General features: G+C 40.8%; 4 protein-coding genes and 1 long non-coding RNA gene across 6 annotated transcripts; 3 read left to right on the top strand and 2 right to left on the bottom strand.

The window, feature by feature from the left end:
- Positions 1 to 12,800: 12,800 nt before the first annotated feature.
- Positions 12,801 to 31,815, top strand: LOC6035507 (glutamyl-tRNA(Gln) amidotransferase subunit A, mitochondrial). Of its 2 annotated transcripts, none has more exons than XM_001845625.2 (4): positions 12,801 to 13,157; positions 13,279 to 13,522; positions 30,063 to 30,242; positions 30,297 to 31,815. In XM_001845625.2, exons 3-4 carry the CDS (start codon positions 30,210 to 30,212, stop codon positions 31,752 to 31,754), a joined length of 1,491 nt encoding a protein of 496 aa, XP_001845677.2. In that variant the 5' UTR covers positions 12,801 to 13,157; positions 13,279 to 13,522; positions 30,063 to 30,209; the 3' UTR covers positions 31,755 to 31,815. The 2 variants fall into 2 exon arrangements, with proteins under 2 accessions (XP_001845677.2, XP_038112073.1); XM_038256145.1 differs by having other exon boundaries at positions 13,288 to 13,522.
- Positions 28,625 to 29,424, bottom strand: LOC119767480. Its single transcript, XM_038256168.1, has 2 exons — positions 29,024 to 29,424; positions 28,625 to 28,953 (listed from the first exon to the last, which is right to left on the bottom strand). Exons 1-2 carry the CDS (start codon positions 29,191 to 29,193, stop codon positions 28,734 to 28,736), a joined length of 390 nt encoding a protein of 129 aa, XP_038112096.1. The 5' UTR covers positions 29,194 to 29,424; the 3' UTR covers positions 28,625 to 28,733.
- A 1-nt stretch (position 31,816) lies between the features above and the next one.
- LOC6035502 (guided entry of tail-anchored proteins factor 1) lies at positions 31,817 to 32,548 on the bottom strand. The gene is made up of 2 exons (XM_038256156.1): positions 32,347 to 32,548; positions 31,817 to 32,279 (listed from the first exon to the last, which is right to left on the bottom strand). The coding sequence occupies exons 1-2, from the start codon at positions 32,413 to 32,415 to the stop codon at positions 31,854 to 31,856; spliced, it is 495 nt and encodes a 164-aa protein (XP_038112084.1). The 5' UTR covers positions 32,416 to 32,548; the 3' UTR covers positions 31,817 to 31,853.
- A 3,645-nt stretch (positions 32,549 to 36,193) lies between these two features.
- Positions 36,194 to 56,192, top strand: LOC6035505 (dihydrolipoyllysine-residue succinyltransferase component of 2-oxoglutarate dehydrogenase complex, mitochondrial). The gene is made up of 6 exons (XM_001845627.2): positions 36,194 to 36,480; positions 41,474 to 41,568; positions 41,840 to 42,517; positions 54,748 to 54,892; positions 54,952 to 55,257; positions 55,322 to 56,192. Exons 1-6 carry the CDS (start codon positions 36,391 to 36,393, stop codon positions 55,454 to 55,456), a joined length of 1,449 nt encoding a protein of 482 aa, XP_001845679.1. The 5' UTR covers positions 36,194 to 36,390; the 3' UTR covers positions 55,457 to 56,192.
- Positions 48,137 to 50,220, top strand: LOC6045884. The gene is made up of 3 exons (XR_005278112.1): positions 48,137 to 48,435; positions 48,493 to 49,569; positions 49,627 to 50,220. It is a non-coding gene; the product is annotated as an uncharacterized LOC6045884 (long non-coding RNA).
- Positions 56,193 to 71,790: the final 15,598 nt, after the last annotated feature.

A 71,790-nucleotide genomic window follows, 5' to 3' on the forward strand; every position in this document is an offset into this window, starting at 1 on the left:
GTCCCTCTTCGACTTCAATGAAAGTTTGTAGACATGTTATTCTACGTTTAGACTTGAATAAGCCATTTTGTTTCAAGTTTGACAATACATGGGAATTTGACTAGCTTTCGGTAAACATTTTTTTGATACTGAAAAATCACATCTTATATTTAAAAAAAAAACACACACACACACATAAAAAGTACCACAACATTGTCAAAACCCATATTTTACTGCATTTTATTGGTTAAAATGTATATCATCACAATGAAAGCTCTCGGCCACGGTAACTCAATAATGACATAATATTTCGTTAATATCTTCGTATTTTTGAAGATAATAAACAATAATATACTTTTTTACTTTACATTAATCTTAAAGATGTTTTAAAACTCATAATAAAATGAGAATTTTCACATTTTCACATAATCTTTCAGTATAATTTATTTATTTATTTAGTTATCTTTTCAAATGTTAGATAATTTTCAACTAAAGCCAATTTTTCAATAATGATGTTCTGTTGTGTTAAACAAAATATGAGTTTTATCAATTCATTTGGAACTAAAAACAACCTTTAATTGTCAAGCAAAAGTCCAAATATCTTAACTATCCCTAGATATTCCTCCCGAGAGCTCAAAAGGTGATACAGCGTCATACTATAACTTGTCCACGTTATGACGTTCACCCTTTAGAGATGATTGATCAAACCACTCTTCTACCGCTGGACGTCACCGTTTATCAAAATAATGAATTTCTCACACAAAGAACCCGCTCCGGAAGTCATTCCGAGGAAAAATGGCACCTATCCATGTTCGTCCGCACACAAAACTCCTTGCATACTAATAACCTTTTTTCGCACAGCCTTCTCTCCTTGACGTCATCGTCCTAAAGTCCTGTACGGATATCGTATACTACGGCCAATGCAATGTCCTTACTGCTAAGAAGAAACCGATAATAACTCCGAAGAAGAAGACTTTGACCAGAAAATGTGTCACAACGGATAATGATGAATGATGGAAAGTAGGCAAAGTCATGAATATTTAAGTGTCGCTTGATAGAGTCAACATTACCACCGGAGAGGAGATGATGAATTGGAAAGACACCGCCGAGACTTTCGTTTCCTGAACCGGAAGAAGACGGCCACCAGGACCTTTGGCAATACTCGGCAATACAGCTCGCTGTGAATGTATGCATGAAAGCTGCTAAAAAGGCACTCCATTCATTCTATCTCCCTCTCGAAAGCTCTGCCGGCCGCACGAAACCCCCCAACCTAGGGGAGTGGGGCATTCCAAGTGGTTCTGCTGGATATTCAGAGGGACAGCTCACTCAGACGACATTATCATCATCTTTGTCACCCAAAGCTGGAGCTTTCCTGAAACTCCCTGCAGGGCAGCCTCAACCTTCGGTCCACTGAATGCCTTACTGTTGAGAAAAAGCACCGGAAGAAAAAGCTACAAACGAGCGAGCCAAATGGAAAGTAGATCATAGACACTCCCCAACCTGCCGCAAGGAAAACCAACGTGACGGCCAATTTTGTGCATGACTGACACGAGACAAGATAAGTTGTCATTTTGCGGTGCAAGTTCTGGCTCGTCCAGTTGAGAAGTTGCAGGACCGCTTTGGAATCCAGGTTCTTCTCAAAGTCAAAGGTTAAAGGATAACATGATTGGCCTAAATGCACCACAAATCTCCAAGCTTCCACTACAAGCGCCTCGAACGTCATCCTCCCAAGGATTCATTTTCCGGCAGTGCAAAAGTTTATGATGTGGAATGGTTGACACTCAGTCAACCTCGATGTGACACATTTTTGGCTTTCGACTTTTAGTGTGGGACGAGGAAACACAGAGTCACTAATGAAAAGCTCTCCTTCATTCCACAAACAGAGTAAATGGATTTACTTCCGCTCTAGTGCCGTTGTTGACAGCAGGGAGTCAAAAATTTAGCACCACAATGAATGTTGGGCGGCTTTGGGTTGGTTTTTGGCCGGATGCAGAATAAAGTGAGGCAGTGGCGCTCAGGCGGTATCAGTTGCTCGGGATTATTTCGATTTATCGATAGTTCTCTCTAAATTGATAGAAGTTCTTTTCCACATACCAATAAACGTGTATCACACATGCTCTGCTGAAATATGTGATGTGAAAATAAAAAAAGTGTGTTAAATACCAAACGAACTATGGAAAATTCTAAACAAAAATAATTGAGCAATTATCTCCAAAATCCGCTTTTTTCAGCCATTTCTTGACACCTTTTCTTAGGAGTTGCGTATTGGCCCATACCTAAATTTATCTCTATTATGTCGTTAGTTCATTTATGCAAGTATCTTTACAATTTTGTCAGCTTTTCATACAAATATGGAAAATGAATACAGTCCAGGCTTGATTATCCGATGTTTCGATTATCCAAATTTCGATTATCCGAAGGTTTTCTTGAGACTTCCGATTTTCGAATCAGGAACAATTTTTTGTCATATTTTATTATTTTAATTCGAGTTTAGTCAAATTTGAGTTGTTGATTAAGGACCATCCATGAACCACACAGAGAAAAAAGAGTTCCCAAAATCGTGAACAAGCGGTCATGAAAATGGGAACCACGAACAAAGTGTTCAATTTGCATGGTACGTTTTTCAAAATCGTACCAGGGATTTGAACACTTTGTTCGAGGTTCCCATTTTCATGAACGCTTGTTCACGATTTCGGGAACTCTTTTTGCCTTCCTCACCTCGATGAGGAAAGGCTATAAAATCACTCGAAAAACGAACTTCTTTATTAGACCTCGTAGACCCACCTTCACGTATTCCTATCGACTCAGAATCAAATTCTGAACAAATGTCTGTGTGTGTCTGGATGTGAGTCCGTGCACCGAAAAATATGCACACGATTATCTCCGGATTGGCTGAACCGATTTGGACCGTTTTGGTCTCATTCGATCCGTCTTGGGGTCCCACAAGACCCTAGTTAATATTATGAATTTTGGTAAATTACTTCAAAAGTTATGCTAAAAAACGATTTCAAATAAAGTCTGGAAGATTGTAAAAAGGGTGGTTTTTGTGAGAAAACCCGTCATGCTATACATTTTTATATTTGAAATACCTTTCCAACGAGCCCAAAACATTGAAGATCTGAAAATCCTATCAAAAGTTATAAGCACTTAAGTGTTATTTATGCACCTTTTTGGAGGCCGGATCATAAATATTTTGATAAAAACGTTGTCCGGATCCACCATGCGACTTGTCTTTGTATAGGTAATCAAAAGACCTTTCCAATGAGCCTAAAACGTTGAAGATCTGACAAACCTATCAAAAGTTATAACCGCTTAAGTGATATTTATACACTCTTTTAGGCCGGATCTCAGATATTTTGATAAAAATAATTCTTATTTATACTCTTTTTTGAGGCTCTGTAGTGAATTGGAGCCTAAAATTTCAAAAGGGCACATAATTTTTGTAAACAATAGTGCATCCCTTTTACTAAAATGACAGTTTTCATAAGGTGTGAAAGGGACACACTGTTGGTTAAAAAGTTATGTGCCCTAATGAAATGGCAAGCACGAATTAACTTAATGAATGTAAGGAAGGCACCACCCACCTAAGGTGGATTAAGCAACGTTTTTCTCCATGCACGTGGACTTTTTTCAAATCATTCTCTGATGTCTTCCTAGCGTTTGTCACTTGCACGCCAATCGCTACTGAACACTCCCTCTTTGCTCTCCCTCTCACATTAATCGGGTAGTACAGCGAATGGTTCAGAGAGACCGATATCGAAATCGCTCAAAGCTGACTGAAAATGGTTTGCGATAGGCTTTGCTTTGATCATTTAAAAAAAATGAAATCAATAGTATCAATATTTTGCAATTTTGTTGATTACACAACATCAAAGACATTTTTGGTAGCAATTTCCATACCAAATTCTAATCGACGGCAAACTGTGGTAGTATAGTATAGGCCAAATAAGCACCACGCTGAGGTCAACTTTGACCATGTTTGTGATTTATATCTCCTTTATATATGATCATGCAACTTTTCAGCACTTGTATTGCAAAGTAATGCTTTTTGACACTGTTGCCTTCCTCACTGAGGTAAGGCTATAATCCTGCTCGAAAAATGAACTTTTGAAAAACAGCTCGTAGACCTATATTCATGTATACCTATCGACTCAGAATCGAAAACTGAACAAATGTCTGTGTGTGTGTGTGTGTGTATGTGTGTGCGTATTCCCCTTGGTGCTCAAAATTCTTGCCAAGTTTTCTCGGCACTGGCTGATCCGATTTGAGCCAATCTAGTTGCATTCGATCCGGTTTGGTACCCCATACTGCACTATTGAATTGTTTGAAGATCCGATAAGTAGTTCAAAAGTTACGTATAAAAAAGTGCCAGAGTTGCGAATCGGATCTCACATAAATGCATGTAAACTATGTCCAGACCCATCACCCGACCCATCGTTGGTTAGATTATCAAAAGACCTATCCAACGAGTCCAAAACATTGAAGATCTGGCAACCCTGTCTCAAGTTATGACCACTTAAGTGATATTTGTGTACTTTTTTGAAGCCGGATCTCACTTAAATGTATGTAAACTATGTCCGGATCCATCATTCAACCCATCGTTGGATAGGTAATCGAAAGACCTTTCCAATGAGTGCAAAACATTGAAGATCTGGCAACCCTGTCTCGAGTTATGACCGCTTAAGTGATATTTATGTACTTTCTTAAAGCCGGATCTCACTTAAATGTATGTAAACTATGTCCGGATCCATCATTCAACCCATCGTTGGATAGGTAATCGAAAGACCTTTCCAATGAGTGCAAAACATTGAAGATCTGGTAACCCTGTCTCGAGTTATGACCACTTAAGTGATATTTATGTACTTTTTTGATGCCGGATCTTATTTAAATGTATGTAAACTATGTCCGGATCCATCATTCAACCAATCGTTGGATAGGTCATCAAAAGACCTTTCCAATGAGTCCAATACATTGAAGATCTGGCAACAATGTCTTAAGTTATGACCACTTAAGTGATATTTATGTACTTTTTTGAAGCCGGATCTCACTTAAATGTATGTAAACTATGTCCGGATTCATCATCCAATCCATCGTTGGATAGGTAATCGAAAGACCTTTCCAATGAGTCCAATACATTGAAGATCTGGCAACCCTGTCTCAAGTTATGATCACTTAAGTGATATTTATGTACTTTTTTGATGCCGGATCTTATTTAAATGTATGTAAACTATGTCCGGATCCATCATTCAACCCATCGTTGGATAGGTAATCGGATGACGCAGTATTATTTATATACACCGTCTTCGACTGAGGTCGCACAGACTGAATAACTTAAAACTAATCAAAAGACCTTTCCAATGAGTTTAAAAAATTGAGTGATATTTATGTACTTTTTTGATGCCGGATCTCACTTAAATGTATGTAAACTATGTCCGGATCCATCATCCAACCCATCGTTGGATAGGTAATCGAAAGACCTTTCCAATGAGTGCAAAACATTGAAGATCTGGTAACCCTGTCTCGAGTTATGACCACTTAAGTGATATTTATGTACTTTTTTGATGCCGGATCTTATTTAAATGTATGTAAACTATGTCCGGATCCATCATTCAACCAATCGTTGGATAGGTCATCAAAAGACCTTTCCAATGAGTCCAATACATTGAAGATCTGGCAACAATGTCTTAAGTTATGACCACTTAAGTGATATTTATGTACTTTTTTGAAGCCGGATCTCACTTAAATGTATGTAAACTATGTCCGGATTCATCATCCAATCCATCGTTGGATAGGTAATCGAAAGACCTTTCCAATGAGTGCAAAACATTGAAGATCTGGCAACCCTGTCTCGAGTTATGACCGCTTAAGTGATATTTATGTACTTTCTTAAAGCCGGATCTCACTTAAATGTATGTAAACTATGTCCGGATCCATCATTCAACCCATCGTTGGATAGGTAATCGGATGACGCAGTATTATTTATATACACCGTCTTCGACTGAGGTCGCACAGACTGAATAACTTAAAACTAATCAAAAGACCTTTCCAATGAGTTTAAAAAATTGAGTGATATTTATGTACTTTTTTGATGCCGGATCTCACTTAAATGTATGTAAACTATGTCCGGATCCATCATCCAACCCATCGTTGGGTAGGTCATCAAAAGACCTTTCCAACGAGTCCAAAACATTGAAGATCTGGCAACCCTGTCTCAAGTTATGACCGCTTAAGTGACATTTGTGTATTTCTTTATTGAGAAACAAGCCTTACCCGACAAACTTCGTTCTGCCTTTTTTTCGTTTGTTGACGTTTTTGCTTCTTCAGCCTCCTGTGATCTAAATTTGATTTTACGTAACTTTCTTCATATAATCTGCAGATTTTCCGAAATCGGTTCCAGAGTGGCCAAAGTTATAACTTTTTGGCGTAAGAACCTTTCTTGGACTTATACGAACCCAACGCAACAAATATCACCTCGATCCGACGTTCCGTGTTGAATTGATTCGCGTTCGAACAAAACCGTCGATTTTTTTTTTATATATAGATAGAAGATAGATAGAAATTGTGTCCAAACCCATCACATCACCAAATGTTGGTGAAAAGTGAGGAAGGCAACAACCACATAGGTGGATTAAGTTAGTTTTTTTGTTTTTGAGTTGACCAAATTCACGAACGTCAAACTAAAGATTTTTTAGCACTCATCGTGAAATGTTTGAATTTGTAAATATTGTTTTGCTTGCTTTTTGAGCCGACTCGTTTTCGTGTGATGTGAGAGATTTTGAACATGATTTAACGGAGCACATCAACCAGAGCTTCTGCACCAAGATTTTTGTTACAGATATTTTAGTATCTTCAAAACTACGGGAACTATTGATATGATTTTTTATTCATCCCCTAAAGCACTGCCCATAAAATAAATTACAATACGGCTTGACTATTGAGCAATTTTCTACGAAATCGGTCTTTTTTTAGAATTTAAACTTTTGTATGCTTTAATTCGACTGAAACTTTTTTGGTGCCTTTGGTATGCCCAAAGAAGCCATTTTGCATCATTAGTTTGTCCATATAATTTACCATACAAATTTGCCAGCTATCCATACAAAAATAATGTATGAAAATTCAAAAATCTGTATCTTTTGAAGGAATTTTTGATCGATTTGGTGTCTTCGGCAAAGTGGTAGGTATGGAAATGGACTACACTGGAAAAAAAAATGGCACACGGTAAAAAAAATGTGGTGATTTTTCATTTAATTTTTTTGTCGCTAAAACTTGATTTGCAAAACAACACTATTTTTATTTTTTTTTTATTTTTGATATGTTTTAGAGGACATAAAATGCCAACTTTTCAGAAATTTCCAGGTTGTACAAAAAATCTTAGACCGAGTTTTAAATTTTTGAATCAATACAGATTTTTTTTCAAAAAATCGAAATATTGGTCGCAAAAAATTTTCAACTTCATTTTTTGATGTAAAATCAAATTTGCAATCAAAAAGTACTCCAGTGAAATTTTGATAAAGTGCAACGTTTTCAAGTAAAATTCATTTTTAGGTGACTTTTTAAAAAATAGTCACAGTTTTTCATTTTTTTAAATTAGTGCACATGTTTGCCCACTTTAAAAAAAATATTTTTGAAAAGCTGAGAAAATTCTCTACATTTTGTTTTTTTGAACTTTGTTGATACGACCATTAGTTGCTGAGATATTGCCACGCAAGTGTTTAAAAACAGGAAAATTGATGTTTTCTAAGTCTCACTCAAACAACCCACTATTTTCTAATGTCGATATCTCAGCAACTAATAGTCTGATTTACAATGTTAAAAAATTAAACATTCGTGAAATTTTTCGAGCTTTTCGAAAAAAATATTTTCGAAATTTTTAAATCAAGACATACATTTAAAAAGGGCGTAATGTTGAATTTTCGGCCATTTTGAAATAATTGTCTTGATTTAAAAATTTTGAAAGTATTTTTGCCTTCCTCACCTTACTGAGGAAAGGCTATAAAATCACTCGAAAAACGAAATTCGTAATTTGACCTCCTGGACCCACCTTCATGTATACTTATCGACTCAGAATCACATTCTGAGCAAATGTCTGTGTGTGTGGTGGGATGTTGATAAAAAAAATTTGCACTTGATTATCTCGGCACTGGCTGAAACGATTTGGACCGTATTGGTCTCATTCGATCCGTCTTGGGGTCCCGTAAGTCGCTATTGAAAATTATAAAGCTTAGTAAAGTACTTCAAAAGTTATGCTAAAAAACGATTCTAACAAAAGTATGGAAGATTGTAAAAAGGGTGGTTTTTGTAAAAAAAAACCGCGTCATGTTATACATTTTAAGAAAGGTATTCGAAAGACCTTTCAAACGAGTTCCGAATTTTGAAGATCTGACAACCCTATCAAAAGTTATGCGCGCCGGATCTCATATATTTCGATGAAAACGTTGTCCGGATCTATTATGCGACCTGTTGATGGATAGGTGATCAAAAGACCTTTCCAACGAGTTCAAAAGTTTGAAGATTTGACAACCCTATCAAAAGTTATGCGCACTTAAGTGTTATTTATGCACTTTTTAGAGGCCGGATCTCATATATTTCGATGAAAACGTTGTCCGGATCTATCATGCGACCTGCCGTTGGATAGGTAATCAAAAGACCTTTCCAACGACTTCAGTAGATTGCAGATTTGACAACCCTATCAAAAGTTATAAGCACATAAGTGCCCTGAATTATGAAGATCTGCCTACCCAATCTGATGGTATGAATAATGAATCAAGTTGATAGAGCACTGAAAGGTCCACCCTTGTGTATCTATTTTGGATAGCATTACCCTCTAAATGTGAGGAAGGCAACAACCACCTAAGGGTGGATTAAGTAACGTTTTTTCGAAGAGATCGGAAAATTTCACAAATGTTTCATTAGTTGCTGAGATATCGACATTAGAAAATGATGGGTTGTTTGGGTGAGACTTAGAAAACATCAATTTTCCTGTTTTTAAACACTTGCATGGCAATATCTCAGCAACTAAGGGTCGTATCAACAAAGTTCAAAAAAGCAAAATATAGAGAATTTTCTCAGCTTTTCAAAAATATTTTTTAAAGTGGGTAAACATGTGCACTAATTTAATAAAATGAAAAACTGCGACTATTACCAAATAAGTCACCTAAAAATGGATTTTACTTGAAAACGGTGCACTTTATCAAAATTTCACTGGAGTACTTTTTGATTGCAAATTTGATTTTACATCTGAAAATGAAGTTGAAAATTTTTTGCGACCAACATTTTGATTTTTTGAAAAAAAAATCAGTATTGATTCAAAAATTCATAACTCGGTCAAAGATTTTTTGCACAACCTGGACATTTCTGAAAAGTTGGCATTTTATGTCCTCTAAAACATATCAAAAAATAAAAAAAATATAAAAATAGTGTTTTTTGACAAATCAAGTTTAAGTGACAAAAAATTAAATAAAAAATCACAAATGGCAAATTATATGAACAAACTAATGATGCAAAATGGCTTCTTTGGGCATACCGAAGGCACCAAAAAAGTTTCAGTCGAATTAAAAAATACAAAAAAAAATCGAATGACTGAATTCTGAGAGAACTGCTTTATTTTTACAGTGAGGATGTTGCAGGAATGGCTCCATAAGTTAGACCATTTTGGAATAAGAAGACAACAACTTCATTGATTGCTGTGTTCCCTTAATTAAATTTTTTGATAAGTTTTTATGCTGCCGTAGATTTTTTTGCTTGGTATTCTGGATAACCACTGCGCAGACAAGGCGTGCTGCCAGGTGACAGATTTGTCGTAGTCAAGCTGAACTAGGTCCAAAGCTCTTTGCCCATCAGGGAAGAGATAAGATCCACCATGAAGCTCGCTGGACCGACCTTTTGGGGAAAAGCGACAATTCAGCAGCAAAGATATGTGATGTGGAACGTGTGTGGTCCGTTTGATGTTTTATTCACGTCCGACGTGCGGCGAGAACGTCGGGAACATCCGATGCAAGGACCAACCCTCATATTCCGCGCCAGGATGACCATCACGGGCAGCAGCTCGGGAATGACGGCGCGTCATATGAGTAATTAATGGGAATGAAAAATTCACGTCACAAAACGAAACTCGTCGAAATCATGAATGCGCACCTCCTCCACCCACAATAATGCACATCAGCAAGTCCGCCAGCAGGCTCACATGCATGAATGGAAGTGGGGAAAGAGGGAGCTTTAATTGTGGCTGCGAGGAATCTGAGCGCGGGAGTGGAATTTTAAACATGCAGATTGTCGGAAATATCAGTTAAATCGTTTCGGTTGCAGGACACTCGAGAAATTAACATATCAATCTCTCGCTGAATGCGGAGATGAAATATCGTAACGAGCACCGTTCTGAGTGCCATTGATAAACGAAGATACCTACAGTCAAATAAATTAATGAAATTCTCCGAGTCTAGAATGGCGATATGAATTTCATGAAAATTCCTGCTTCAGTTACAAACCACTCGAGCTGTCCTTAATTGGGTGCACTTGTAAACCGTGCAATTCCCACGTTGTGCAACATAAACAGAGTAATTGCTATTTCATCACATCACTTCATGAGCGAAAATTCAAGTGTCTCACTCAGAAAAGGGAAGCATGAATAAACCGCACCATGCCATATTTTCCAGCACGAAAGAAAAACCACTTTTCCTTGTTTCGTTTCCATCTGGCAAACGAGCGCAATGGTGGTTGACTGCTGCACACCCACCCATACTATAGTGAGGAAGTGTCACCGAGAGTATCATCACCAGTCACTTTCGAGTGTCTCTATTCAAATCGGTTGTTGCGCATATTTTTCACGATGAAGTTGTTCTAGTTTCGCGGGAGTGCACTTTACGATGCACGCAGGCAAAGAATCAGCTCATTCCATGTATTCATTAAAACAAACTCTTTCATATGAAGGAGGGAAGTTGAATTTAAGTTGAAAAGTTGCACTAAAATTTAGATAAAGAAAATGTGATTCATAACGTGTCGATTAAAATTCAAGAGTTCAATGTGATTTTGATCACGTCAAGAATAATAAAACAAAGATGAATCCAATTTGTATCCATGAATATCTCTACATAACTATTCTTATGCAACCAATCAATCAATCATTCATCCATATCAAGTCTTTTTGATTTAAGACATGGATCAACGTTTGCATCTTAAGCATACATACCGTACTAGCAAATGTCATGGCTCTCGGTGCAGCGCATATCTTTGTCATCCGATGTACTTGCAATTGCAATCGATTTCGGTTTGTCTGCTATGCTTCCGCCTACATCGAGGTTATGTTATTACATGCGCATCAACAGCTATGTTGGTTTGACGGTGTGTTTTCTTGGTCCTAAAATAATTTCAATGTGTCCGATGAATAGGGGAACAGCATCTAATTCTAGCGTGCCTCTTATGTAGCCATATCAGTACTTTGACATTCAATTATTTGTTCTTTTGCAAAAAAGTTGCAGCTGTCAAACTTATTAAGGGCACTTTTCAAGTTTTATGGTCTTTTTTCAACTGTTATTGTTATTATGGGCCCTTTTCAAGTGTAGCTCCAGATTTGTTATTTGAGAAAATAAAAGAAAAGTAGATTTGTGAAAAACTTGGAATTTTTCTCTTATTTCGAATATTATATAATGTAAATCTAATGTACACTCGAAACTTTTGGAAAAAAGTGTAGTAACTTTTCCGGCAAAAAAAAACACCGTGTCTTGAATTCTTCCTACGGGATCGTCAGTAGTTGCATCATGAATTAACTGTGGGAAGAATCGCAAAGCGGATCATAAATATGGAGTCATGTTTCATCAGACATTCGGTTTAAGTCTCTGGTTAGTAGAGAGTGGAGAATGGAGCACCCGCAGTCGAGCAGTTTTTGACAGTTCGCTCCATAAGAAATACATTGTAGAAAAAAGCAAAAACTGCTCGAATGTAAGTGCTCCATTGCAGTGTTGGTATTTTCGCGCTTTTGCGAGAAAAATTACTCTCTCTCTCTCTCGAGCTCTCGCCGCGAGTCTCGAGCTGCCGAGAGAAACTCACCAATGGAGCACCCGCAGTCGAGCAGTTTTTGACAGTTCGCTCCATAAGAAATACATTGTAGAAAAAAGCTAAAAATGCTCGAATGGAAGTGCTCCATTGCCCTTGCTCTTCTCCGCTCGCGAACGGGCTTTCTCGCGAACCAGAATTGCCAGAATTGAAGTTGAACGTGTTAGAAACGAACAAAAAACAACACAGCGATTGAAGTTACACCTCTATACCATCGCCTGGTTCGCTTCCATAATCCTGATTGATAGCTTGGGACGAACGGCTAGCACGAGGCGCAGCGGGAGCGAGAACGTGAACAGAAATGCGAGCGCGAGCGAGAAGAGATCAGTGCTACAAGTTCTCTCGCTCACGAGCGAGAAATGCTTTTCTTCTTCTCGCTCAAATTCCAACACTGGAAAATTGCCTATAGAGAAGAAGTAATCGGTTGAATATGTGTGCGATCCGTCTTTGCAAATCAAGGCAAGTTGTTCTCTGCCTCAGCAAACGTATTACACAGCAAAAAAAGTTTAATTTTGGAATGTTGAAAATTTGGTTGGTTGAATATTACTAATTTTTTGATTAATATTAATCAAAAAATGTGTAAAAATGTGAACCTGATGAATATTCATCAGAAACTGATGAAAATTCACCAATTCCTGATGTAATATTACACTTTTTTTTCGCCACAAAATCTGTCACCATTTCCTGATAAATATTACCATAATTTTTTTTTCCTGTGTAGGATGGTTCAAATTTGGCTCAGTATACACATACAATTCAGCCCTGTAATGGACGGTGAAAAGTAAAATTTAACCCGCCCTAATACATATACGAAGTGATTGCTCAATCGAAAAACGTAAAACTGTGGAAAGAGGGATTGTGAGTGTCTGGTTATTGGCAGTCGGTCTAAAGTGGTGCGGTTTTGGAACTGCTAGGCTGTGATTAGAACTCGTCGAAAGTTTCAACCGGAGTGGGTGGGCTGGTAAAGTTATGATGAATTAGTTCGAAGGATAACTGAGACTTCACTTGTCTATATCCGTATGTAAAGAGAGTCTTGTGGTTGGAATTTAATTTTTCATCCACACAAAGTAACTTGTTGCGTACTGATGTGGGGAAATAAATGGATTTGTGGTTGACGAGATTAATTGCAGGTAATCAATAAGTCAACTTTCATGGATTTACGTTAGAGTGAAAGGCTTGTAGGGGATTTTTTTTATTATTGTATCTGATACCATGCGCATCACAATATCTAATATTTTTCATCAAATTAAGCTAATGCAGAACAAGGAAAGCGTTGATGTCGAAATTGGCTAGACTTGATCGAACCAGATTATGCCGGACAATCCTCGGACAAGTTCACACGGTGGAGCCGCGGTGGTGGAGGCGTTATGCAAATTTATGCTGCTCCAACATGGATGTTAGTGTTTGCTGGGTGTACTTAACACAGTGTCGCCGGATAATTATTGTTATGTCAGGACAGCGTTTTGAGGCATTTTGATGGCAAATTTACCGTAAGGTGAGAAATCATAATATATTTTTTTTATTATATTTAGTTTAAACTTAAATCATAACAAGTGTTTTTTTTATTATCATGTTGTTGTCCCATTACTTTCCTGTAGCAAAACATTGATTAGATTATCACCTTCTTACAGTAGTCTATGACAAACAAGATGCATATTCCCTCCTGCGAATAATGTACTCATGTAGCTGTTCATGGCTGTCAGTGATTAATTGAAAAATTATGATAATTCAGTAATATCGAGACAGCATCAAACAACGATGTACGAAACCGATGTATGAATTAGTCCCTATGAAACAAAGATTGTTCATCCTCAGCCCAGACGTATAATCTCATTAGCCTCCTCAAGTAAACTCTCCCCAGTTTTAAGAATATTACTCAAGCCCCGTGGATCGTGAAGGTTCTTGACGGAACATATTTTCTTTTATTTTTGAAAGAGATTACTTTCCCATATCCAGCTGTTCTGCCGGAATTTTCCGACGTTACGTCATTTTCAAGACAGGATGAAAAGCAAAAACGTATGTGCCAGCAGCTGTCTACTGTGGGCATGATGAGCAATTACAATGTTGTAATGGCAGCTTTCGCTAAGATAAGAGGAATTTTCTCGGAAAAGCGATTGAAGGGAAAATGTCTTTAAATCGTCTTCATTTGCTTGCGACACTAGAAAATGTAATTTTCTCCAAAAAAAATGAGATAAAACAAGTAGGTATCTCACATTTATGCCAGTTTTCCACATCTTTATTTATTATATTCTAATATTTTATAATATCCATGTCTATCCATGTCATATTTCAGTTTTTAATTATGTAATTTTGCAAAATTTAAATTTCACTTCATAAAATCATCGGTTTAACTCACCAACCTTACTTACCCAGCTTCATTTTCACACTAACAACAAACAAGTGACTATAATTGAATCTTCAACCAGCCAGCAACAGTAGTTTTGAGGGAAAATCAAAACCAACTTACACCCCCTCCAAACAACGGCAAACCCTCCTCGTGGGAATTGCAAAAAGCAGTAGAGTGCAAGCAAAGCTCAAACTTTAACTCAAGCAAATATTGCAGAACTCTCAGCACTTGTGTTCCGTTCTGTTAGATTTCACCGAGCGCGCGGAAATCTTAATTCCAAAACATATCTTCCCAGACGTGACTTTCCAAGAGTACACACCTTTCGCAGAATCAACAGTTTGCTGGGAGTGCTGGTTAGGGTGGATCCCGCCCATAACCATATAATATTCAAAATTGTACTACCAGCTCCGTTCTAGATTCACTCTACCCGTAATCAGTTGGTAGATCCTTTCAGCAAACTCTATGCTCACTTTCCACGTGGGAAATCTCCGACCGCATTTCTGCTAGTTTAATTTGTTCAGCACTCACGTTGAGCATCTAAGTTTCGCAGCGAGAACAAGAAAATTTAATCTATCTTGTACTGTTATGCCATATGCAACTGCAACCAGACAAATCAGTTCCTCGCCAGAAAGGGAAAAGGAAGCGAAATATACCCAAAGTCAATTTCCAAGATAATTTAATTGTCAATTTTTTTTTATTTGTACAATTGATGTTGATGGAAAACACCAGCACACCATAAGTTTGTTTGTGCAGATAAAATATAACAAAAACCGGACCCAGCCGTATAAATCTAAATTAATCAGCCATCCATTATTACTATTATTGTTATTACGTCCTATCAAATCAATTGGGTTGAGCTAAACGAGCATAAACTTTAAATTTGCATCGCAGATTGGGGGTATACAAAATTCTGGCCTGACTCGATAGCAATTGCTCCCTGGGCACTGATTCCAATAAAACTTGTTTGACCCTCAATTAATAATGCATTTATGACCAACCTGCTTCATTAGTCATATGTTAAACAGTTTTCAACGAGTTTCCATATATTTGGAACAATGTGAGACAAAAGATTGGGGATTGTAAAAAAAACTATTGATTACAAATAAAATATCATGATACATAGTTCAAAATCTTTGCATTCAGTTTATTCTCAATTTATATAAAATTTTAATTTATATAAAAATATGTTTTATCACGAATGCGGTGGATTTACATTAATTCAATTATCCGTCCAGTTATGACTTTCGTTCGTCCGACTCAATGCCATTGTGCCGGGGCCGATTTTTCAAAAAAAAACTAACTTAATCCACCTATGTGGTTGGAGCCTTCCTCACAACAGTGGCTGTACACAAGTTTCATCTATTTTTCAGATCCGGCTTCCAAAAAGTACATCGATATCACTTAAGTGGCCATATCTCGAGACAGGGTTGCCAGATCTTCAATATTTTGGGCTCGTTGGAAAGGTTTTTTGATAACCTAACCAACGATGGGTCGGATGATGGATCCGGACAAAGTTTACATACATTTAAGTGAGATCCGGCTTCAGAAAAGTACATAAATGTCACCTAAGTGGCCATATCTCGAGACAGGGTTGCCAGATCTTCAATGTTTTAGACTCTTTGGAAAGGTTTTTTGATAACCTAACCAACGATGGGTCGGATAGTGGAGCCGGACATAGTTTACATACATTTAAGTGAGATCCGGCTTCAAAAAAGTACATCAATATCACTTAAGTGGCCATATCTCGAGACAGGGTTGCCAGATCTTCAATGTTTTAGACTCTTTGGAAAGGTCTTTTGATAACCTAACCAACAATAGGTCGGATGGTGGACCCGGACATAGTTTACATACATTTAAGTGAGATCCGACTTCAAAGAAGTACATCAATATCACTTAAGTGGCCATATCTCGAGACAGGGTTGCCAGATCTTCAATGTTTTAGACTCTTTGGAAAGGTCTTTTGATAACCTAACCAACAATAGGTCGGATGGTGGAGCCGGACATAGTTTACATACATTTAAGTGAGATCCGGCTTCAAAAAAGTACATCAATATCACTTAAGTGGCCATATCTCGAGACAGGGTTGCTAGATCTTCAATGTTTTGGACTCGTTGGAAAGGTATTTTGATAACCTAAACAACGTTGGGTCGGATGATGGACCCGGACATAGTTTACATGCATTTAAGTGAGATCCGGCATCAAAAAAGTATATCAATATCACTTAAGTGGCCATATCTCGAGACAGGGTTGCCAGATCTTCAATGTTTTGGACTCGTCTTTTGATAACCTAAACAACGATGGATCGGATGATGGACCCGGACATAGTTTACATACATTTAAGTGAGATCCAAATATATGTGAAAACACATTTTTATACATAACTTTTGAACTACTTATCGAAACTTCAATCTGTATAAAACTCGATCTATGGGACCCTAAACCAAGTCGAATGCAACAAGTTCGGGTCAAATCGGTTCAGCCAGTGCCGAGAAACATGAGCTAGTTTGTTGGTCACATACATACATACACACACACATACACACACACATACACACACACATACACACACACATACACACAGACATTTGTTCAGTTTTCGATTCTGAGTCGATATGTATACATGAAGGTGGGTCTACGACGTTTTTATAGGAAGTTCATTTTTAGAGCAGGATTATAGCCTTACCTCAGTGAGGAAGGCAAAAATCCAATCTTTGAAGGTCTGTACCGAGCTCCGGAGTGCTCCAAACTTCAATGTTATATATACCAAAAGATGTGCAAGGAGCTGGCCTACACGCCAGTGATGTTTTTGGTAAACGTATTGGTAGCCAAAGTACCTCAAAAATATACATTTTTGAAAAAAGGTATTTTCACGGGTTAAATCCCATTTATAATTGAAAGGCGGAGCGCCAGCTCCTGTTACGTCCAATCAAGCTCATATTTGGGATTTTTTTTTTTTTTTTTTTTTTTTGAAAAGACCGACTTTTGCACTTCAAACTATGTTGTTTGAACTATTTACCTACTTCAATTTTCACGAAGTTAGGCTCGGATTGTCTTTTCTTTTATATACTGTTGATTCTTTTTTTTGCAACATTATTCTTTTTGCATTTATGGAGCAAGGCATGTAACCTTCTCATCTTTTCAAAATTTACTGACATGTAATACAATTATAATTCCCAGTGAGCTAATAGCTCTTTTAAGGGAATACGTGTGTGTGTGTGTGTGTGTGTGTGTGTGTGTGTGTGTGTGTGTGTGTGTGTGTGTGTGTTTATATACTTTTACACTAAGTTAAACAAAATTGGTTTTGAGGGTTGCTAGCATGTGCTTAATTGTGTGATGGCGCGCGGTGGGCGGTGGCTGATGGTGGGCGGTGAGCGATGGGTGGTGGCGGGCGGTGGGCGATGGGTGGTGGCGGGCGGTGGGCGAGGGGCGGCGCTGGCGGTGGAGGCGGAAACGAAACGAAAGAACATTTGTTTGAGTAGTGACGGTAAGGGTTATGGCAGATAGCAGTCAATTTTTTGTTTTAGGATGCGTCTAAGTTGATACTTAAACGCATGTAACCTGGTTAAGGCTTTGCAGGAAGGAGGCAGATCGTTGTAGAGTTTGGATCCAAGGAAAGCCAATCTCTTCTTTCCCATCTCCGTGTTTGGTTTTTCCAGGACAAAACTACCAGCTTGTCTGGATGACCGGATGTTTACTCTCCTTTTGACCGCACTGTTGTGGTGCAATGTTGGAACGGTGGCGATTTTATGCATTTGTAGTAGGATTTGGTATTGGCTGAGGGCTTGTATCGGAAGAAAAGGTTTGGATGGGTCCGAGTACAGTTGCACGGTGGGGTACAGGAACGGTTTGTGTAGGATGGCTTTCATGCAACGGTTTTGGATGACTTGAAGTCCACGCAGCTGCTGTTTCGTTGCTTGTCCCCAGATTGCCACAAGATACTGTAGCCGAGAGTTTACCAACGAGAAGTAGATGCTCTCTAGACACGTACGTGGCAAGAATGCTGATACCTTGCGTAGAATACCACATAGCGAGCTGAGCTTCTTTCTAAGACCCTCTATGTGAGGACCCCAAGTCATGGTTTCGTCGAGAGTCAGACCCAGGAAACAGAAGGCTGGAACTTCCTCGATGCGATGGCCTTCGAACTCGATCTCATCGTGCGGCGATACTGGTCTTCTTGATGAGTGTATAACCATGAATTTTGTTTTGGACAGGTTTAACGAAAGAAGGTTGGCTTTGAAGTATCCATTCAACAGGACGATGTCTTGTCTGGTGAAGTTCTGCAATGTCTCCAAGCGAGTGTTCTCATAGAAAACTGAAGTGTCGTCCGCAAACAACCTAAGTTGACCTTTGATTTGGAGTTCGGCGATGTCATTAATGAACATGAGAAAGAGCAGCGGCCCCAAGTTGCTCCCCTGTGGTACACCGATAGAAATAGGACTGAGGAGCTCCTACTATCACCAACAACAACAAATTGCGATCGGTCGTCCAGATAACTCCTAATGAGAGATTCTGCAACTCCTCGTATTCCAAACGCGTAATTCAGCTTTTGATGAGTAGGGTGTGGTCAATGGTGTCAAATGCTTTGCGAAGGTCAATGAAGAGGGCTCCGACAAATTTCTGACTGTCCATGGCACTGTAGATAGCATCTACAAGATCAACAGCAGCTGTGAGGGTGCTGGATCCTTGGCGAAACCCGTATTGGTGGGAAAAGAGGAGTTCAAAACGATTCAAGTAGTCGACCAGCCTGGATGCAATCAGCTTTTCGATGATCTTGTCGAGTACAGATAGAGTTGAGATTGGACGGTAATTATTCGATTCCTTAGCATCGCCAGATTTCAAAAAAGGTACAACTTTCGCAATCTTAAGGCACTGCGGAAATTGCCCAGTGAGGATGATCTCGTTGAAAACTCCAACCAGCAGAGCGGCAAAAAACGAGTGGTGATTCTTGACGAATGATATTGGTATGTTGTCAGGACCGGCAGACTTTTTTGGATTCAGGCCTTGAATTAGACTGCTCACTTCGGCGATGGTTGACGGGCTCAGGAAGATTGAGTTATCGAGACGTTTCAGCGTTCCAAACTTGAAGATATCTCTATCGCTTACTATTGAATCAGCAAGATGTTTTCCCACGTTGCAGAAATATTCGTTCAAGCACTCGCAAATTTCTGTCCCTTCGCTGATAGTTCGTCCATTGTAGTTGAGAGCCTGAATGGCAGATTTAGATCGCTCTCTCCCAAGTACCTCGTTAACCACGTTCCAGGTGTTCCTTTGATTGGAGTTTTCCAACCTTCCTGTGTAATAGTTTCGCTTCGCTTTGGCCTTGGCTGCATTTAGTTTATTGGAAGCATGCCGCAAGAGCACTTTTAGCCTTTCGTCGGTGGGTTTTTTTCCGGGACTTTTCCAATAATTTTTCCTTAATGTGCAACAGCTTCCAAGTGTCCAATGTCATCCACGGACAGTGTCCTTTCAGTTTGGCTTGCACGGTTACCCTACATTGCTCGAGCGCTGTATTATAGCTATCAATCACGTAACACAATCTGTCGTTTGCCGTCAGTGTGGATGACAACCCTGCCATGGAATTAACGAACAGTTCCTCCAAACGGCGATGATCAACGATGTCCTTGTGAAGCAATTTCACCAGCGTCGGGGCTGAAATCTCGAACGTAGACATAATGAGACAATGGTCGCTTAGTTCACATACTATGGTTTCATTCACCGCAGCCTCTGCCAGTCTTTCAGAACAGATAACGTGATCCAGAATGTTCGAGCTTACTGGTCTTGTTGTTTCAGTGTTAGTCATAGATACTTCATACGACTCCAACAACTGCAGATATTCGATGGTTTTGCTGTTTTCCAGGTCATTTACTGCGATGTTGATATCTCCTACTAATATTAGTTCATGTCCGCTACGAACGCTGCTGATGATGCTTTCAAATCTGGCCAGAAGTAAGTTGAAGTCGAAGAGGGGAGGTCGGTACACTGCATGAACATCAATGTACTTCCCACATGTTTTGATAGTACAACTGATATGATGGAATCCCTCGTAGGTCGTGTTGATGGTTTCTTCAATGGTCAAATCCGATCTCACAAACACGGCAAGCCCACCATGTGAATGAGTACGACAGGAAAATATCCCTTTGTAGCCATTCAGCTGGTACAATCCAGTTCGGTCAGCTTTAAGCCAGGTTTCGCCAAGCACAACTACATCGATGCGCGATGAGTACCGCTGCAAAATTTCCTTGAAAGTGTCGAATTTATCTAGATCATTTATTCCGCGAATGTTTAACTGCAAGACTCTTAAAGTCGTTCGGGTGTGATTTTTGTGTTTATTTATTATCCATTGTTCAATATCTGAATATTTACGATTACAATACATTGATAAAAGAAATTAATACAAATAAAAACAGCTGCATGTGTGACCCGACTCATTGGCGACGATTCTTCGGGTTCGGTCCACTCTCCAACGGTGATGTTGCATTGCCCGACGACACGTTCAGCAGTCGTTTGCTGCTCGTACGCTCAAGACGATCCACATCTTTCAGGTTCCGGATGACTTCAGTTTTAGAATTTTCCGTTCGTTTGGCCAGTACAGCTCCGTTTCTGCCCGGCCAGACAAATTTAATATCAGCATCGAGTTGAATATCGCGGACTTTCTTCAGCAGCCTCAGACCGTACTGGGTCAATTCGTCGCGCAAAGTGACCCTCCCAGCAATACCAGCAAATTCCGGATCAACATCTGAGATGCCCAGTGGACCGTGTTGTTTTTTCTTGGTGAACAGCTCCTCTTTGTATTGCTCCTGGCTGAAGACGACCTTGATCGGGTGTGTTTTAGACGAGCTTGTCTCCTTGGGTACCAGGCGAGATGCTTCGAGAATGGCTTCATCAGGGAGGACAATCCCGACAGCAGCAGCAAGTTTTTTGATGATAAGTTCGGGTACTTCGTGTGGCCTGTTCGGGATACCAAGAACAACAGCATGAGTGGAGATGGCCGTTCTATGTAAACGGTCGACCTCCAGTTCGAGTTGATCCACCTTGCTGCTGACAGTATCATGTTTCCCCTCCAGTGATGAAACGTGCTTCCTGAGTGATGCTTGGTCGGACTTGAGGGTTTTGATGTCCTGTAGGAGGTCCTCCATCTGTCCGGAGAGGTAAGTGTGGGAGCTCTCCAGATCATCCATTGTAACTTTAACTGATCTCAGCTCACCCCTCATCTCCTTCACTTCGGTGATCACTGTTTTCATCTGGGGGACCAATTCGCACATCGTTGAACAGTAATAAGGTCCCTGGCGAAGTGCGTCGGCGGCTTCAGCAGATAAACCTTTACATTTCACATGCTCACAGCTCTTGCATTGTCCACATCTCAACAATTTGGACAGGCTTTTTTCGCGTAAATTGCAGATCACGCACTGATACTCCGGCATGTTGATTGACGAAAACGTTTGACAGATCTTATTATAGTAGTGTTACGGATTGATTGTGCTATAATTTGGTTGACACAGTTCAGATGACTCACATGAAGGTTACGCTCGCGTGACGATACAAATCATTGTTGTTGTGTTTACTTGCCCGATACCCACAATTTTCCAGCGCGTTTTCCACTGTTTTCCAGGCAGGGTTGTATCAGATAACGCCAACAGCTGGAGTCCTCCAGTTATCTTTCTGACTGCACCAGTTATCTCGGCGAGATTTGATTGATTTCACGGTAAAATTATATTTCAAGACTCTCCGGTATGCACAGCAACCAAACTCGTAGAGTGATGCACGGAAAAAAAAGTGATGCACAGTATGCCCACCGGAACAAACCCCTGAATGCCCGCCAAAAAGTCAGTTTTGTTACACTCTAATACCTACACATCAAACGTCCAACAGTTGTTTGTTGCCAGACACGTTCCTGAAGTTGCAATCCGATGCAGACCGGCAGACAAACAACACCCTTCAACATCATTATCACAAAGGCAAACACAACACTCCAGGATACACACAAATAGCTTCTACTAGGTAGTACATGGGAAGGACACACTTTGACCATTACACAATTTGCCAACCCTATACCGTAGTAATGGAACAAGTGATTTACCTTTCCTTGTAGTTGCCTCACTTCTCGCTTAGTCCTATCGTCTCAGTTTGGTTAAGACGACTAAATCGTAGAGACCTGGCAGCAGTATCGACTCAAAGCCATCGATTGATTCCACTCCATTGTTTTTTGAAGTGGAATGTGTTGGGATTGATTGCATTTCCTGGAGCACATAATGCTTTGAACACCGAAAATTTTAAAAATATCAATGAATTTATGAAAATATTTTTTCCTGAGGTTTTATATCAAACCGATTTTCAAAATGCGCAAATACACTGACACCCCGTTGCTTTGACGCCAATGGAGCACCCGCAGTCGAGCAGTTTTTGACAGTTCGCTCCATAAGAAATACATTGTAGAAAAAAGCAAAACTGCTCGAATGGAAATGCTCCATTTTTGTCAAACGAACGGAGTCACTTTTAAGTTAGACACCCTTTTTAGACTGTCTGCAGCGCGAAGTTTTATAATTGTTTCAAATTGCGAGCAGTTTTAAATTTTTAGAACTGGCGGAAATGAAACTAGAACACGATGCTCGCAACGCGCTGATCTAAATGTTGTTTCAAAAAATGCTTTTAATTGTGTGCGTTTGGTTATCAACACAGCATCATAGTGCGTGTGTAAGAATACGTGGATATCTCTATATATCCGTTTTTTTTTTTTTTTTGAAACTGAGTTCTATTCCAGTTCTAAATCGTCTCACGTTTGAAACAAACTCGTCGAGCAGTTTTATTTCGGTTTCAAAATACTGCTCGAAAATTAAAACTGCAACTCCGCGTTGCGGATGGTCTGTTTCAGTTCTATTTGAAAAATGAAACAGCTAGAACAAAGTAGAGCCGCGTTGCAAACAGTCTTACACAGCGCTTACAATTACTACCAAACCAAAATTTGGACTGATAGTATGTGTGAGTAGACCCACCTTTACATATACCTATTAGGGTGGGTACGTTTTTCAAAAAGTTCTCGGATCAAGTTTTAGTATGGTTCCCCTTGTAGGGCATGCTCATAGGGACTTTCATGCCAAATATCAGCTCATTTGGTTGTAAACTGGCTGCGCGCATCAGGGTTAAAGTTTACATGGGAATTACTATGGGAAATTGGAACTTTTTGTTCAAACGCTCCTACAGGTCTGGGAAAATCACGCGCCAACTTCTGGTATGGTCAGGCCTATAGGGAATGGTCTGGAGAACACTTTTCCCGAAGAGAGCATATGGATTCGTTGTCCCTAGACCTGGCGCATCGGCAAACAATCCGATGTCTCCGGTGTAGGGTCTGACCCTTTCCGAGTGTGCCGCTCTTTGGCACAAGGGTAGCGGTGTGATAGGAACGACGGTAAGAGCAAGAAGATAGAACGGGAGAGGATCAGTCTGGTAGGGACAGTGAGCGAGGACACGTGAAGTGACGCGAGTGGTTCGAGTGGCGCTGGAGATATGGTCCGGAGCGACCGGCAGAGGCTCGGCAACGGACACCAGGTCAGAGGGCGGTTGGGAGGAAGACCGGCAGCTACCGAGCTGCATCCGTTGCGCCGAGACCCCACATCCGGAATCAACGGTTTTCCCTCAAAAAGCATCAAATTTTCCTTAGCATGCTAAGGAAACGTGGTAGCTGTCTGACACGCAGAAAAATGTTTTGTAGAATCAGCCTGTACGAGGTTTGATTCAACAAAATATTTTGTTGAATGTAATCAACAAAATGTTTGCATTGGATCAACACTCAAATTTTGTTGTTTCGAATCGTGGTATTTTGTTGAGTCTAAGCAGATCTTTGTTGATCGAAATTTGACAGAAGCAGGTTCAAATCAGATTTTTGCATTATTCATCGATATTAGCATTTTTTATTGGAAAAATATATTTAAATCTGCTACTTTGAGTGTGGCCCCTTGTTCTGTCCGAGTACTGCTGAACCGCACCTTGTGTCCTTGCCTCCGCCACCGTCTGATGAAACAACGAGTTGGTGAAATTGCCTTCCATGTTGAATTGGCCATGTTGCCATTGGCGTCCCCGGTGGATCGAGGTTACGTTGTTTTCTGCAGAGGTCTGCAAGAGTGAGAAAAGCATTAAAACGGGGCATTTGAAGTAAAATAACAAGAGCTTACCGGTCATGTTCCGTAGAGGGTTGATATGTTGGGGAATTTTGTGAAGTGTGCTAAACTTGGTGGCAGCTTCCGCTTGTCGGTGATGAGTTGGCTTAGTTGGGTGGCGATCAAATCACCCCAAATTCCGCGCACTAACTTCTCACGTAAAACTTCGCTCACGGCATGCGTAATACATGGATCAAATAACACGAACGTAATTGTCGCACGGCACGAATTAGACGAACTTGATCAAAACCAGGAAAACTGAACATTTTGACAGATAGCAACACGTGTGAATAGCAATTAACTTCATTTAAATCAAAATAACACATTAAAGTTGATTCAACGTCGTTCATGGTAGAATCAACGCAATAATTTTGTTAATATTTCCAAAAGAGATCGATAAAAAACACAGAGTAAATTCAACTCTAAATTTAGAGTTGTTTCAATTGGTTTTGAGATTTATTTCAACAAAAAATCGTTAATTTGAAACAACACAATATTTTGTTGATTCAAATAGGCCTAATTTTTCTGCTTGGACATATGGCGTCGCGGTGTTCATCAAGCTTTCATAGCATGCTAAGGATGCCTTTTGAGGGAAAACCGTTGATTCCGGAGACATCGGATTGTTTGCCGATGCGCCAGGTCTAGGGACAACGAAACCATATGCTTTCGTCGGGAAAAGTGTTCTCCAGACCATTCCCCATAGGCCTGACCATACCAGAAGTTGGAGCGTGATTTTCCCAGACCTGTAGGAGCGTTTGAACAAAAAGTTCCAATTTTCCAAAGTAATTCCCATGTAAACTTTAAAGCGGTATACGCACTTCGGAAGAAACCGGTCAAGAAAAAAATCAAATGGGCAGCAGCGGCAGCTAAAGCAAGCCAGGGAGGGTGAAGAAAAGCCCCAAGAAATCACTCCCTCTCCTTTGTTCTGCTGTTCGTAAAGCCATTTCTTGACCCCTTTCCTTCCGATCAGCGTACTAGCCTTAACCCTGATGCGCGCAGCCAGTTTACAACCAAATGAGCTGATATTTGGCATGAAAGTCCCTATGGGCATGCACTACAAGGGGAACCATACTAAAACTTGTTCCGAGAACTTTTTGATAAACGTACTCACCCTAATACCTATCGACTGTCCCTCTTTTTGTGTATGTGTGTTATCAAAATTGTCACTCAGTTTTCTCATCACTGGCTAAACCGATTTAGACCAAACCGGTCGCAATGGAGCACCCGCAGTCGAGCAGTTTTTGACAGTTCGCTCCATAAGAAATTCATTGTAGAAAAAAGCAAAAACTGCTCGAATGGAAGTGCTCCATTGAATCGGTTTAGGGTCCCATAGATCGAGTATAAAAAAAATGTTTCGATATGTAGTTCAAAAGTTATGTATACAAATGTGTTTTTGCATATATCCGGATGTTTGATAAATGACCGGAAATCTTATAAAATTACAAATACCATCATGTTATGTACCGTTTGATAGGTTATTGAAAGACCTTTCCAACGCGTCTAAAATATTGAAAATCTGGCTACCTTATCTGGAGTTATGACCACTTAAGTGATAATAATGTACTTTTTGAGACCGAATCTCACTTAAATTTCTTTAAAAAAAACGTTACTTAATCCACCTTTAGGTGGTTGGTGCATTCCTCACATTCATAAAGTCAATACATTCCCCCTTAACAATGTTTAACAAATCAACTTCAATATCTCTGGCTCATCGGCATGGACTGATAAAAAACCTATCCAACGATAGTTCGCATGGAAGATTCAGACAATATTTCTATCACAATATCTGAAATCCGGCCTCAAAACAAGGGGTTGGAAACTCTAAGAGCTATAATTATTATGTTAACCAGTATATCAAAATATATGTTAGTATACTTATTATTTCCTTTAAATTTCGCCAGTATACTAATCAATATACTGAGAGTATCTTAATATACTAACAGTTTATTGCTTTTCGGTTAGTATACTAACAAATATACTGGAATATCGTTAGTATACTCAGTATACTTAAGTAATATTAGAGTTTCCAGCCCCTTGCCTCAAAAAGTGTATAAATAACACTTATGTGCTAATAACTTTTGTCAGATCTATAAGTGGGATTTGGAACTCAAAAAATCATGATTTTTGACAGTTCGCTCCATAAGAAATACATTGTAGAAAAAAGCAAAAACTGCTCGAATAGAAATGTCACATTTTTTTGTCAGCTGGAACTTCAATGTTTTGCAAATTCTTGCTTGATAAAAATAAATGCTTTGAAAGCAGGGTGTTCATAAGAAAACTGCTATAAATGGTTTGAACTTATTAGATACAAAGCTGTGAAAAATAGTTTTCAAGATTTTTTAATACTTGAATGTTATACCAGGTCTTCTAATTTTTAAAAGATACAAAACTGTTTTTTTAAATCTCATTGTTTATTCTAAAAAATGAATAATTAGGATAATTTAACTTTTTTCATATTAAAATTGCCAAAAATACCAAAATTATGAGATTTTAAAAATATAAAAAAAAATCCCATCGAAAACAAGAGGGGGAGGTGGTCTGGCAAAATGTGACGTACTTTTTGATAGGGGGTTCAACCACAGACTTTGTCAGTTTGTCAGACAAACAGACGTGACTCTCCATACAAATTATTTTTGAAATCCATTGTCCTTCATCAAACCACCAAATCACGGCGACGTCAGCGCTGCCTGGTGAGCTTATGCCGAAGCGCAGCCCAAACACACCAATACAAACCCATTACTGTCATGTGTCATGTCAGTGTATGCGTGAGACAATCAAGCCTTAACGATTGTAAACATCAACAGCTGTTTCGAAATAATTTTGTTGTTGCTGATCATCAGTAACAAAATCAAAATAAATAAATCAAGACCGACGGCCGAAAATGACGGTGGGTCTGTTACACGGTCGGTTCCGTTTCCAATGGCAGTACCTCATGAGGCAAATCATGCGGCAGCACCTGCAGCGATGCAAGACAACACAATGACAGAGACCACACCACTGGTCCTCCCCGTTGCTTGCATGTTCAGTCTATGATTCCTCCTCCACCGAAAACATGAACCATTACACCTGATACCATCATCAACAAGATATCCCGGTCACGAAAACACCAGTAGTGGCCGCCGGAATAGGAAAATCCAATTCAAAACTAACGGAATTGATCCCCACGGTGGGCGTTTGGAAACATCTGCGGGTAACGTGTCCACGGCGCAATTAAGTTGCCAGCCAACAAAACCAAAAGGGCCGAATGAGACGAAAAAAGTCGCGAAGAGTGGCGCTCACGATCGACGCAATATCGTCAAAATGCCAAAAGGACGACCAGCAGCAGCAATCTGAGCAGCAGGATAAGCAGGTTGCTCCGAAGGAGATGACTCCACCACAGGATCCGGCTTTTTCCACAGTAGCGGGTGCCTCTGCAGCAGCCTCGACTTCGGCAGGCAGTGGAGCAGGTCTATCTGGTTAATAGTGGGGTAAAAGGTATGCCCTCGCTAGTCAGCCGCTCATCTGACTCTGGCCGAAACTTCCCCAAATTTGACCCGCAAAGTCTGGATAGTGGATCACCGTTGGAATTTCTGAATTTCATAATAATTTTTTTGTTTTCATTTGCTGCCTCACACGTGCTCACGCTCAACTTAAAAAAAAACACGCATCACACACACGACACACACTGAGAAAAGACGGGCGTGCTGTCACGACAGCAGCGCCATCAGCGCCGGGTGACTGGATGCCGAAACAAAATTGAATTTGAATAAACCGTTTTTGGAGTACGATGGTTCGGCACTCGAGTGTCCCGTCTGTTTGTCTGTGGTTCAACCTTGTGTGCACTGAGCAAAAATCCCACGGTTTATCGAAGTGTTCTACACATGATCTGACCCTGCTGTACAGAGCACTCAAATATCAATCGCAAAACACTTGAATTTTGGGCACCAAAATATACTGTCAATTCTATAGCAAAACACTTGAATTTGACGTGTTGCGTCACATGAAATACAATATTATATTTATTGGTTTTAAATAGCTTTTCTTTCTATAATCAATGCATGTTTGCATGTAAAAGAAATGGATTTCGATTTTTAAATAAAGAAGATGTTGCGCAATTAAATTTTTGGCTGCTTTTATTTTCTAACTTCAAGAACAACTTGGTGTGTAAAAATTTTGTAATTTTTTTCATCCGGTTGTCCCGACACCACCACTGCTTCCTGGGAGGTTCCTCAGCGTCGGCGAGTGAAGCACCGGTGCCGGCGGAGATGGAGGCCACTGGAGAATCTTCTTGTTGATGCGGAATTCTCTTTGGTGGAACCGCGGTGGTTCCATCGACTCAAACTGTGCCTTGACCATCCGAATGACGCATAGCGTGGCCCCTGCATCCGAATCTTGCTTCTCACTGGCACCGCTTCCTGGTACGGCATCTGCAGCTCTTTCGCATCCTTCCTGTGAATCATACAAAATAAATCCAAAAATCAAAACAAAACCCCACAACAAAAATTCTCTCTCCACTCACCAAATAGTCCGGAAAGGAACTTTATCACAAAAGTTGGCTTCTATCCAGGGAATCCGGGAGACCAAGCCCTTCCGTTGGCCATACGGAGCCAGAGCCCGAGGACGCAGTCTTGTGGCGATGCTCATCTTCACGGTCACAATCCGGGCAGGTAATTTACTGGACTGGAACATGGCGGCAGCGAACTCACGCGGTCTGCGAAAAACGAACACACCGGACGGCCAAAACTTTCAAATGAGGAAACAAAGCAAAGTCTCATGAAGCTGTCGCGAACCTGCATTTCAAATCAAAACAAGATCAATTTCAAGTGTTTTCCTCATCACTTTGAATAGTTCAACACAGTGGGGCAAATTCATGAGCAAAACACTTGTAATTTTTGAGCCACCCGAATGAAAATAAGGTGTCAAAAAATACCTAAAAGTCAATCGCCAAAACACTTGAATTTAATAATGGATTGGATTGAAATTGATACACAAACAAATTAGATCTAAGATGCGGCTTAATTGAATCATTCAAGTGTTTGGGCACTTGGAAAAAAAGGGTGGCGTAAATATTTTCAGTGTGGCAAAGTGTGACATAGGGGGCAGGGAGGGTTTATTTTGGCCGATTTTTGCGTGACATACTTTATGGATGACGCCGAAATGTTCCACCGTTCTAGCAGGATTCTGGCAGAACCAGCCCTGCCCAGTCACGACGTTCTAGCACCCAGCACCCAGTCACGAAATATTCTAGCAGAGCTGGTTCTGTCCGAATCCTGCTAGAACAGTGGAACATTTCTGCTAGAAAGCTCTAAGAATATCCAGCTCTCTAAGAATTCTGCTAGAACGTCGTTACTGGGTAGAATATTTCGTGACTGGGTACCCAGTCACGACGTTCTAGCAGGATTCTAGCAGAGTTCTCACAGAGCTGGATATTCTTACAGCATTCTAGTAAAAATGTTCAACCGTTCTAGCAGGATTCTGGCAGAACCAGCTCTGCTAGAATATTTCGTGACTGGGTAACAGTTTGCACATGTTTGCAGATTTTTTCGTTTTTGTTACAGATTCATTGACAGGCTCGTAAAACGGAACGATCGGAAAACCGAAACAGGTAGATCTGTCAGTGAACATAAATAAACAAGACTGGTTTCGTAAATCCACCGGCTGGAACAGTTTGGGAGATTTCAGAGGAACCGAAAAAAATAATTAAAATGAACCGCCGCCTGCCGGCCACTTTACGAGAGGTATTTCCTGTCATTTATATAAACCAACTTTTTCACACAACTTCCCCCCAACAGCTCTCAGAATGCTTCCGCTCGAAATCGCTGGACCCGCTAACTTTCACCGAGCACACCCTCCACCGGGCCTCGGACCGCGCCAAACACCTGAACGCCTTCGTCCGAATCTCGTCCCAAACGGCCCTGCAGCAGGCGGAAGCCTCCACCCAAAGACACCGCTCGGGCAGCACGCTTGGCCCGCTGGACGGCGCAACGATTGCGGTCAAGGATAATTTCTGCACGCGGAATGTCGCCACGACGTGTGCCTCTCGGATGTTGGAGAGTTTCGTTCCGACGTATAGCGCCACGGTTTGGGAGCGGTTGGAACGGGGTGGGGCTGTGTTGGTGGGGAAGACCAACATGGACCAATTTGGGATGGGTTCGGGGACGGTGGATTCGATTTTCGGGCCGACGCGGAACTGTTGGAGTGAGAGTTTGGAGGGGGAGCGGTTCCGGATTGCTGGGGGGAGTAGTGGGGGGTCGGCGGTGGCGGTAGCGTCGGGGGTTTGCTTTGCGGCGCTGGGGTCGGACACGGGCGGTTCGACGAGGAATCCGGCTTCGTACTGCGGCGTTGTTGGATTGAAGCCGACTTATGGGTTGCTGTCGAGACATGGATTGATTCCGCTGGTTAATTCGATGGATGTTCCGGGGATTTTGTCGAGGACGGTGAAGGATTGTGCGACCGTGTTGAACGCCATTGCTGGACCGGATGAAAGGGATTCTACGACGGTGAAGAAGCCTTTCAAACCAGTCGAACTTCCGGAATCGATTTGTTTGAAAGGATTGCGGATTGGCATTCCGGTGGAGTACCATTGTGAGGGTCTTTCCGAAGAGGTTTTGCACACCTGGGCCAAGGTGGCTGACATGCTGGAGGATGCCGGAGCAACCGTAACGTCCGTGTCCCTTCCCTACACGTCTGCGTCAATCTTTGTTTATTCAATCCTGAACCAGTGCGAAGTCAGCAGCAACATGTCCCGCTACGATGGAATTGAGTTCGGTCTCCGATCGGACGAGGACGCCAGCACGGAACAACTGTACGCGCGATCACGAGCGGAAGGCTTCAACGGCGTCGTCAAGAACCGAATCCTGACCGGAAACTACTTTCTCTTGCGAAAAAATTACGACAAATTCTTCCAGAAAGCGCTTCAAGTGCGGCGACTCATCGCGGAAGATTTCGATAAAGCCTTCACAAAAGTAGACTTTCTGCTGACCCCCACAACCCTAAGTTCCGCACCCCTATACGAGGATTTTGTCCAGGGCACCAACCGAGATCAGTGCGCAGTGCAGGATTTCTGTACGCAACCCGCCAACATGGGCGGAATTCCGGCTATTTCCCTCCCGATTAGACTTTCGGAGCACAAACTCCCCATCAGTTTGCAGCTCATGGGACCGAACTTTTCCGAGCAGAACCTGCTCACCGTGGCCAAGTGGATCGAAAGCCAAGTCGAGTTTGAGCATCTCTGTGCGACGAACGACTAGAGCCGAAATTTGTAGAAATAGTCGAGGTAAGTGTGATAAAGAAAATTGTTAAATTACCAAACTTCATTCTCCTCAAATTTATTAAAAGAAACGTCCCCCTTACTTAACATACCCCGCGACGGTCCTCGCGACAAAGTTGTTCACCACGATCCAAAACACGGTCGAGACGGCATTCGGAACCCCGGTTGGGAAGCTCAGCACCCGCCCGAACGGATCGAAGCTAAAGTTGTCCCCAAACACCACCACCGGAGTGTAGCGATAAAAGATCGAAATGACCACCAGCACAAACGCCAGCACGCCGTACAGCCCCCAGCGCAGTCCAAACTCGTAAATCGTGCGCCGGGACGAGTCCTTCGATTTGGCCTCGCCGAGCTGGGTGTCGACGGCGACCAGCTTGCGTTCGACCTTCACGTAACCTGTGTAATTGTCACGCATCGAAATGCGGGACAGCTCGCGACGGATCTGGTCCGATTCGGCTTTGAGGGCGCGCGTTTCCGGGCTGTCGCGGAGCAGGAACGACAGGAGCTGGGGATTGACATTTTTGGAATCAGGTTTGCTAAATTCAAGTTGGCCGGCGTTAACCAATACTTACGTTTTTTGTTAATTTCGAAACGAACGCCATCAGAAAGCAAATTATGGTTACGGCGAAAAGTATGTACATTTTATAGATATTCAAAAAAAACTAATTTTACTTAATAGGATTCACTTAAATTAAAAATTTGTAAAATCGACAGAATCATGCACGGCACCAAGACCCAAAATAATTATTAGCTAAAATATTATTAGCGAAATTTTGATATGTTTTGTTTTGGTTTGTCAACGCATCGTGTCAAAATCTTGAGGGGCAGGAAAGTGATGGTTCAGAAGTCTGCAAGATCTTCTGAAGACTTCGGGACCATCCATAAATCACGTGCTTACCCGCATAATCAAATACCAAAGGTGAAACCACAGACAAACAGACGGGACACTCGAGTGCCGAACCATCGTCCTCCAAAAACGGTTATTTCAAATTCAATTTTGTTTCGGCATCCACTCACCCGGCGCTGATGGCGCTGCTGTCGTGACAGCTCGCCCGTCTTTTCTCAGTGTGTGGTGATACGTGTGTTTTTGTTTTCAAGTTGAGCATGAGCACGTGTGAGGCAGCAAATGAAAACAAAAAAATATTATGAAATTCAGAAATTCCAACGGTGATCCACTACCCAGACTTTGCGGGTCAAATTTGGGGAAGTTTCGGCCAGAGTCAGATGAGCGGCTGACCAGCGAGGGAATACCTTTTACCCAACTATCAACCAGATAAGCCTGCTCCACTGCCTGCCGAAGTCGAGGCTGCTGCTGAGGCGCCCGCTACTGCGGAGAAAGCCGGATCCTGTGGTGAAGTCATCTCTTTCGGAGCAACCTGCTTATCCTGCTGCTCAGATTGCTGCTGCTGGTCGTCCTTTTGGCATTTTGACGATGTTGCGTCGATCGTGAGCGCCACTCTTCGTGACTTTTTTCGTCTCATTCGGCCCTTTTGGTTTTGTTGGCTGGCAACTTAATTGCGCTGTGGACACGTTCCCCGCAGATGTTTCCAAATGCCCATCGTGGGGATCAATTCCGTTAGTTTTGAATTAGATTTTCCTATTCCGGCGGCCACTACTGGTGTTTTCGTGACCGGGATATCTTGTTGATGTTGATGTCAGGTGTAATGGTTCATGTGGAGAAGGAATCTTAGACGGAACATGCAAGCAACGGGGAGGACCAGTGGTGTGGTCTCTGTCATTGTGTTTGTCGTGCATCGCTGCAGGTGCTGCCGCATGATTTGCCTCATGAGGTTCTGCCATTGGAAACGGAACCGACCGTGGAACCGACCCACCGTCATTTTCGGCCGTCGGTCTTGATTTATTTATTTTGATTTTGTTACTGATGATCAGCAACAACAAAATTATTTCGAAACAGCTGTTAATGTTTACAATCGTTAAGGCTTGATTGTCTCACGCATACACTGACATGACACATGACAGTAATGGGTTTGTATTGGTGTGTTTGGGCTGCGCTTCGGCATAAACTCACCAGGCAGCGCTGGCGTCGCCGTGATTTGGTGGTTTGATGAAGGACGATGAATTTCAAAAATAACTTGTATGGAGAGTCACGTCTGTTTGTCTGTGGTGAAACTGTCGAAATCATAAGAAAATTATTTCTGGTATGGTTACCATTTGTGATATTGTTGATATAATGTCACGACCATATAACAAAATTAAAATGGTACTATTTCCCGAATTGTTACACTTATCTTGACATATTCGAATGGTTGATTTTTTTTTTTCTACAATTTAATGAACGGTATCTATTCGTCATACGATTAGGATGGTTCGAAACAGCTATTGTTAGAACATAATAGTACTGTAGCCGGTATATGATAAAAGTTATGATACTCGGTATGATTTAGTCAAAGAAACCTAAGCGGAAAATTTCCTAAATTTCCTAAGTCCTAATAATTGAAACAATTGCACAACAATTAATGGTACGATATAATTATTCCTCATATGTTTGGTATTATTTTAAACAGTTTTTGTATGATTGAGCCAAAAATTAATTTTAGCGAAAATTTTCTTAAGTCCCGATGATTCAAACAATTGTTCAACAATTCATGGAGAAATATAACTTTTCGCCATATGGTAAGGATTTTTCGGAACAGCTATTGTTAAAACATAAGATAGCCGACGTAGTATTTCCAACTTGAAGCTCAGCGAAAAACTCTTAAGTCCCAATAATCCAAACAATTGTACAACAATTCATGGAACGATATAACTGTTCGCCAAACGCTTAGGATTATTTGAAACAGGTATTGTATGATTGAGCCAATTGCCGTTCAAGAGCCAAACGACATGCGACACCTAGTGTTGAGTAGCAGAACAGAGCGAAGAATGTCGATTGAAATTTCCGCCCTTTGAGGTTATGTATGCGAATTCTGTTTTGTTAAATTCCAGCGTTGAAAACAACTTTTGAGCAAAAATTCGAGCTGATACTCTGTTAACTTTTGATGCTCTATCATTTTAAACAATATTATTTTTTCAACATTATTTTTTTTCAATTTTTTTTTATTGCGTTAATTTATAGAGGGCAAAGAGTTAACAATCGTACTACTTGATTTTTTTCTCAAAAGTTGTTCTATGAGCTGTAAATTCAATTTTAAGTTTGCATTCCTATATATGTAACCTACATATGTAACCGAACAGCGAAAATTTGAATCGTCATTCTTCGATGCTTTGCGCCATCTGTCGGAATTTTTGAGCTTTTGATCGCGAATTGAACTACAGCAAAAAAAAAATCCTAAGTCCGAATAATTCAAATAATACTTTAACAATTCATGGAACGATATACCTGAATTCAGCGAAAATTTTCCTAAGTCCCAACAATTCAAACCATTGTTCAACAATTCATGGAACGATATACCTGAATTCAGCGAAAATTTTCCTAAGTCCCAACAATTCAAACCATTGTTCAACAATTCATGGAACGATATACCTGTTTGCCATATAGTTTGTATGTAAAGCTAATTTATTTTCGTGATAATTTTTATAAGTCCAAATAATTTAATCAATTGATTGACCATTATCAGAACGATAACTGTTCGCCATGTGATTGGTCTATAATTTATTTGTATGGTTCTACCATACATGTTACGATATATTTATGATAAATTTTGAGGCCACATTTCATAATAAAATGCATTTTAAACCGCCAAACGTAATGTAACTGAGATAGCTCAATTAGATAAGGCGGCAGCACCACGGAAGAATCAACAGGAGACATCATCATCAAACGGTAACAAATCCCGGACATTACAAAAAAAAACGCTCACCATTAATAATCATATACTTACCATTCCCGTTAAATCCATAGTTCCCAGAACATTTGTAAAGTTCATTTTTTGGCTCCTCCCTTTTCAAATGGTGTCGGTAAGTGTCGGTAAAGCAGTTCACCATTTAAAATCATATTTTATTAATTTGTGGTACGGTTCACATAAAATAAGAATTGAACAGTTTGGGGTAGGGTATGACTATGATCCACGAAAAAAATCCCTTGTAAAAATGTATTGTAACATTACCTAACGACCTATTTAATAAATTGTAGGATTGTTTGGGGAATGGAAAATGTACGGTTGCACCCTATTTGGTGTATTATTAAGATCATTTAGGAAAAATCATTCGACAAATGGTGACTGTATGGTTGTTGACTATGCGGGAGAGCACTTAGAAAAGTTTAACTCCATGTTGCACGCACACATTCTCACTTTTAATTTCTCGATTGGCCCTAAAGCGTGGATTAAAATATCTGTACACTTCACAGCATACTTTAACATTCATATCCCTAAAAAAATCAGCCTCTGTATCCGTCAAACAAGCTTCCACCACCGACCACTCGGCGGCACTGCTGCTCACTCGTTGCGTCATCTGTCACAAACGTCATCGCGCTCCGCAGGGAAAGGAAAAACCTCGCTGCAAACGAAAAGAGCTGCCATCCAGTCGGGAGGTTTGTGAGTCGTGGTCGTCGTGTGAAATTCGGTTCGCATTCCAGAATACTAAGGATTTTGTGGTCCTTCGGGCTATACGTGTTTCGACCCCGACAACCAGTCCGTGTATAGATTGCGCGAACGATGGCCGGATTGCTATCAATTTCGTCGCGTAACCTCCCGCGAACCGCGCTTCGAATCAGCCTTCGATCGCTGGAGGGAAGCAACCAGCAGGTAAGATTGAAGGGGCTCGTCGTCCCGGACAAATTCCCGGAACATTGTTTATGACCCGTGACTCGTCAGTTGGTAGAGTTTCCTTTGAAGATTCGTCTCACAAATCAAGTAAGGTGAAAATTCTGTGACCATCTTCAGTATTATGTAATCTTGCCGAGGGAAATATTCGCCAACGTGCCGCTGGAGAGGCTCGCTCGGCTAATAATAGTCGGGACAATTCGCTGATAAGCCCGCTGCTTCGTTGTTATCAGAGCACTTTTTTGCTAAATCTTTACGAAATTTTGCTCTCCTGAACAGCCCCATCGCGAATCGATTGAATCCCTGCAAACTTCTCTCGTATGTGTCTGCTGCCCCCTTCCTTCTCGCCCCCGGCAACTTTGTCATCGCCGCATGCTGCGATGTGTGCAATTTTTTGTGCTAGGGCAATTGTGTCATTTGTTGCCCTACTTTGTTTGGCATACTATTTTTGTTTACTTTTTCATGCAAAATCAGTAACAACTTTTCAAAAGGGCGAAACCCTCAGTTGTAAACAAACTGAGTTTTCATCAGAATCATGTAAAGCGAACAAAACTGATTCTAAAACACCCTCCAACATCTCAAAATTCCGAAAATACGTAGTTTTACAAGCAAAAACAAAAGGGCTAATCAACAACATCAATCAAAACAAACCAAATTGAGTTTCCGCCCTTGTGTTTTCAGCCAATCACGAGGGGCGAATGTAGTGTTTTCTGCAAGTTCCGACGTATATTGAAAAACACTAAATTTTCGTTAAAATTTAGTGAATTTTAACCTGACAATCCTCAAAATGGATCAAAATGCATGTTTCTGATGTCTCTGACTACAATTGCACAACAAACACAGATTTGTATGATCCTAAATACATAACTTTGTAATTTCAATTATTGTTGAATCGGATCTGGTCTGGTTTCACAATCTAGACATGAAGGTCCATAATTTACCGGTTCTTGGGACATCTGGGGATTCTGGGTCGAGCAGTTGCAGGAGAGCAATTCCATGTCAAATAGGGAATCGGTTGTACCCGACCCTCTCCGATTTCAATGAAACTTGGTAGACATGTTATCCTAGACATACATAAACCATTTTTGTGTATATCGAGCCAGTTACACATTTGAGAAGGGCGTAAGTGTTTTAAATATTTTTGTATTTCGTAATTTAAATATGGCTATATCTCGAAGCCGTATCAAAACGTGGTTAAATACAAACTTGTAGGAAATTTGACGGGCTTTCCGAAAAAAATACACTGAAAGAAAAAAAAAACTCTCCACTTTTATGAGATTTTTTGATTTTTAAGTTTAAAAGTCAAATTTGAAGGTGAGCCCACGATTTTTCTTCGTTCAAAATTTTTGTGAGAATAGCCTAAGATGTTACAAAAAGACTCACGAGAAATGCAGGATGGAGCAACTCACCCTAAAAAAATACAAAAATCATTTACTGAATCTGTTTTTTTTTTTCAAAAGTGCTCTAAACTTCAAAATTTTCAAAAACCGAACTCGTGTCGATTCTCCAGACAATTTTACATAAAAGTCTCCATATTGACCATTGTCCTAAGTCCAATCCTTGTGAAGTTACAGCGGTTTTAAAAATAAAATTGTTGAAAAAATAGGTTTTTTGATGGTTTTTGGCAATTTCTATATGACAGACTTGATTTTTCAGTCTCAAAAATATTTTTACCGGAAAGCAGGCCCAATTTCCCATAAGTTTGTCTTTGACCACATTTTAATTGGATGCATGGGCTTGCAGATATAAGCTAATTTACTATCCAGGTTACTACACTACACTGAAAAAATATTATATTTTCAGTTATGATCAATGTAGTTAGCTTATATCTGTAAGCCCATACATCCAATTGAAATGTGGTCAAAGACAAACTTATGGGAAATTTGATGAGCTTTCCGGTAAAGATATTTAGGAGGCTGAAAAATTAAGTCTGTCATATAGAAATTGCCAAATTTTTTCAACATTTTTGCCTTCCTCACCTCACTGAGGCAAGGCTATAAAATCACTCGAGAAATGAACTTCTTAAATACACCTCCTAGATATACCTCCACGTATACCTATCGACTCAGAATCAAATTCTGAACAAATGTCTGTGGGGATGTGTGTAGACACGTTTTTTTCCACACGATTATCTCAGAACTGACTAAACCGATTTTGGCCGGATCCACCTTATTCTGTTCGTTTTGGGGTCCCCTAAGACCCTATTAAATTTTATTTTGTTTAGTAAAGTATTTAAAAAGTTATGCCAAGAAAAAGATTTTTGTAGATACAAAAAAGGGTGATTTTTGCATAACCTCAAAATGCCGGGTCTTTTTGTTTACGTCCGAGAGTCGCGCCAGATGCGAAACGCCCGGTTGCCATATTGCTTCAAATGAGAGTCTGCATGTTTTCTGGAAAAGTCTGTATCAGGTATATATTTTTTTCATAAACTTATTTTCATTATTACTTTGTAAATGTGAGGAAGGCACCACCCACCTAATGGTGGATTAAGAAACGTTTTATTTTTAAAACCGCTGTAACTTCACAAGGATTGGACTTAGGACAATGGTCAATATGGAGACTTTTATGTAAAATTGTCTGGAGAATCGATTCTCGTGTTCAGTTTTTAAAAATTTTGACGTTTAATGCACTTTTGAAAAAAAAAACAGTTTCGGTAAATGATTTTTGTATTTTTTTAGGTGAGTTGCTCCATCCTGCATTTCTCGTGAGTCTTTTTGTAACATTTTAGGCTATTTTCACACAAAAATCGTGGGCTCACCTTCAAGTTTAAATTCAAAAATCAAAAAATCTCATAAAAGTGGAGTGCTTTTTTCTTTCAGTGTATTTTTTTCGGAAAGCCCGTCAAATTTCCTACAAGTTTGTCTTAGACCACTTTTTGATACGATGCAATGGCTTCGAGATACAGCAATATTTAAATGACGAAATACAAAAATATTTAAAACACTTACGCCCTTCTCAAATGTCATTATCGAGTGTAACTGGCTCCAAATACACAAAAATGGCTTTTATAGGCATAGGATAACATGTCTACAAAGTTTCATTGAAATCGGAGAGGGTCGAGAAAAAAGTACCTAAAAAATTCCTGTTTTGGGCTGGAATTGCTCAGGACAAAAAGTTAGTGTAGGGAGGTTTAGGAGGAATGTCGTACAAAATCATCGCCTCCGTAACCATTGAAGCTATGCAAAGCTTGAGAAGGCAGGATGGTGTCGCGGGGTGGCCTAGTCGTCAGCTGCCATGTCTCCCACTTCCGGAGGGGCACCCCAAGAAACGTCACTTCAATATAGACCACATCGTCAAACCAACTTGCTACTTACTGTGTATCATAGCCGTGATCCTTGCTCAACGATTCTTGGCCAGAATCGGACTCCTTCTGAAGGCTTTCTAGACCCATTTTTTTATCACTGAGGTCGCAAATATCACTGTATTATCACTGACTGTAACGTTTCACAATGATAAAATAGTTGTTTAACAATTTTTTTCCTTAAAAACCCGCAATACCGTTGTTTTGGTTGGGTGGGTGGCGAATACGGTGGGGCGAAAATGTAGGCACGCTCTTCAAAAAGGCGTAATTTTTTTTTCTTAATTTTTAATAGCAAAAACGCAAATTAAAATCAAATTATTCGCTCTACAGCATTGCCTCGGCGTTCTCGATTGCGAGATTCCTACTCGAAACTAGGTGTCCGAAGGCTTGATTGTTGAGGCAATTGCAAACCTCTTTTTACACCTTAGCTTCCATCCACCCCGGGATTCGAACTGACGACCTTTGGATTGTTAGTCCAACTGCCTACCAGCGACTCCACCGAGACAGGACCCAGGGAGACGACTCCTACAGCTGGACTGAGCTAACGACCTAACCTTTTTTTAGGTTAGTCCGGGGCCAACATTTACTTCCCCCATCCGACGGAAGGCGTGATCAGACAAATCTCGTCTCGAAAAATGCCACCGAGACCTTCTGGGATCAAACCCAGGCCGACTGTGTGAGGGGCAATCACGCTTACCCCTAAACCACGGGTCCTGGCAAAAACACCTTAATTTCAAATTGCTCTCTATGATGAAATTATTGTTGATGGTTTTCATGCTTTTTTTGTGGAAATAGGAATTGATCGAAATTGCAGGCCAAGGGTGAATGATGCTCTTCAGTTGACGCTCAGGCGAGAAACATCCTGGAAGGAGCGCGTCTCTGACTATTTCCGTAGTCCCGTTAGATCATTCTTGATCAGCACAGTATAGCTCTGGTTCCTTGCAATTGTCCTATTTTCTTACCTCCACGTTGGCTTGGTTTCGTCATCATGATGACAAAGTGTGACCTTGCTGGTGGCCTGTGGAAACGACTCGTAAAGCTTTGACCAGCAATGGTCGGAGTCGAGACGGCTAAAAGAAAGGGACGTACCAATGTGGGACAGGGAAGTAATTGGTGATTGTAGACGGTATTGTTTTGATTCGCAGTATGTTGAGTCAACTGCTGTGGATGTACTTTTTTATGGTAGTCCCATACACTTTTCTCTCGCAAATGAGACAACAGAAAAATACCCTTGAGATTTTCTTAAAGGGGCATATATTTCAAACAAAACAATGTAAATGGGCAAATGACGAAGTGTAAACAAAGAGTCTAACCTGCTCACTACAGTTGATGTTCAACGAATAGAGTGGGCTCCGCACAAATCGAAACCGGGGACACCGGTGTAGCAAATCCCGACGCTGCAAGCGCTCCACTTCACGCAGACTCATCACGAAGAAATCTTCATCATTTTCCGGAAATCCATTTTCCACTCGTTTTGAGATTTGGACTAACCGTACTATTTCACCCTTAAAATAAAATTGGCTAAACTAGCTAATTTACGTATGGTCCTAAAATTCATTTTCCTATCATATAATTAGATGGAATGTCGATAACTGCTCTACTTACCCTACTCCCCCCAAAATCAACGATAAACGTCAAATTTCAAGCAGGTTTTTGTTGTTCTTATTTTTCTAGGTCAGCCAAGCTTCCCGTTCCTACCACCAGGGGCGTGCCGTTCTGCAGAGATTGGTTCGGGCAGCCGCCACCGAGGCAGCACCATCGTCGCAACAGTGAGTATTTTTGACTGTTTACTTGTCCTGGTGTTTTCGTTTTCCATTTCACTTGTTCACTTTGATTTGAAACTATTTTTAGTGTTTGGCATTTTGTTGTTTATTGAACGCGCTTTTGATGCGCCGGTTCCGTTACTAACTTTTTATTTGTGTTATTTTGAGACGCTAGTTTAGCTTGCGCTTGTGCGTAAATTACTTTCAGTTTTGTTTGATTTGAAACAGTGCCAAATTTGTTTCATTCACAATATTGTTTGTTTTTCTTCAATTCTAGATCTACCATCGTCGCCTCGAGATGGATGCTCTCGGAGCGAAACATCTTCACCTCGGCCAGGCTGCTGAGTTCCGAGATCGTGAAGGTGCCACCGTTTGCCGACTCTGTGTCGGAGGGTGACGTAAAGTTTGAGAAGAAGGTGGGCGATGCCGTGGCCGCCGACGAGGTCGTGATGGAGATCGAGACGGACAAGACCACGGTGGGCGTTCCGTCGCCCGCGCACGGTATCATCGAGGAGATCTTCGTCGCGGACGGTGACACCGTAAAGTCCGGCCAGCAGCTGTTCAAGTTGAAGGTCACCGGTGAAGCCCCCAAGGCTGCTGCCAAACCCGCTGAGGCGGCTGCACCGGCTGCGGCTGCTCCTCCGCCGCCACCACCCCCGCCAGTGGCTGCCGCTAGGCCACCTCCACCAGCGGCCGCTGCTGCTGCCCCTCCGCCACCACCACCGCGGCCAGCGGCTCCGATTAGCAAAATGCCCGTCGCGGCCATCCGTCACGCACAGGCCATCGAAGCGGCCACGGTGAAGGTGCCCCCAGCGGACTACAGCAAAGAAATCACCGGAACGCGCTCTGAGCAGCACGTCAAGATGACCCGCATGCGGTTGAAGATTGCGTCGCGCCTGAAGGAAGCCCAGAACACGAACGCCATGCTGACGACGTTCAACGAGATCGATATGAGGTAAGCGAACGAATCATCGCTAAGCGATTCCGCGCTAGAAGCTGTCGTCATTCTGCGCCAGTTGACTCAGCGTCTAACGGGGCGTGCGCGCACGCCAAATATCTCAAGTTACGCAACGCAAACGACCCGAAAATACCATTCATCATTTATAGAAAACCTAGAACCGTGCGTGTTTCGTACAGGCAGATGGAAAGATTAAATCGCTTAACTTAAAAGTTTCCTTCTCCGACCACGGTGCGTCGCCACCAACTGGGCCGGCCCGACGTCAGACGCGATTCGTGGTGATCTCACGTGATGGTCATAAACAGCGAAATTATCACATGGGCGCAACGTACTAGCCAATTATCAGCCGCAGCCAACAGTCGAGTCTTACTGATTGCGGGATTGGCCGTGAACTTGCATGCACGGGCGGCGTAAATAGATTGATACAATTTGATTACAAACATATCGGAGCGATTACCATTCGAGTTTGGTCTCGTGCGGGTCGTCACGTGCTCTCTCCACTCTGTTTGGTTTGTTTGGGGGGCTTGGCTACTGGCCAGCGAATGAAGGCGGTTGGCGCTGTAGTGTAGAGTAAACAAAGCAGCAAATTCTGATAAGCTGTTGAGCAAGTTGATCGTTTGGTTCATGCGGAGTTCAGTGTTCTGTTTTGATTTATAGATTTTTTCCAACATTTAAACTTTGTCCTAAAAACTGAAAAAGATCCAATATTCCTTGATCCAAAAAACTTTCTATTTTCCAGTTTGGCCTGCAACAGCCGTTAATTAACAGTGAAGAATAATGTAGATATTCTTGAAATTGCATTGCATTACTAAAACGGACTTCATATATGCAGTTATGAATGCAACCAAATCCATTGAAACTACCTGGCTTAAAAGCTGAAGAATTGCCCTATTGTTCGGTGGTAGGAGCCCTTATACCAATCGTACTGGAAAACAACTTTTTTATGCGTATGGATCGTCTGTTCCATTTAAAATGTTCATTGCGTCTTCATTCCAAGCTGTTGTAGCAGTTGGTCTAGATTTTGTTTAATGATGCCACAAAACAGATCTTCCGGCTATTTCCAGTTCTTCTTTACTTCCCTTTTTCCTTCTCACACTTCTCTTTCTCGGCATGTTCACGCCTGCTCTCGACGCGTGGACGCCCTCAGGGCAAACTGTTCACTGACCGATTGTCCACCCGCTTCGCCCCCGACTGAACCCGTGCGAAATTTCACCGCTCGTCCGGACTTCATCTTCTGATGCAAGCGCGTGCGTCCACAGTCCGGCAAACAAACCGCTCCGCGACGATCGTAGCAGGCGAAAACGAAACTATTGGCACTACGCCCCCCGGGGCATGGCCTTCCTCTAACGTGGGATTTCTGCTCCAGCGCCTCTGACGAGACAGGAGAAACCGGGACCGACGTTTTACTTCACCATCCGATAGAAGCTCAGTGGATAAGGCGGGAATCGAACCCGCGTCTCATAGCATCATCGGGATCGGCAGCCGAAGCCGCTACCCCTGCGCCACGAGACCCATCGTAGCAGGCGAAGCTTTCCGAAAATGGTTTTTGAACGAGAAGCATGCTGTCAACCTGATGGTCGCCTGTCGTGGTGACAGCTTGGCTGTAGTGTTTTTCACAGCGCAGTGAGGGTCGGTTGTTGACGAGCGAGGGGTTTTCAGCAACAACACCCGTATTGTGAAGGGGAATATTTTTTTAACTTTTCCAATGAAGTTCCACTCGTTATAGATCATCCGACTCTCCAGATATTGTCGCAGCATCCATTGTTTGTTTTCAATGTTTAGGTTACGAAATCTGTCAAAATTAAACGCTGATCCAGTGCAAACAGCCTGTTGTCCTAGGAAAAAAATTCTTGAAACCAGCAAAACAATCTTCTGGTTAAGTTCATCACTTCTAATGTTCAAAATTGTTACGAATTGATTCTTTGGTTTGAGTGAAGCACAGCACAGAAATTCTTCCTCAAAACACAAAACACAAAACACTCAATTGCAGTTTTAGGAGGTATTAGATTATGACAAACAAAAAAAAAACAAACTTGCTCTTTTTGACAGTTTGGCAGCTTTGTTTGTTTGCAGAAGCGTCAGACTGCATACATTTGGCTTTGTTAGCGAGTTTGTGTAAACTGTCAAACACGACAAAGGACGAGTTTGTTTTTCATAGTCTTACCTGCTTTACTACTTAAAAACCATACAAAGCGCAAAAAACAACCCCTACCTGTAATTTGTAATCATTATTCCAGCCAACCTCCTGTGGCCGAATGGTTACGGGTTTCGCCTCATAAGCGGAAAGTCATGGGTTCTTCTCAGGGTGGCAGCCTTAGGTTTAAGTTCAGAGGTAGCAGCAACCGCATGAGTATAAAACGGTTGCTTCACGTGCTCTTCAAGCATGTGATCGATCTTGGGATAATCCTTTGCGCCTCTTCCCAAAATACTTTCCTCGTGTCTTCGCATGTAAATAATGCCCAGCCGATCGGTATTGCACTGCAGTCCAGTCGCATTGTCCAGATCAGAGCAAAGGGAACACCGCTAGAGTAGCGCCGCAATAAGACAATTGTCTTTACAAGACCCCGCGCGGCAAATAATAGCTGCTGGGAAGAGCTTGAAAAATGACACGAAAAAATTGTCACCGCGGTTCTAGCGATACATAGCGCACAAGGCACAAGGAAAGGAGTTTACAGCATCTGGATGAAACAGCACTTTCCCTCTCAATAGGGACTGTGTTATAGATCTGGAAATGCTTAATAACAGTAAAAATGGGTAACACGCTACAATAGTTCTCGTAATCAGGATTAAGTGGCTTAATACTCAAACAGAAAAAAAAACCATTATTCCGCACTTAAATGCGTCGTCAACGTTATGCTTATCAATTCCACCAAATTACTCAGCTCAGCCTAAAACCATTGAAAGCGCTGCATTATCACGATGACCTTCGGATGGAAAGCCCTGCTGTTCTTTGTCATCGTCGATTGTACTGCTGCTCGAAGACATCCTGTTTATTTGTACAGTTCCGCACTCATCCAACGCCTAGCGGATCAATCGACCGGAATATTCGACTGCTGGACCTTCCAACTGTCGAACGATCCGAATCAACTGGATACTATGGACAAACTGCTACAATCCGGCGAACTTGCGAGCATTCCAAAGAAAGTGATGTCACTCGATGATGCGTTCTTAACTTATGAACGTCAACCGAAGTTGCTGTTGATTTTTGGAGATTATCATCACGCACGTTTGAAAATGTTGTCTTCTTACCTGCTGCAGCAAGAGTTTGAAAATTCCGTTAAAATCTGTGTTTTTCATCAGAAATTAACGCGAACCGAGCTCTTTCAAATCAACAGCATTTTTGTTGAAGCAATGTTGCTAGACGTGATTTTCCTTCGAACGGATCGACTTGAAGTGCGACGTGTGCATACTTTCTATCGTGAGTTGTACGAGTGGCTTGGCCCGGTTGCATTTCATGAGCTTTTTGAGGACCAAACATCTCGTCTAGCTGGGCACACCGTACGAATTTTGTACAAGATGCGCTAAATAGATACACTTTTGGCAACTAAGAAGAACCCGCTGAATGGTCGAGTTTTGGAATGGATCTTTAGTACGATTGAGCAAATGAATGGAACTTTTGAAATTCGTCGAATGAAATGCTTCGATTTCGAATCGGAAGACGAATGCTTTCGAAGGCAAAGCGTGACCGGCCTCACCACGTCATTTGTGTTTGGGCTGGATGTTACAATTAAGGAGAGAGTTGATAGTCAGTTTTTGAGCTCTGTCATACCAGACAAATTTCAGGTTGCCATTCCGAGGGGCCGCCAGCTCACGGTCTATGAATTGTTCTTCATTCCCTTTGAGTTAGAACTGTGGATCATGCTAGTAACGCTGATGATTATTGCATGTGTCCTCATGGGACTTTTCCCAGACCTGTTCCAGAACGATCTCATCCTACTGCCAGTTTGTGGGTTCGAGCGACAAACGCTAAATCACGTGTCTCGGTTGGAGAAATTTGTTATTTTCCACTTGATTATCATCACCTTCGTACTGTCCAGTACGTACGAGTCCAAGATCATCGCGTACATGACAAGCTTCCCTCACGTTCCAAATCCAAGAACGTTAGAAGATCTGCTCCAAGCCGGATTCACCGTGGAGACCGACCCGAGCGGTTCAACATGGGTCATGAAAGATCCTCGATTGAGTCAAGTGTTGAAGCAGAATCCGTCCTCATCTAACATCATCGACCCAACCAATAATCATCTGGGATATTGTGGAAGCTCACGCGAGATTCAGTTTCTCGTTGATCATCCCAGGAGCTACGATATCAGATTGATGCTTAGTCGTTACGTGATTCTGGATCAACTCCCAATCGGTATCTTTGTTTCGTTTTATTACACGGGACCTCGTAACCCGCTCAAGAACAGGTTCCGTCGGACCGAGTTGGTGTTCTTCGAGGCCGGTTTGATGGCTTTTTGGACGCGGAACTCGTTGTGCAACATTTTTGGCGTAGATCATGCCAATCGGGTAACGGATTGTGGCGGATCCAGTGGAAACATTTTGAGAATGGACAAGCTGGGACCGGTTTTCGTTGTGTTGATGGTTGGATGCGGGTTGGCAACGCTGGTCTTTATTGGGGAGTGGGTCAGTTTTTGGGTGAAAGGGCGTGGCACAATTTGGACGCAGCGTTTTTTGGGTTGCGCTTCGTGGAAGATGCATCGGACTTTGCTGAAACTATATACAAATGTCAAAAACCGTTTTTAGAAATTTACTAAAAAATAGACTTGGTACTGCAATTATTACTATTGACAAGAAAGAACTTGGGGCGTAATCTAACCACAAGTTCTTCCAGGATGCTTTCTTCGGACTGGCTGCGCTTGCGTTCGATTAGATTAGATTAGATTAGAAAAAATAGACTTGGCAAAATTGTTAAATGTTCTTATTTTCATTCATTTGAAAAACATATCTGTAGCGCGTGGAATATTAGATTTTTCTTTAGGAATTTTCCATTCCTTAAAATCAAAGTATTATCGCTTGCTTTTATTTTGTTTTTAGTTTTTTCCAATCTTACGAACATGATCAGTTCTTAGAAAAGTAGTTTAATGGGAAAAATTACGGTTTCTACCGTCTGATTTTCTGAAGATTAATCCACCCGAAATTAGTTATTTTTCAATTCAATACGGTTTTATTGTGAATAATCTAATTACAATTTGTTAATATCTGGAGTTTTTTTTAAAAGGTCCAATAAACCAAATTTTCAGTTTTTGCTTTTTGGGTGTTTTTTAACACCCCTGACTCAAAGCTATTACAGGAACACCCATCTAACAGAGTTTTTGTGTTCATTTCAGGTGTTGTTACGTCATAATTCAATGTTAGAGCAATTGTTTCTGTTTATCAATGCATAAACGCAATGGATTACCGGACGGGCCAAAATTTCTCATAGATGGCGCTGTTCGTTTGGTAGTAAGAAATTCAAATTTGTTCTGAGAAAATTACTTTTTCATTAATATCTCAAAAACTACGCAATGTAGCCTCACAAAATTTGACCTACTGATTGAAAAAAAAATTACCTTTTACCAGGTCAAATTTAAAGCATAAGCGATGCTTAACTTGGGAAATATTGAATTTAAACTGATTTTCCCCATACATTTTTTAAATCGATTACTACCAGCGTGACAGCTGCCGCCATCATCGTTTTTCTCTTTCTCGCCTCGCTTTTGACAGCGAGATCAGTCAAAACGAGATGTCAAACCAGAAATATTTTGTTTTGTTTGTTGTGGTCCGCGATTTAAATCTCCGTCGGAACGGACACCACAAGCCATTCCGTCGCCTTTGTCCTTGCCCTCCGGGGTTGCACTCCCTAACGGAACACTTGCCGCTGCTGCTGTCCCAGATGGAAAAAGGCGCGCGTGGAATTTTCTGCGCGAAATGTACAGGTAAGGTTGGTTCACAGTTTAAAAGATGAACGGATTTCTAATGATATGTTTCCAAAGGTTGATGGACGCGGCCAACCAGGCCGCGTACGTAGCTGGATGACCATTCGGGGGACGCAGAAGATAAGGATGTCCTGTCCGGTCTCAATGAGGTCCAGCGTTTAAAAGCGACTTTGGTTGGATGGCCATCCGTGGGCTGAGAAGGGCGGCAGGGATCAGGAGAACGACGTGTCCAGCACGTCTGGATCTTGGGTGATTTCGAAGGTTTCGCTTTTGAGTGGGGATTTTGCCTTTTTAGCGAGCCTCGACTAGTGAAGTGGCAGCAATCCAGGACAATTTGCCGTTGGCCTTAATTTCAAACGCAGGAATCTGGTGACCCCACCAGAGTTGACCAGAAATGCACCAATCGTGGCAGTTTTCCAGCCAGCGAAACAATTACCTCTCCAAGTGGTCAGGAATGATCTCCAACTGACAACTCCTCACCGCTTCAACCGCTCTTTTGACCATCGCTTGGCACCGAACGAGTACATCCTTTGACCACGAACAAACCGGAAGTAACATCGAGTGAGGTTTAACTCCTCTCAGTCAAATAGTCCATCATCTTGATGCGAGCTTTGCACCGTGGCAGATCCGTAAAGTGACCAAACCCATCCAGAATCCTCCTCTTGCAGTCAATCCACTCAACCAGTGGCAGCCGATGCCTCTTCGCAAGCTCAAAATCGTACCGATCGTGTGCCGGTGTTATTTTGACCGCCCTCGTGCCAAACACCGCGTCAACCGACTCGTCAAAAAACCAGCGGAATTTCCTCCTTCCGTATCGGGTGCTACAGCATGGACGTAATCCCGCGCAAGCGCGCGTACCACCCGTCGTCGGATTCACCGCCACCGCCACATCCCCGAGTAGCGTTTCCGGCCGGGTCGTCGAGATGACGATCCTTGAACTTTATAAGCCACGTCGACCGAAGGTGATTTTGCTCTTATAACCCGGAACCTCAACCAGGGTAGGACCGTTGATTTCCACGTTGTCGACCTCAATGTCCGAGATGGCCGACTCGAGAGAGCAACTCCAACTAGCGATTTATCTGCTGTACCAGATGGAAAAAGGCGCCCGTGGAATTTTCTACGTAATCTGTACAGGTAAGGTCTGGTTCACGGTTTAATGTTGAACGGATTTATAATGATATGATTCCAAAGGTAAGCTGAGAAGCGTCCGGCTGCTACTGATTCGAAGGCCGCTAAGGGAGGCAAGAGGCAAGCTCCGACGTTGACTGCTGTTTCCACCGCCTATACCAAGGAGACTGCGGCCGCCGCCATGAAGCCAACCCCGGTGCCACTAGAGCGGCTGCTGCCAAGAAGAAGGAAGCTTCCGGAGCGAAGAAGGCTGCCACGAAGAAGCCCACCACCAAGAAGGTCACAGCCACCTACGGCATCGAAGCCAGGATGCTGCTATGGCTCGTGCCGCCGGTTTGCTGAAAACTAAGCGTACCAAGATCAGGACCGTTTGAAACTCCGTTGGCCGCGTACTATGCGTCTGTACCGCAACCGCATACGACATCATCAACTGTCCGCTGACGACGGAAGCCGTGATGGAGAAGGTCGAGGACAGCAACATGCTGGTGTTCCTGACCCTTCTGCGCGCCAACAAGAACCACGGAAAGAAGTACTCAGTCAAATTGTCACTAGGGTTGTGACCGGATGGCGTACGTGCGGCTGGCGCGTGACTGCGACGCCCTGGACATAGCAAACTAGATCGGAATCATCTAGGCAGTGTGCCGCGTCTTTAGTTCTACTAACGATCTCTTTTCTCTAAAAAATGTGTGATTTACCTGCCTGATTGTGGGAAACACTCGTTTCGGTCGCCAACAGATAAGTGGGAGAGAGAGAGGGTGAAAGCGATAGAAGAACCGATCATGCAAACGTGGACCAACGCTTTTTCGAAGTCTTGTACTAATAAAATTTCACGTGGGCCGGCAACGATTGCGACATCGGCCGTATGATGACGGGCTCTTGGGACAAGTAGGGTGAGAACGTTAACCAAGATGATCTAATGCGACTTGATTCACACTTAAAGGGTTCGCCGTGAACATATTTTTGGGTTAGGGTTCGTTTTGTTCATCCCACTCGTGAAGACTGAACCAGACGCAGCTCTGTTCGCACTTGCGTGTTGGTCGCAGGTCGGCTATTCTGATCTAACCAGAGTCGTAGTTCACGGCGTGTTTCTCCTTACGGATGCACCAACGGTCTTTTTGGTTACCCACTAACCCAACACCGGAAACCCCAAAATAAACTTTTATTATACATGAATTTTACAAGCTAAACTAGTACAGTCCAGACTGGACTATCCGAAGGCCTTGAAGGCGCCATATTTTGCAAATTTCAAGTCTACCGATAACTAGATAGAAAGGCAAACTATTCAAGTGTTGTGGGAAAATTACAAGTTGGATCAAAATTTGCAAAATAGGGCGCTTCAGATAATCGAGTCTGTACTGTTAGTACATCGTACAAAAACGCACTTAAAATCTAAACTCTACTGCAGAATCGCGATCATTCCATGTCTGCAGGCAGTCCTCCGAAGCGGTTACCGAACGACTTTTTCTGGAAACAACCTACTCACGGTCCAACGAATCCTTCATGGTCCACCCGAGGTCAACGCACCACGTACGTTGTACCGGCTTCATTCTCCCGTTCTTCCGGGCATCGACTTGGCCATACAGCTCGAGCGTAGGCTGCTGAACGGCCTCCTGCGCCTGACGACCGTTTCCGAACGACGAGTAACATACCGTGGTGCTCTCCGATTGCGACTTGTCACCGTGAATCGAGGGCGATCCGTACCCATGCCGAACGATGTTCTTCAGCAGATCCTCAACCTTGATTTTCTTCTCAACAAAATATCGATCTCCTTTTCGTTCTTCGCACAAATTTCCACGATCTGGTAGAAGTTGCGGTCCTCCACCGGCGAACCCCCTTCGGCCACGTCGCAGTCCAATCTGAGGCTCGAAGCCCATTTCCAGCATCCGATCCGCGTCGTCGAGCCTGGTGTGCTATCTAAAAAACAAAACCTTAACTTAGGCAATCCGAGTCTATCTGGCGCAACTCACCTGTTGTTCCTCCAGCGCACCATAAAAATGCACGTGTAGCGGATGTTCGGCGTTCTGAAGTGACGAATCGGGTTGGTGCAAGCACCAGCACGATCGCATCTCTGGAGTGGTTATTGGTGCGCAAGTTCACGATCGATGGGAGCAAGTAACCAGCGGCGACGTTGGTTTGGAACGGTTTGACGCACGTGTGGTCACACTTGCGGCTACACACCAGTGGTATGGCGCACGCGAGTCCACGATCGAAGGAACTTTGGTTGCAGGGGATTGTTTTGCGGCGTTCGTGTTTGCCGTATCCGTGCTGGGTGGTGAGGGTGACACAGTGCAGGAACAATATTTGTTGTTGCAGGGAGGTTTGCTCGTTCCGCAAGGCACCAGCGAGAAGATTCCCTTCGTCGAAGGGAACCCAATGGAATGTGCTGCAAGATCCCTTGGTGGCCGTCGAAATTCTTGAAACTTCCTTCTCCACTGACTAAAACTTCGCTTAGTCGAAAATCGGCAGCACCTTCACAACGCGAAACCGATCATACATGTTCCGCTCCTCATCCGGCCACAGTCCACAAACACTATGCAATAAGGTTAGCCCGTCGAGCTGGCCAAACTTGCGACCCAGCAGCAAGCGCAGCGCCTTTTCTCAAACATCCTCAACGCTACGCAGCGCGAGCTCTTTCAGCTGGGCCGGGCACATTCCGAGTAGCGCCGGTTCACCAAGCTTAACGCGGTCGACCTCCAGGCGGCAACGCTGTGCTGAGTTAGAGGTGTGGCCGGCCAGGTGGACTCATCCAACTTGGGAGCTCGGACGTGGGTTAGCAGGAGTTGCTGGTGTTTCTGCAACTCGGCGAGGAATAGAATGAGGGCACGCCTACGTAGAGGTCACTCGGACGGCGCCACTGTCTGTGTCTCCGGTGCTCAGCACCGTCCACGAAGGTTAAAATGAAGAACGCGTCGACCTGCAATGAAAGGATTTGGTGAGGCTCTTTAAGTTTAGTAAACGTGAGGACTAGGCGATTGTCGTTAGTCAGCTCCGGAAGGTGGGATGGCAGTGCGTGAGAAACTTACCGTCCGCGCGTTTCTCGACGGCCCAGACGACGTTTTCATTATCCGGTAGCTTCAAGACGGCCATTTCGAAAACATCTAGGCCGTAACAACAGACTCAAATCGAGGAGCGTGTACTCGGGACGCATGCCTGATACAGTTGGGGTGAGTCCTCGTTGGCGATGCGAGATCGGCAGCCCTGGGTCGAAGCGAGGAGTTAATTTCGTCGTCCTGACCAGGTTCTTAACTGGTCACCCTCTTCCAGTGGCAAGGCTAGCTGAACTCAGGCCAACGGATGATCGCCTGGGCGTGGCCCCAGTCACGAGGTTGCCCAGCTCTAGGCAGATCAGCTGACCGAGAAAGAAGTTTTCCCCGCGCCACAGCGATTCGTGGTTGAACGGAGTTTTTTTTTCGCTCTGCGGCATTTCGAGGACCTTCCCGTACTCCAACCCGCACGTCCGGATGACATCCAGCAGCCGGAGCGTCCCCGCGGCGTCCGCTTCGGCCATGTATTCGCTCAAGTCGAACGAAACCATGACGTGACTTTGCTCGGCCAAGTTGTAGATCTTCGTCGGGCGGACGGCCGAAATGCACCAGGTAACTGCTGTCGGTCATGTCGCCGTAGTGCAGAATCATCCGGTCATGCTTGTCCTGGATAGATTCTGTTCGCTGCGGCCACTTGAAACAAGTAACTCCTGACGATTCGGCAAAATTACCGCGAAAAGGAACGACAAAAATCGAGAATAAAAACAACAACAACAACAACAGCAGTAAACATAAACAAATCCTACCGTACAGTACCACCATACGGTATTGAAAGAAAAATTTATTTTTTTCTGATTTTGGGCAAATATCACGATAATACGATAAGAAAAAAATATTGCACTGCAGATATGTAAGTTCCGCTAACTTTTACATAGTTTATTTTGAAAACGGCGTGAAAAACTTATTATTTCATTAAAATTATTTTGAACCAGTGTTACTATCCTGTACGGTAACTGTTTACTTTACAGTGGTGCTATCTATTGGTTAAAATTTAGTTCATTGAATCTACCAAAAGAGGGATACAGCGTACAACAAAAGCGAACCTGGCGGCAATTTGGAGAAACACCCCGTCGGGTGTTCCATTGCTAATGATAGGGGATATTATGCAGCTTCCACCAAACCGAAGTGCGCATCTCTTCTGTTGCGCAAAACAATCTGTTGCGCCATACAAAAATGGAGCGGTTTATCGTAAGCGTGTACACCAGCCTGTGGCGCAACAGGCTTTGACAGGTTGCGCTCGTGTTTCGATTTTTGTCTGCTTTCACAATAGCATTAGAGAATGCGTACAACTAGATCACAGCAAAATTTAATCAATTATAGATGTGCTTGATCATCAGCTCCCCAAAGGCCAGGAATTGCTCCTTCTTGAAACGGCAGGTCCGAAACCGCATCATCATCTCCCCCTCCTTCTTCTTTCTCTTCTTCTTCCTGTTTTCCTGCTCCTTGAAGTAGTTTTTCCGTGCACTGCATCCACGGTAGTTGCTGGTATGGTTACCTCCACAGTTGGCGCACTTGATGCGCGCCTTGATTTGCTCTGTCTTGTCTCCCAAGTCCGCTTTGCACGGCAGTGCACACGCCTCAGAGAGGCACTTCACGCAGCGGGGCGAAAGGATGCAGTTCCGCGAGCCGTACCTGACGGGTTGGAACATATCCGGGATGTAGATACTTTTTGTCGATGCCTTCTGCGCTCACGCTCCCCTGCCCGATGGCGGTCGACACTGCGTTGGTTTGTTTACCTTTTTGTACCCGGCCGGTAGACGCAACTGCCTATTTGTATTATGCAATCTAAAAACATTTAAATAAGTTTTACATGGCAGAACACAATATTAAAACAATAATGGCTGAAAAGTTTATTGGTTGAAAATCGAATAACACAAAAAAAATGGCAGTAATGTCAAATAGCCGCATTTTTTCCGAAAATGGGATTCGTTTTCGAGAGTCTTTTCTTCCTCCCACCTCGAGGACAAAATAACAAAACAAAAACAAATTTCTGCCTTTTCATTCTTTCTGCCGTCCAAAATTACTGTCATTTAATTTTCTGCCATTTGATGTTGGGAAGATGCTGCCGAACGATTTTCTGCAGATTTACACGCTACCCGCAAATCCTATTAACCATACATCATTTCCTCTTCTACTTCAGCTTCATCATGGACTTCCGCAAGCAGCACCTGGACGCCTTCGTCAAGAAGTACGGTATCAAGTTTGGCTTCATGTCTGCCTTCTGCAAAGCCACCGCCTACGCCCTGCAGGATCAACCCGTTGTGAATGCCGTCATCGAGGAGAATGTGAGGTTTTTCTAGTTTCGCTGAAATATTTCAAATTTTGAATGTGATTTATTGAACAGGAAATTGTCTACCGCGACTACGTGGACATCTCGGTCGCTGTGGCGTCGCCCAAGGGCCTGGTCGTGCCAGTGCTGCGAAACGTCGAGGGCATGAACTACGCCGACATTGAGCTGTCGATTGCTGCCCTCGCCGACAAAGCCAAGAAGGGTACGCTGGCGGTCGAGGACATGGACGGCGGCACCTTCACCATCTCGAACGGTGGAGTGTTTGGATCGCTGCTGGGAACGCCCATCATCAACCCGCCGCAGAGTGCCATCCTCGGCATGCACGGAATCTTTGAGCGTCCTATCGCGGTGAAAGGACAGGTTGGTTGACATTGCTGGACCATGTTGGGAAGGGTAACCTAAATTGTGCTTCTTCCGCCCTCAGGTCGTCGTCCGACCGATGATGTACGTCGCGCTGACCTACGACCACCGACTGATTGACGGTCGCGAGGCCGTCACCTTCCTGCGCAAGGTCAAGGCCGCCGTCGAGGATCCCCGCATCATCCTGGCTGGACTGTAAACAAAAAAAAAACAACTTGTAATGCCGCCGTTTGAAACTCTCACACACATAACTAGGAGTCGAAGTCGAAGAAGAAGTAACGATAAAAAGTAGCATCACGGCAGAAAACGACGACGACGATGACGACGAGGACAACGGTGATGACGAAATAAATACACCCACACAAACACATACACGCGCTATAGTAAACCAAGTTTTCACCAACATTGTGATGTTTGGAAATGAATTTTTAGTGATTGCAAGAATCTTACAGTAAAGAAAAAGAAGAAACCAATGATAGAACAAAATTAAACCCCACTTGACCCTTTTGTTGTTGCTTTGCCAGACTATCGAGGCTTGTTATCGTACATCGGAGGTACGAAAAAAATAGAGATTTTTGTTACAGCCCAGGAAGAAACTAACCCTTTCTTCAACCCAATTCCGTCGTGCAAGTACTAAGTCAACGCTATCACTTACCTACCGTTAGCCGCCGCCAGCCGTTTGTGTAGATCCGTAACACCGAACCAGTTTTAGGGCTTTGTTTTCGACGACGCGATGATGAGAATCGTTTTGGCGCTACCGTGCAGAAATGAACGGCAAATTAAAGAGAAAAAAAAAAACATCTTAAGAATAAAAGAAAACCGACATGGTTACTACTAATGGCCGTAGATAGATTATTTATTCGATCGAAATTCACATTGTATTTATTTTCATATCTAATAAATTTTTAAACCATTTAAACGGTACACTACAATAACAAAGAACAAACAAACAAACATCAAGCATCTTCATTTGTCCCGTCTCGTGGCGCCCAGTTCATCTCAGCCGATGATGCATGGTTCCCGTACTTTATGCATCCGGTGGTTTTGGGAGGGGGTGGGAATTTCTTCCAGATAGTCTCGCTATGGTCGTGTCGTCTGATTGGAGCGAACTATTCCCATTAGTGTCACAAGTTGTACAATAAAGAATGAGATATGGTGGCTGCTGCAGCTGCTTTATTGCCGTCGTATCGAGAGCGTTTTTTTGCTAATGTTTCAAATTGGATTTTGGTGAAGCTGGGCTGAGTAAACTGAAATAAAAGAAGTCCTATTGTCTGGAGGAGGAGAAACCTGCTGTGATTCGCCACTGAGAGTTCCGGTAACGGCGTGCTCGTGCATTCTCACACGGGAGGCCTGTGGTTGTCGGTATTAGACAGCGCCATTTTCGGAATCTTCTGAAACACCTTTCAACAATCCAGTGTCTTCCATCATTCTTGAATTATTCGCTTTTTGATAAATTCCCGATTCTCTGCCCTGAAGATCGCAAAAGGATACCTGTTTTAATTACTGTTGACATAAATCAAACGAATTGCTTACATAAGTACAACCAGAAGATCAAAAAAATAAACTTTATTCACTGCGAATGCTTGATAATGCATCCCTACCACTAAACATGGAAATATCACCTCCGTGTACGCACGAGAGCAAGCAGCAGTCAAGTGCTCAGTGCTCCATCGTTTTTTCGGATTTTTTCGCCGTTGTTGATTGTGAATACCCGCGAGTTTGCTCCTGCAGCATGCCAAAGGCCGGCCGTGGCCGTGGCAGTTCGAGTGCGGCCTCGAAAAACCCGCGAAGTTCGTCTACCGGCCGTGTGCAAAAAGGTAAACAAACCAACGCCGTGTCGGCCGCCATCGCGCAGGGAGCGTCAGCGCTGAAGGCATCGACAAAAAGTTACTACATCCCGGATATGTCCCAAGATCACCAGTGCGAACCCGTTCCGGTTCATCAACATCCGCCAACATCCCCATCAGGAACGAGTTCCAGATGCTGAGCGACGACGAAGAAAATAACAACACCGACGGTAGCAGCACTACCGACGACGACGACGACGATGATGGTCGTGCACGGAAAAAAAAAGTGCCGACGTCAAAAAAGAACAATTCTCTGACGGAACGAAGACCACCACCAATTTTTGTTTTGGACACGTTGGCGGACGATGTTGACGAGGTGCTGGAAGGCCTCGGATATTGTCTGAAAATCGGTAAGTCGGCAGTGCAAGTGATCACACTGAATAAAAAAGAATTTCGACCTGGTGTTTGAAGAGTTGAAGCGTAGCAATTTCAACTTCTACACATTCAACCCCGAGAAGCCCCCTGTTAAGGTCGTCCTGCAGGGTTACCAAGACCGTCCGATCGCCGACCTGAAGCGACACCTATCGAACGCCGGAATAAAGCCACGGGAGATAAAAGTGCTCTCGCGAAAGACAACAGTCACGGGTACGCATACCCTGTACCTGTTGTACTTCGACCGCGGCACCGTCAAGATCCAAGACCTGCGGCGGACTAAGACGTTGGACGGTTTTTGGGTAAACTGGCGGTTTTACACCAAGAACCCGACGGACGTAGCGCAATGCCACCGTTGCCAGAAATTCGGCCACGGCTCGCGAAACTGCAACCTCCGGCCCCGCTGCGTGAAGTGCGGTGAGTCACATCTCTCGGAGGCGTGCGCACTGCCACGAAAGGCGGACTTGGGGGACAAGGCAGAACAAACCAAGCCACGCGTAAAGTGCGCGAACTGTGACGGCAACCATACCGGCAATTACCGCGGATGCGTCGCGCGCAAGGCCTACCTCGAGGAGCAGGAAAAGAGGAAGAAGAAAGCAGCAGCATCCCACTATCCTCAGCGAAGTACGAGCGCAGCCGTTTCTGCAGCTGGACAGCGTACGGTTCCAGCGGACAACTCAGCGATCCCTCCTGGATGGGGGCGTTCGTTCGCCAGCGTGGTCGCTGCCGGTAGCGGCGATGCGGCCCAGCAAGAAGTCACCGGGAAGATCTCTTCACCCTGCCGGAGTTCTTTGCTCTCGCGGGGGAGATGATGACACGGTTTCGGAGCTGCCGGAACAAGGCGGAACAATTCCTGGCCCTTGGGGAACTGATGATCAAACACATCTACAAAGGATAAATAACCTGTGATCTAGATATAAGCTTTCTCTTCCTCTATCCCCTTTCCTTTGCAATTTTTGTAAGTTTTTTTTTGAATTTTTCTTACTCTTGCTAGTGCCTTAGTTAAAAAAATAATTGTTCCAAAATGGATTAAGATGCAACACACAGCTGAAAGGAACTCCAAAACTCTGTTATGCACTTCAAAATAACTCATTGTATCTTGATTATTCACCAATAAAACCGAATTGAATTGAATTGAATAAACATGGAAATGAGAATGAACACATGAACGAACTAAAAAGCTCAAAAGGATACCTTTTTTCCGCATTTTGCCAATTTTAAACTCTTTAGCTCTTTGATTGAAGTTCACATCCGTTTTAGTGAAGCACTTTCTCGGTGACCATTTTGATGCATTCCAGGTACTTGAACTTCCCTCGGTGTAGAGGAATCATTTATTTTGCTTCCATATTCTCTTTATTTTGAAATCATGATCTAACATTGAATTGATTAGATAGTAAAACTATGTTGACAATGTAATAAAACATTGCAACATAAACTGAGAATCGAATAATCCAATACTCGTGATAATGCGCCCGGTTTTGGTTGAAATAACCTTCGAGTATGCAAGTTTGATCTCCATACTCGCAGGCAACTTGGTCCTGTAATCGAATGTGAGCGCTAGGTGGACACTTTTTTACACTCTTTTACTCCGTAATCTGTACACCCACGTGCATACAGTGAGTCAAATATTTGTCCGTACCCCCCCGTACGAAAACTTTTTGTGATGTAAAAGTATATAAAATTCGACTAAAGTACCAAGTTTTATACATCAATCGACACGGTAGAATATCCTCTTGAAGATCCTGTAATTGGAATTTTAATAAACTTGTTCTACAATGATACAAAAATAGTTTACTGAAAAAAGTAAAAAAACGTTGCTTAATCCACCTTTAGGTGGGTGATACCTTCCTTAAAGTTAATACACTACAGAGCCTCAAAAAAGAGTACAAATAAGACTTGTTTTTTATCAAAATATCTTAGATCCGGCCTAAAAAAGAGTATAAATAACACTTAAGTGCTTATAACTTTTGATAGGTAGGTCAGATCTTCAACGTTTTGGGCTCGTTGAAAAGGTATTTTAAATACCTTTTTAAAAATGTATAGTTTTCTTACAAAAACCACCCCTTTTGAATCTTCCGGACTTTATTCGAAATCGTTTTTTTAGCATAACTTTTGAAGTACTTTACTAAACTTCATAATATTAACTAGGGTCTTTTGGGACCCCAAGACGGATCGAATAAGACCAAAACGGTCGAAATCGGGTTTGCCAATCCGGAGCGAAGCGTGTGCATATTTTTCGGTGCACGGACTCACATCCAGACACACGCACAGACATTTGTACAGAATTTGATTCTGAGTCGATAGGTATACGTGAAGGTGGGTCTACGAGGTCTAATAAAGAAGTTCGTTTTTCGAGTGATTTTATAGCCTTTCCTCATTGAGGTTAGGAAGCCAAAAATAGGTCAAATAATTGTCTATACCCCTAATAAAAGTACAAAATCTAAGTTGATCAGAAATTCAAATTTCAGACTAGGGACTCGTAATCGGGCTGTAGTGGACGAATTTGGATGAAGAGGATATTCTACCACGTCGATTGATGTATAAAACTTGGTACTTTAGTCGAATTTTATGTACTTTTACATCACAAAAAGTTTTCGTACGAGGGGGTAAGGACAAATATTTGACTCACTTTATGTTTTTTGCACGAATTTTAGTCCTACAAATACCAGCGCTAAGAATAAACTGGAAATTTTTAGACATGTAAACATTTCGCATAGACGCCCTTGCTCCCATCACGTCATTAAAGGTATGGAGCGACGAGAAATTAATAAGCATGCCCCCCAGTCAAAAATTCAGAAGAGAAACAGGCAATCCACAACTCACTACTGGGGGAACCCCTACCACTTATACACACAAAAAAATATTTCTGAATGCTACATCATTTATTATGTAACACTTTTGCCCGTCATTGAACATTTAAATTTAAATGCAATTTGATGTAAATTTGCAACAAATTATACATAAAAACGAGGGGGCTGCACTATCTTTGGAATGCTGCGTGATTATGATTTTGGAAATTTCCAAAGTGTATTTATATTTGTATGTATAGTAGTAGTATGCCCAGAATATGGGACTTTATCTCAAAACCTCGCTCCACAAGCTGATTTCTGTTCCTTGAGTTATTTTAGGACTCTGGACCAAATATGAGCCAAATTGGTCAACATTTATGTATTGATACTCAAAGATAAAGTTTGTATGGTAAAAATTGAAAAAATGTATGGAAAACTCAAATTTCTTTCGGTTTAATCTTCACGGGGCACTACTTTCATCCAAATATTCCAAAAAGTGAGATTGTTATGAAAATTTAATGCTCTACAACTTTGTAGAACAGACCAAAGCTGTAAAACTTGATACTGAAAAGTTATTAGTGATTCTAAACAGTCATTTTTGTATGAAAAACATTTTTTTCACCATCTTTAGGCTCGGGTATCAAAGGGGTAAACCTCAACCAATTTCACTCAAAATTTGCACAGATGCTTAAAATAACCCAAAAAACCGTTGCCGCTTGTGGAGCAGGGGATCATTTTTCTGGGCACCCTAATGTATACATATTTGTTAACGTGGCTTAGGTGGTTCTTAAAATGCAGAAGTGTGTTTCAATCAGTGTTGCGTTCCTCACGCGCTCACGCGCTCGTGAGCGCTCACTTTTCGCTCATTCGTGAGGAGGAGCGCTGCGCGAGCTAGCTCACGCTTGCCCGCGCTCACGTTTGCTCCGATTTTTTCAGCTCGCGTTTGCCCCACGCTCGCGCTCGCGCTCATTTTTCGCTCACGGAGCGCTCACTTTGGAAGTATCGCGAATCGTTTTACTTTTTGAGACAATTTTTTTGTTTTTCAATCTTAGTTAGATTTTGTACTTAAGGCGCAGTATGTCAGTGGAAACAAAGGAAGGGTATGAGCGCGTGAACAAAAAGGACTGTAATCCTTAGAAAAAACTTAAAAAACAATGAAATAATTCAAGAAGATTTATGCTGGGGTAAGTTTGATTCTATGTTATATGCTTGGTTGATTAAAATATAAAATTAAACTGTTTTATGTACCTAAACAGTTTGTTGGCTACCATTCCAGCGTGCGGATCAGAATGAGCAACCATTAAAGAAAAGTCATACCATTTAATAAATCGTTCAGTGCTTGGAAACGGATGATCATTTTTATTAAGTTAATCTTTCCCATTCTAGAAAATAGGGTAAAATTGTTGAAACATTTATCTTTTCACAAAAAGCCTCCAAATTGCTAGTGTTTGAAATAACCCATTTGAATGAAATAATATAAATTGTCATTGTTACGTTTTAGCACATAAAGGGTGGTTCCTCTTCCGTCAAGAAAATTATATCTAACACTTCCGCTACCAAGCCTCTGAAAATATTCAATTACAGATTCAATTAATGATTTTTTGAATGTGGACATTCTCTAAAATGATCCGAATATGAGGGATGATTATTACTTTTATAAAGCTCACTGCTGTTTTTTATAAAGGTTCAATAAAACAAATTTTATTTTTTTGGTGTTTTTTAAAACCACCTTGAGTCAAAACTCCGGATTCTAACAACTTAAAATAAACATTTGTCAATTAATTCAATTTTTTATACATATCAGTGCATCTCTTCACGTCAATGATTTTTCACATTAAGAATGAGTTAGCTCTTTGTTAGCACACTCAAGAGTAAATCATTCTACCCCTTGGCCAATTCTGAATTTAAATAGAACGTATATTTGGGTTCGCCGACTACATCCATTTTATTGCTTACTTTTGTTTGTTTGACCACTTTCTTGTTTGTTTTTGCTGCCTGTGCTGAGATAGTTCTAGAAACTTCGTTTCAAACAGGCAGATGCTTCAACAGGGAAAAACAACTACCTACTTTGGCTCACCAGCTCACGTGAGCGCAAAACGCTCCGGTGAGCGTGAGCGAGCACGAGCTACATGATAAAAACTCACGCTCCAGCTGGAGCGAGCACGCTTTCCGTGAGCGCTCGCTCATTCGCAACCCTGGTTTCAATATACCGTAAACTGGGGTGACATTGATAGAAATTCCTTCCCAAGTGACCACGCGTCCAACATCGACCTTCACCAAATCAGGTTGTTTTTGCCCCAAAAACAAAGAATCCCAAATTTGGTGACATTTGGTCCACCCCGCGCCCGTGGCACCCCCCTCTTTTTCTGAGATTTTTGAAAAACCTCATTTTTAAAATGCATTTTGCTTAGGGAAAAGTTAACAAAAAGTCAAGTTTTGGGTATGCAAAATTGAGGTTTTTTGACGTAGAATCGAATGGCGTACCTAAAATTTACGTACAATGTTGCCAGATATAAAAATTTTGCGCTTTAAGTTTTAAAATTCAATTTTATCCCTTTGGACGAGCACTTACGGGAAAACGGACAATTGCATTCGATTGCTGAGAGTTTTGCCTTCCTCACATTACTAAGGAAAGGCTATAAAATCACTAAAAAATGAACTTCTTAATTTGACAACCTAGACCCACCTTCACGTATACATATCGACTCAGAATCATGTTCTGAGCAAATGTCTGTGTGGATGTGTGTAGGTGGGTGGACAAGAAATTTTCACTCGATTATCTCCGGACTGGATGAACGGATTTTGAACGTATTAGTCTCATTCGATCCGTCTAGGTCTCTATTTAAAATCAGCAAGTTTAGCAAAGTACTTCAAAAGTTATGCTAAATAAACGATTATGGCGAATGTCCGGAAGATTGTAAAAAGGGTGGTTTTTGCAAGAAAACGTATCATGTTCTACATTTTCAGAAAGGTATTGAAAAGACCTTTCCAATGAGCCAAAAACATTAAAGATCTGACAACCTTATCAAAAGTTATTAGCACTTAAGTGTTATTTATACACTTTTTGGAGGCCGGATCTCAGATATTTCAATAAAAATGATGACCGGGTCCTTCATGCGACCCTTCGTTAGTTAGATAATCAACAGACCTTTCAAATGAGCCTAAAACATCCAGGATCTGACAACCCTATCAAAAGTTATTAGCACTTAAGTGTTATGCATACACTTTTTGGAGGCCGGATCTTGGATAATAATATCCCACAATTATGGAACAGGCAATTTGGAGGCAATGTTTTGCTGCTCTGGATAAAATAGTCTTGGAATGAGGTTTTTTGTTCAAAAAGTACTATTTTTACTAGTGAAATAGCAAGAGAATGTCCAAATAAGGGTCCTAAAAATAGCAGGGACGACAGAAAAGTTGCATTTTGCATCCTGTTGACAAATTACCACAAAAGTGTTCCGAATCTGTGAGTGTTCGGAATATGTGGGATGACTGTATGTATGTATGTATGTATTTATGTATGTATGAAGCCAACTTTGGAGTCCATTCGGTACGCAGCCTAGGCGAATATTATGCGCGTATGATACTTTTTTTAATATATTACCTCTTTTATGATGTAATTTTACCTCAATTTAGACTGAAAAATTGACATTACACCAGAAAAGTGGTAAAATTACACATTTCCAGAGGTAAAATTACACCTTTTTTCTGACATAAAAGATGTACCCCTTCCCAGATGTAATATTCCCTGATTTTTTTTCTGTGTACGATATTATGCGAGTATGATACGCTCGAAGTGACTAACCCCTAGGAAAGAAACCCTACACATAGTTTGCTGATTCTCGCTGAAATTTCTAAGCCGAAGAATTTTCTTTTTGTTCTATTTAAACAAGATATACAATTATTTTGCGTTGTTTCCTATAACTTTATTTTGCTCAACTTGGTTGTTTTATTCCCTGATATGTTCCATGTATAAGTTTTACTTTTAAGTGAATTAAAGGCAACTCTTTGAGTATAATCATCATTACAATATTTAGTGTCGTTTCATGAGAGCCATCTTGTTCTTCTTCTTATAATATAGGATTTGTGTTCGATTGTTGAACTTCCATTCAATCAGGTACTCTATTTAATATTTGTAGTTAGTTTTTTTTTATTAGATATAACTTGCTTTTCTCCTGTTCAGAGCCATTGAAGCGGAACCAATCGGAATTGATTTTCTTCACCTTTCCCTGCATATTTAAGTTTTTCCAACAAACTGCAACGAATCTGCAAACGGTTTCCCAACCCTTTTCCCCGACTTTCCACCTAACTCTGGTCAGCTTGGTCCAAAAAACGGTCATAACCAGAAAAGATTGTCCAAGATAACTTCATCAAACTTTTGCTGTGAGGCCCTGGGAGAAGGATAATCTCTTTCAAAATTTATATTTATCTATAATTATTTTCGCTTGAGAATGGGGGACAGTTCGCTTTTCTTCCAAGGACTTGAAACGGAAACGAAGCGTGGCAAGGATTTGTGCGGCGAACGGAACTGATGGTCGGTCGTCCTTTTGGGTTCTTTTGACTTTGACTGTGGCCAACAGAGGGGTTGGGTTTCTCGAGGAGATTTCAATCTTTCTTGTTTTGCTTTCAGCTTGGTTGGTCTGTTTTGTGTAGAGGTAGCGTTTTTTGCTGGCCCATCCCCTTTTATTTTCAGCGTTCTTTCTGTTTTCAGTGTTTGTTGCGTTGCTTTTTTTTTCTTTTTCAAGAGTTGACTTTAAACGGTTACAAATGGTTGATTTTTTTTTTTACTGTAGGGGAGAGTGGGGAGACTTGATCCCCGGGGACACTTGATCCCAAGCCTGTATCTCGTCAGCATGTGGGTAAAACAATTAGCTTTGTTCTAGAAAGTTGTGCGAAATTAACTAAAACTCATTGTAGAAAACAAAGAAAAAAATTAAAAAATGTTTAGATTGAGTTACACACATTTTTCTAAAACGAGCTGCAAAAAACTTCCAAGAGATCTTTTTTTCTTTTTCTGATATGCATAAAAAACACTAAAAAAATATTCAAAAAAATATTTTTTGTATATGAATTGTTTGATAAACTTATCAACTTCAAAACCCTTACGCATTTGATGTTAAATTTATCATCATACTATTTTTACAATCAATTGTTTAAAAAAGTGCGTTTAGGGAGACTTGATCCCTGCCTTTTTGCAGTCACTGGAATCAGCCTCAAGATTAATTAATTGGGCTGGGATTTCATACTTAGTTTCCTTTAGTATAGTTGTACATAACTCACTGCAGTTTGAACCTTTTTTCAAAAGTTTTGTAAACAAAAATTTCCAGCTTTTGTAAACATGCTTAATTTTGATCTAAAAAATAATATTTTAAGTTTTTAAATATTTTACATACTAAACTTGTTAAATTTTGAACAAAAACGTACAGGTTTTATGTGAAATTGCTGTAACTAATAGAAAATTTAAAGTTTGCATGAATAAGAAACATTTTGCTTAAGATTTCTTCAAAATGTTGAAAGGGGATCAAGTTACCCCTAACATTTTAAAAATGCCGGTTTAAAATATTTTTTAAAACGCTTGGCTAGATTCGAAGAGTTTATCTGATGATATATCCTTACTAGGCAAACATACATGAATGTTTAAGCTTTCAATTCATGCAAAAAGATCATAGTTTTGTGAGTAATTGACAGAGTTATGTGCGATACAAAAAAAGGGGATCAAGTCTCCCCACTCTCCCCTACAGGTCAGGTATGATTTGTAATAAACAGCTGCCGGTTTGGACCCTCCTTTTGATTCAGAAAAGTGTCGAATTTGCTTCAATGATTTAGTCCCATTTGTTTTGGAAACCAAATAACGGATTTTTATACAGCGAAATTGGATAAACAATTATGGCCAACGTTTTTTAATTTTCAAATTTATAGGACTTCAATCATCATCACTGTTTGAATGAATTTTGAATATTGATCTTGTCAAATTTTGAAATTAAGAGAAATTATATTTTTGTTTTTGATTTTCAGAGTTATTTATGATGTTTTTTTTGTATTGCTCTTATTGTTCCACATAAATCAATTTGTTCCGTGTTTCAACACGTAAATTATTGAGCTCATTTGGTTTTGTTTGAATTTCGGTTTCCGTTTAACTGTAAATACCATCGGTTAACAGCAAAATCTGATTACAAAAATTTTAAGCATTTTTAATCTCGGAATATCTTTATATTTGTCATAAGAGTTTTAAAAATGTATCGAATCAAAATTATTTGGAATTTAAACGAATCTTTTGTTAATTTTGTTTTTGGTTCAATTTGTGGTTTATTAGGAATTACATATCTTTAAAAATATTTTTTAGATTTATAATTTAAAGCATTTTATAAAAGTTCATTAAAACTGTAGTGAATTAAACATTTTTTCTCTTCCACGAATAAGAAATGGTTGATTTTTGAATATATATGATAGATTTTGGAGTTTATGTGCCAAAAAATCTAGAAAAAAAACTATGTTTCCAAATAGAAATTTATGTTAAGTTTACAATTCACTTGCTTAAAATGTCAAGAATTTGGCAGTTCTAATATGTTCATGAAATTTTCAGGCTTTGAAGCTTTAAGTCGAAGGGAACTTTTGAATTTTAACATGTATTTTGATGAGTCATTCTTTCTAGTTAGTTTGTAAATCAATATCGTCCTTAAATATGAGTTTGCAATATTTTGAAGGAAATTATGAATTTTTGGTTTGTGTCTAAATAATATATTTTTGTTTTATTCAGGAAATTATTGAGTTGATTTTCTGAATTCGGTGTTTCAACATGATTAAAAGAATTTTGTGTTACATTTGACCAATTTTTTTTTTCATTCATATCCAATTTAATGTTATTCAGTTTATTTTTTTCAATTTATCAATAAACAAATAGTTTCTGTGGAATCGGAACAGAGTAAGTTAGTAAGTTGTCTTTATTAACGTGTCTGAATAGAGCTTCGGAGGATATTTTCAGCTGGTTTCTTTTTTGTCATTTAAATAAGTTTCAAAGTGAATTTTAAAGAAGTAGTATGAAATTTTGAATTTCTTCAAATTGTAATTTATAGGAATAATTTTGAAACTTTTTTCGGATAGCTTATTATCTACAATTTTTTAATTGTTGCATTATTTGCATTCACTGTTAGTGCTAGGTTGTCATAAATATATTTGTTGATTTATAATTTCGAAATGAAATTGTAGTTTTTTGAGCCCAGTATAGTAATGTTATGTTTCCATAACATTGATTCTTGTTTTTTTATATCAGAAAAAAATATTTAAGGTATAATTTGTTTTAAATTTCATTGTTAAATTTGGTTTGATATTGGCTTATTTTTGCTACGAATTATGGCATGCTTGAAATTTGGTTTTCAAATTTTGTTCAAGTTCAATATGTTTATCCTGATAAAATTTTGATTGGTTTTGATTCATTTCTTTTTTTCGGTTAATTTGGTTGAACGAAACATAATTTTATTTATTTTTGCACTGAATGAATGTTATTTTTAAATATAATCATGAATGAATTGATGAATTTTGATGTAAATTTTCCTGTTCAAGTTCATGAGCGGTATCTTTTTTTGTTATTTAATTGTTGGTAGGTTTTATGACATATAAATCGTTGTATTGGGCAGTTTTTTTATTATATCTTTTAATGTCATGTAAAGGTGAAGCAAAGAAAATTGATCATCACTCCAAAATGCTCTGTATTGCATTCAATTTAACGAATTTCTTCACCAAAATGAATCAGTATGTGCTGGTTGTTGCCTTCTTGAAGCCACTGAAAGATTTTTTGGTGTAAATCGAATGTGTTTCAAAATTTATAAAATTTTGTGGTACAATCATCGACGTCCTAGTTGGCAATCATTGATTAATGACGGTTTGCATAACTTTGCAGGGAATGGGATAATCGTTACAACTTGTAGAAGGAATTTTGTCAGAATATTGATAGCGACGCAAAATTTATATCTTTGAACGAAAAATCATAGCAATGATGGAAGTCTTCACGTTAACAAACTGTTAAATTGATTATATTTTTGCTAACGTTGAAAATTCTACATGATGATCTGGAGGGATTTTGATATTGAGTATTTTTTTTTAAATTGATTTAGAGTTATTTTTTACTTTTAGTATTTACGTTTTGGGGTTTCATTATTGATTTTTGGCTTATGTATTTTGATTTAAATCTTCTTAGAACAAATAGGATTTGGCAAAAGATTTTTTTCGTTCCCAAAGTCGTCTTAATTTATAATTTCACTGATTCTGATTTTAAATGATCAAATGCATAAATTTTTTTTTTCTATTTAAGGCAATTTTTAATGAGTTTTCAGCGAATTATGAGTTTATCATGCATGTATGGATTGAATTCAGAAAAAAAACTCAAATAATAAAATTTCAAGGAAAACCATTCAAAAAGGAAACAAATAAACAATCCAAAAGTTGTCGTATTCAAATAAGTCGTTGGGAGAAATGTATAAATAGAAACTGAACTCGGGAACAAAACACGATAAATAAAAAAAAATCTGATTTTTTAAAGTTTCATTTGTAATTTAAATTGATCATATCTTAATATCAAAACGCTACTTTTTGTTGCGATGAATTTTGTCTTGAAAGAAGTTCCATTTTTTTTGCAAGCATCTTAAAAAGTTTTCATAAACAGTCACATGTGTTAAAAAAATAAATTAAACTTTTAGATAAAGAAAAAATAAATTCCAAATATTAAAAAAACAATGCTCCGTTCAATACTGTCAAAATAAACTGTTTCTTTAAATGAATTTAAAATTTTAGCTCAAAAATGACGAAAAAAATAATTTCGCAAGATTCAAAGGATTATTTATGATCAATGATTCGAAATGATTTTCTATTTTACGTTATGCGTGTCAGATTAAATTGATTTTTTAAAATGATTTTTGATAAATTTGGATATTGTTTAGTTTGGTTTCAATATTCAATGACAATTTTTAACTCCAAACGTTAGACATACAAATGCTGGCTGGTTTTAGAATGTATTTTTGTACACATTTAGATATTGAGACCAGTATTCTAACGAAATAGCCTTAAACGCCACTTTGTTGCTTCATCTAGAACAATTTTTTTTGTTTTTTTTTTTTTTCAACTCTGTGCCAATGTATATGTTTTTTTTTCTGAATCATTTTTGAAAAAAATAGGTGTCATGTAATACAATTTTTCATAGGTTTCAGTTTTATTTGAATGATGATTTGTTGCCAGATCAGCCACATCAGTTTATAGATTTCAGGACTGCTTAGTAAACAATGTTCCAGATAATTATTTCTAAATTTTATTTTGAATTGGATGATTTAAAAAGTGTTTTTTTTTTAAATATGTGATTCGGTCAAATAGATTGTTTAGGTTTAAAAAATGGATTGTGCATTTTAGTAAGTTTAATCACGAATTCAAATGTTACCAAGAAGTTGTCATAACAGTTATTTTTAAAATATTCATAGTAATTTCAACAGTTGATTTTGTAGTGCTTTTGAATTGTGTGTGATTTGGATGAGGCATCTAGAAAGATTGAGCCGAATTGCTTAATTTTTTTTGTTGCCATTGTTTTTTTTTTAATTTTTGTTGTTGTTGCAAAATAAGCTTAATAGAAAATTTCAAGTTTCGTTTTTCATACGTTTTTTTCTTTTCTCCAAAATAATCTTTGTTGTTTTTGATGGCTTGAAAGATATTGTGCTGAATTTTCCTTAACAGGCAGCGATAAAAATGAAGATGTCAAATTTCAATCAAGATTTTGTGATGCTTTTGAATTAGTTTGAGCATGATTTAAATGTTATCAAATTTAGACCGCGTTCTAGCAGCATGTCGTTCTTCGTGTTATTTTTGAATGAAATTTATGATTTTCTGGCAGATTCTGATTTTTTTTTGTAATTGTTTCAGCGTTTCATTGTATTTTTAATTCTTATGTTAGTATTTTTGTTAAAAAAAAACTGCTCCGGGTATTCGTTCGAATAATGAAATGTTATGACATAATAATGATTTATGGACATTTATTGGATCCTGCTTCATTCCTAGTAATTTTGTGTTGAAATTGCGCTTAATTTCGTGATAATTATATTTTTAAGTGTTGCAAGACTTTTGTTTTGAGGAAATTGTTTGCAGATTCGCATTAGTTTATATCTTCATTTTTGTTTTGGGCTTATGTTTCCGTGTATATTCACTATTCACTGTGGAATGCTAAGCGTATTTTGTTGTTGTACTATAATGTTTCATCTTTGTATTGTTTCTTATGTTTTTGTTGTTGTAATATCTTTTAAACTGGTATCTTCTGTCTGCTTTGCAGTAGCTTATTTATTACTCTTACTGTTAATAATTGTTTCATTTTTGTGTGTTTTGTTCAACTGTTTCAATTTAAAACATCCAAATCGAGAATAATCCTCTCAATTGTCACTTGTACTTAGAGCAAAGAATGTTTATCGAGAATAGTATCGAGCGTGCCCTTTACGCGTCCAATTTTAAAGTAAAAAAAAGTTACAAACTACTCTATTGAAAAAAGGTATGAAAATAAACTAAACTAAGAATAAAATATTGAGTGATGCGTCAATAAGTTCAACCGTTCACTCTCTTGCATGTGTGCGTAATTCAACAGATATTGTTTTTTCTTCGTTCAGTTAATAACATTGCATTCCGAAATGTTTCGAAACATCGAATGTGTGTGTGTGTGTGCGTGCGTGCTTAAAGAGTGTGTTACAATTTCTTCAAACCGGGGTTTTCCGAAAGTGGGCTAATTTTTGACAAAAACTATTGCAATTTTTTGTGTGTATGGTGAATGCTTGCTTCAGTTTAGTTAGACTGGGTTGTGAAATTCGTTAGACAGTTCTACTACTTCTAGGGAGTGAGAGGGGGGCAAGAGATAGAATAAAAAAAGGAATCACTCTAACACAAAGAAAGCAATCGTTCAAGAAAAACAATTAATTTTTAAAGTTCGGTTGAATTAAATATTGTACGCACCTAGTGTTACTTTTTGCGAGGTGGTCCAAAAATCGCCTAATTCCGAAACGTTCGCCGCGCGTTATAATGGGCAAGGTTAGCAATTTTTGAACGTTTTTTTTTTCTGCGTGATATTCTCGAAAAATGAAACTCATTTTTTTGGTATTTTTGAGTCGTTTTCGAAAGTGAGAAATTTTCACGCTCGACTTTCCGTGCACTTTTCCGAGTTTCGATCTGCGAGGGTTAACTTTTTTGGTCTAAATTGCGAATCAGCGCTTAAAAATTTCACATTTTGTTTCACTTTTCCAGATTGAAAGAATTGTTTTCCCCTTGGTTGAGAATTTCACCCACCTCGTGTTCGATCTGCCAGTTTGATTTTGTTTCGAAAGAGAAAAATAAACCATTTTCAAATTCGACCAGAAGTAATCAATTTTGCTTGTGTTTGGAAAATTGGGCGCTCCACCAAGACGTCGCCGGACTTTTCCTTCAAAGATGGCTTGAAAGTGGGTGGCTGGTGGACAAGTTTTCCCCGAGAAAAGAGCTCTTTGGAGTTGGATTTATGCTGAGATGATTTG

This window comes from Culex quinquefasciatus, chromosome 1 (genome assembly GCF_015732765.1).
Source record: "Culex quinquefasciatus strain JHB chromosome 1, VPISU_Cqui_1.0_pri_paternal, whole genome shotgun sequence".
Classification (NCBI taxonomy): Eukaryota; Metazoa; Arthropoda; class Insecta; order Diptera; family Culicidae; genus Culex; species Culex quinquefasciatus.

Excerpts from the sequence above, each read along its gene's own strand:
- LOC119767480 (XM_038256168.1), bottom strand. The coding sequence starts at position 29,193 with ATGTTCCAGTCCAGTAAATTACCTGCCCGGATTGTGACCGTGAAGATG. Across the intron at positions 28,954-29,023 it reads GTTCCTTTCCGGACTATTTG|GAAGGATGCGAAAGAGCTGC; the intron begins GTGAGTGGAGAG and ends TATGATTCACAG.
- LOC6035507 (XM_001845625.2), top strand. The coding sequence starts at position 30,210 with ATGAACCGCCGCCTGCCGGCCACTTTACGAGAG. Across the intron at positions 30,243-30,296 it reads TGCCGGCCACTTTACGAGAG|CTCTCAGAATGCTTCCGCTC; the intron begins GTATTTCCTGTC and ends TCCCCCCAACAG.
- LOC6035502 (XM_038256156.1), bottom strand. The coding sequence starts at position 32,415 with ATGTACATACTTTTCGCCGTAACCATAATTTGCTTTCTGATGGCGTTC. Across the intron at positions 32,280-32,346 it reads TTTCGAAATTAACAAAAAAC|CTCCTGTCGTTCCTGCTCCG; the intron begins GTAAGTATTGGT and ends GTCAATCCCCAG.
- LOC6035505 (XM_001845627.2), top strand. The coding sequence starts at position 36,391 with ATGGCCGGATTGCTATCAATTTCGTCGCGTAACCTCCCGCGAACCGCG. Across the intron at positions 41,569-41,839 it reads GCAGCACCATCGTCGCAACA|ATCTACCATCGTCGCCTCGA; the intron begins GTGAGTATTTTT and ends CTTCAATTCTAG. Across the intron at positions 54,893-54,951 it reads ATGCCGTCATCGAGGAGAAT|GAAATTGTCTACCGCGACTA; the intron begins GTGAGGTTTTTC and ends TTTATTGAACAG.